At 34.4% G+C, this 72,089-nt stretch overlaps 6 protein-coding genes across 24 annotated transcripts in view; 2 read left to right on the top strand and 4 right to left on the bottom strand.

Moving 5' to 3' along the window:
• LOC145807609 (uncharacterized) overlaps positions 1 to 3,146 on the top strand; it is a 3,978-nt gene extending 832 nt beyond the window's left edge. Inside the window, exons 1-2 of one of the 2 annotated variants that reach the window (XM_082906112.1) lie at positions 96 to 1,496; positions 2,044 to 3,146. In XM_082906112.1, the coding sequence (XP_082762238.1) occupies positions 407 to 1,496; positions 2,044 to 3,095 (2,142 nt within the window). In that variant the 5' untranslated portion in view covers positions 96 to 406 and the 3' untranslated portion in view covers positions 3,096 to 3,146. Of the gene's footprint in view, positions 1 to 95; positions 1,497 to 2,043 lie in introns of those variants that run through there. The other variant, XR_014350858.1, reaches the window with a different exon arrangement.
• An 853-nt stretch (positions 3,147 to 3,999) lies between these two features.
• On the bottom strand, positions 4,000 to 5,163 carry LOC145807615 (uncharacterized). The gene is made up of 4 exons (XM_082906132.1): positions 5,034 to 5,163; positions 4,659 to 4,910; positions 4,404 to 4,543; positions 4,000 to 4,323 (listed from the first exon to the last, which is right to left on the bottom strand). Exons 1-4 carry the CDS (start codon positions 5,040 to 5,042, stop codon positions 4,137 to 4,139), a joined length of 588 nt encoding a protein of 195 aa, XP_082762258.1. The 5' UTR covers positions 5,043 to 5,163; the 3' UTR covers positions 4,000 to 4,136.
• A 10,400-nt stretch (positions 5,164 to 15,563) lies between these two features.
• Positions 15,564 to 15,890, bottom strand: LOC114297337 (uncharacterized). The gene has a single exon (XM_028241753.2). It carries the CDS (start codon positions 15,888 to 15,890, stop codon positions 15,564 to 15,566), a length of 327 nt encoding a protein of 108 aa, XP_028097554.2.
• Positions 15,891 to 43,131: 27,241 nt separating this feature from the next.
• On the top strand, positions 43,132 to 45,298 carry LOC114297344 (uncharacterized). The gene is made up of 4 exons (XM_028241759.2): positions 43,132 to 43,658; positions 44,292 to 44,384; positions 44,843 to 44,980; positions 45,089 to 45,298. The coding sequence occupies exons 1-4, from the start codon at positions 43,425 to 43,427 to the stop codon at positions 45,128 to 45,130; spliced, it is 507 nt and encodes a 168-aa protein (XP_028097560.2). The 5' UTR covers positions 43,132 to 43,424; the 3' UTR covers positions 45,131 to 45,298.
• LOC114297343 (transcriptional corepressor LEUNIG_HOMOLOG) lies at positions 44,186 to 61,158 on the bottom strand. 18 transcript variants are annotated; one of them, XM_082906095.1, is made up of 14 exons: positions 60,335 to 61,155; positions 60,124 to 60,230; positions 59,091 to 59,200; positions 58,883 to 58,988; positions 57,641 to 57,690; positions 57,385 to 57,552; positions 56,722 to 56,944; positions 55,167 to 55,391; positions 47,527 to 47,697; positions 46,989 to 47,406; positions 46,569 to 46,849; positions 46,293 to 46,442; positions 46,051 to 46,138; positions 44,186 to 44,614 (listed from the first exon to the last, which is right to left on the bottom strand). In XM_082906095.1, the coding sequence occupies exons 1-8, from the start codon at positions 60,367 to 60,369 to the stop codon at positions 55,357 to 55,359; spliced, it is 834 nt and encodes a 277-aa protein (XP_082762221.1). In that variant the 5' UTR covers positions 60,370 to 61,155; the 3' UTR covers positions 44,186 to 44,614; positions 46,051 to 46,138; positions 46,293 to 46,442; positions 46,569 to 46,849; positions 46,989 to 47,406; positions 47,527 to 47,697; positions 55,167 to 55,356. The 18 variants fall into 18 exon arrangements, with proteins under 18 accessions (XP_082762221.1, XP_082762222.1, XP_082762223.1 ...); XM_082906096.1 differs by having other exon boundaries at positions 46,293 to 46,372; XM_082906097.1 differs by having other exon boundaries at positions 46,782 to 46,849.
• Positions 50,496 to 52,003, bottom strand: LOC145807608 (uncharacterized). The gene has a single exon (XM_082906093.1). The coding sequence runs from the start codon at positions 51,756 to 51,758 to the stop codon at positions 50,847 to 50,849; it is 912 nt and encodes a 303-aa protein (XP_082762219.1). The 5' UTR covers positions 51,759 to 52,003; the 3' UTR covers positions 50,496 to 50,846.
• Positions 61,159 to 72,089: the final 10,931 nt, after the last annotated feature.

Here is a 72,089-nt window from a genome sequence, read left to right as displayed (position 1 = left end):
CATATGGACATATTATTAGAAGTTTGTAATGGCGATAGAATATGAGAAAGTGAATGTAAGTTCATAAATTTCTCTATACTTGTATTTGTAGTTCAGAGAAAATTGTAAGTTTGTTACTCACTTTCAGTTTGTAGTTCAGAGAAAAGTATTTTTCTGGACTTGTATTCTATGTGATTTTTTTTCTATAATTGTGTTTAATTGTTAGCAGTAAATTTCTCTGTGATTCATTAAGTTTCTGTGATTTTGTTTTTTATCATCTTGAAGGTGAATATCAGTTTGTAGATGTCTTTGGAGTTTTATTTTAAGTTCAGAGAAAATTATAATTTTTAGAAATTTCTCTGGACATTTATGTTGTTATTGTGAAGTGTTTGTGTGATTTTTTTTGTTGTTTTTTGTTTCAGTTTTAATGGACAGTGCAGTGTTGTTGCTGTGCAAATATGGGAATGATACTATTGTCATTAATGTTTCATGCGAATTGAATTTTGAGGAATTGGTTGGCATTTTGTGTAAAACATGGGAGAATTTGAAACCTGAGACTATGTGTATTTCATATTCTATTTTGGGCCATCCGAATTGTATGGTTCAAAATAATATTGATTTTCTGAATATGTTGAGGGTTGTTTGTGCACGCGGTGTTGATATAGTTGATGTTTCAGTTAGTAGATGTAGTACTTCTGATGAAGAGGATGAAGTGGGGTCTAATTGGGTAGATGTTGTGGATGGTGAGTGTGATAGGCTGGTGGATGTTGAAAGGAATTCACTCTCTAAGTTTTGTTCTCACCAAGAAAAGGTGTTATTGTCGGCTAGTTGGCGGAATAATATTACGAGTGTTGGACAAAAGTTTGAGGGTGGTGTGGTTGAGTTCCATACTTTTTTATGCAAGTATGTTATTGAGGTTGGTTTTCAGTTTACGTATGTTAAAAATGACAAGCTGAGGGTTACGGCAGAATGTGCATATAAGGAATCAAGGGGATGTATGTGGCGTGTACATGCTTCTGTTGAAAAAACAAATGGGTTCTTCTACATAAGGACTTTGAACAATGAACATACGTGTGGTGTGGCGGTTCGTACGAGTAAACATTCGAGGATGACTTCCAGCTTGGTTTCTGGGCTGATACTTGAAGAGGTAAGTGCAAAACCTTTAACTCGTCCAGTGGATGTTGTGAAAGGAATGAAAGACAAGTATGGGGTCTCAATTAGTTATAACTGTGGTTGGTTGAGTGTTGAGAAAGCAAAATGTAGTACATATGGGGATTCTTGTTTGTCATTTGATCAATTACGGTGGTATTTTGATGAGGCATTGAAGAACAATCCAGGGAGTCGTTTTGAGTTAGATTTTGAAGATAACAAGCGTTTCAAAAGAGTGTTTGTGGCTTTTCATGCATGCATTGCTGGTTTCAAATATTGTCGGTCATTGCTTTTTCTTGATGGAACATTTTTGAAAGGACGATACAAAGGAGTTATGCTTGCTGCAACGGGGAAAGATGGGAATGAAGGTAATTGTAAATATATCTATTTTTATCTAAGTATGTGAATTTTCTATACATGTAGGAATTGAGTGAATGTGAATTTTCTCTGGTTTTGGCCACTGTGTGGATTTTCTATTGTTGTGGCCACTGTGAGAATTTTCAATGGATTTTTGTCAGTGTATGAATTTTCTCTGGATGTTGTCATTGTGTGAATTGTATCTGTAGGTGGTCACTAAGTGAATTTTCTCTGTATATTATGATTGTGTGAATTTTCTCTGTAGCTGGTCACTAAGTCAATTTTCTCTGGATGTTGCCAATGTGTGAATTTTCTCTGGATGTTGGCAGTGTCAAACTTCTCTTGTTGTTTTATTGTTCTATTTTTCTCTGTTGTTTTGTAGGTGGCCACTAAGTGAATTTTCTCTGTATATTATGATTGTGTGAATTTTCTCTGTAGCTGGTCACTTATTCAATTTTCTCTGGATGTTGCCAATGTGTGAATTTTCTCTGGATGTTTATTGTTCTATTTTTCTCTGCATGTGTGTACCTAATATGCTTGTTTCTATTTGTTTTGTAGGTTTTTTTCCTGTAGCTTTTGCTGTTGTTGATGCTGAGAATAAAGACAATTGGTGTTGGTTTCTTGAACATTTATATGGAGTATTAGGATCAGAAAGGGTGATAAGTTTCATATCAGATCGACATTGTGGAATTGTGGAGGGAATTGCTAGGTTTTTCCCTAACTGCTTTCATGGATTTTGTCTGGAACATCTAAAGAGAAATTTGAGGGATAAGTTGTCATGTGGAAACACAAATTTGGTTAGGGAGACGATTGTGTCCAAGTTTTCAGAATGTGCATATGCTCCAACAAAGGCATCATTTCATTTCAAGTTAAATGAGTTAAAAAGTGAGGGAGGAGACATTGTGAGTGTTTTCTTGAGAAGTTTACCATATGAAAATTGGAGTGATGCATATTTTGCAGGGAAACGTTATGGTGAGATGTATTCAAATGTTGCTGAGTCATTCAATTCATGGATACGAGAAGCTCGGCACTTGCCAATAACAAATTTGGTGGACATGATACGGTTGCAAATCATGAATATGAGGTCTGATAGGAGGCTGCTCTCTAGTAAATGGAATAAAATTTTGTGTCCTCGTATGGATAGTGTGTTGGAGAAGTCTTTTTTGGACGGGAGGACATGGAATGTGAGTTTATCATCTGATAATGTCTTTGAAGTGCATTGTTTTCCTTCGGTTATGGTTGATCTTGGGTTGAGAACTTGTTCATGTCGAAAATGGAAAATAAATGGGTATCCATGTCAACATGCTGTTGCTGCAATTTTTAGGAGTGGAAAGAATTTGAATTCATTTGTTGAACCATTTTTTCATGCTGATATGTATCGTCAAGCATACTCCTTTTCGATTGGCCCAGTTCCAACTGTTGAAAAACCTGTGTGTAGCATTGAAGATGCTATGATTTTACCTCCATTGAGCAAGAGACCTGCTGGGAGGCCGAAGAAGAACAGAATTGCTTCTACTGGAGAGTTTAAAAGGGTGATTAAGTGTAGTCGTTGTGAGAGTATTGGTCACCATAATAAGAGGACATGCAAGGAACCTTTGTTAAATAGTTGAGGATTATACATTTTATTGATGGAATAATACATTTGATGATTACTTTGTGTATTTTGTTTTGTAAAATTTATTTTTTGGACAGTGTATATAATAATATCAATCAAATTCATCCAGAGAAATTTTTCAATATGAGTTAAAGTGTGTTTGTTGATATATACTATAGGCAGTGGGTTTGTAGTACCTGTCAAATTCATCCAGAGAAATTTTCCTATGGCAGAGAAAATTCTGTGTGTTGTGTTTTGAAGCTTCATATTCATCCACATAAATTTGACAATGGCAGACTAAAGTACTGTGTGGATTGTGTTTTTTCAATTTGATAATTGTTTTGTACTAACACAGTGCATTAGAGATTGAATGATCATATAGGCACCTTCTTTGGTGAGATATGAGTTAAATTTATCTGTAAATTTCTGGTAGCTTCATATCAGTCATTTCAAGAAATGTGCACAACAGACAGAGCATTCAAAAAATTTCTCTGAGTTGAGAATTTCTCTAGACCAGGAAAGAATTTCTCTGGACTCACTTGAACTCAGAAATTTGTGTCAAAGCCAGAGAAATTTTCATCCAGAGAAATTTTTCACCAACAGAGAAAACTATATGGGCATTGTGGTCTGAAATTTGAAATTCATGCAATGAAATTTTCCAGTGGCAGATAAAATTACTGTGTGCTTTGTGTTTTGTTGAGTTTGATGATTGTTTTGTACCAACACAAAGTTTTACAGATTACATGATCATATAGGCATCCCCTTGGGACGATACAAGTTAAATTTCTCTGTGAATTTCTGGTAGTTTATACCAGAGAAATTTCTGCAGACAATTTTCTCTGGCAGACAATTTTCTCTGGCAGACAATTGTTGAAATTTACATTAGTCGAAATAAAAAAAAAAAAATGAAATTTAGATTAGTCAAGAAATGATATATACATATACGTCAAGGATCATCATTCCTTCAATGTATGAACAAGAAAGGATATATACATATATGTGAGACAATTTTCTCTGTGTGGATATGTACATTGTCTTCCTTTCACTAGTTTCACTATTACATTTGTGGTTCTTCTGGGGGTATTTCAATTGGTTCAGTCCATGACCTGCCAACTTCGGTCACAAATCTCTCTATGAGTTCTGCCCTCATCAACCTTATCTCTTGTGTGGATAATTTGGATTTGATAGGTTCATGCTTGCTATATTGTTTCATTATATAGCAGACGAAGAGGCCACAATCCAGACTGCATACAAATTATAGGTATGGTTAGTTTTAAGAAACATGCAACTGAAATTATCTTATTTATAGATGTATGAAACTTACGAATCGCTTTCTTGTTGTGGAGCATTGTTGACATACTCAAAGTCATAACTTGTGTTTTGTGAGTTAATTAATTTGAAAGAGGGTTGTGATTGAGCGTCTCTTTCAAGACAAGCTTTCAGAAAATTCTCCACGTAATCTTGCTGCAAAAAAATAATTTTTATATAAGAGAGAAATTTACGGACAAGTCAATGGGATTCTATGAAAATTATCATCACATAAAGATGATGATGGATCAGAGAAATTTGCACTCGTTACCAATTGTTTTGCATCTTTGACATATTTGTCTTCTGCATCATCCCTCCTTGGCCTCAATGAGTTGTAGAACCTCCATAAATTGTCTTGTTTGTCCAGGACAAGCAAGGTCCAGTGATTTCCATGTGTGGACTTCTCATTACCTCCAGTATTTATTGGGAAATGGAGGAACCTATAGTTCCTCCATGCTGTTTCAATATGCTTGTCAAATAAGGACACTCGAAAACTTTGATTTTCTGTCATGTTGATGAAATTCTGTGCTCAGAGAAAATCAAAAAATGGTTTTGTTAGTGACACAACTGACTTCAAGAAGTATATTAAGAAGAGAAAGTAGAAAGTAAATTCCAGAGAAAATCAAATAAAATAGTAGTAACATACTAAGCACATGGATGTGAAAAAAAATGAGGTTGGTTGTTGTTTCTCTCTGATTTGGTCAGCCAAAAGGATCTCTCCATAGCCATCAATGACCTGAAAAATATGATTTATAATTGTAATATTGTTTTATAAAGGCTGATGGAACATTGCAGAGAAATGTTGATGAAAGGGAAAGACTTACATTGTTGACAATTTCTTTTTGCTTTATGAGGTTTCCAATGTCTTCAAAGGTAATGATATTCAACTCACTTGTCCAAATTAAAGCTCTACAAGATGACAAAGAAGGGATTGAATTGTTGTTAATGCAACATAAGTTTGTAATTTGTTGTTTGTTATGTTCTATTTTGTTTGTTGTACTTACTCAAGCCCAGACACATTTGATATGTGCTGCAAGATGTCTTTTATATGATCTTTTATCAATCTTGAAATGGGAAGAGTTTGTGGAAAGACCCAAGATTTTGTGATGTTTATAGGTTGAGGCAAGACGTATGCATCAGCATCAAGCACTTCTTTGTCCTTTGTGCTTTGCTCAACTTGTTTTGCAGCTTGTTTTGAAGCTCTAGTCACTTTCGCAACTTTCAGATATTGGAATTCTGGATCATGCTGCTTTTCCTTCCTTTCTTTTGCCTTTAAATTTTTTATCATTGAGGTTGGATCTTTTTTGACTGTAGGCAGTGAAAATATTAGGAAAAGTGAAATTTCTCTGAAGCAACAGATGATATTTCAATATGTAAATTTATTTAATTCAATTTTTTGTAGTTACCATAGAGTTTCTGTTTTTGTTTCGGTTGTTGTTTGTGTGGGATTTGCTCTTGTTGGGTTGTTGGTTGTTGTTCCAGTTGCATTCCAACTATACACAGTGAAAATCAAACAAGCCCCAAAAATGGAATAAGAAAATATACAGAGAAATGAAATGAGCAGTAGAAATATAACTAATGTGTTGAGAGAGATATAACTTCCAGAGAAAATTACCAATGACAGAGAAAATTATAATAAATAGAAATTTCTCTGAGTTATGATGGCACAAGGACATAACTTTTTGTGGCTCAAGATTTTCACTGACCTTGTGGTTGAAGTTGTGTTGGTGTTCGGTATGGTTGTGTTGCTAGTTGGACAGATAGTTCTTGAACTTGTTCATGCAATTTGGCATTTTCAGTTTCAAGCTCTGAATTTGAACACCTCAACTGTTGAATTGTTTTTGCATCGTCTGCTTTTTCAACCTCCAACATCCTTAGTTTCATTCGGATTGTGCTTTCTTTTTCTTGAAGTTCTGAGTTATGTGATGTCAGGATTCTTATTGAAATATCCTTTTCAGCAAGTAATTCCATCCAATTTCTGTCTTCTTCTTTTTTAGATTGAGACAGTGCCTTCAGTCTTTGACGTAGATCAGCAATTTGGGCATCCTTTGATTCCTCAAATTCTTCAGGCTGATGCATTGTTGAGCCACAAATGCCATCATGTTGTTGGTCCATCTGCTCATTATTTTCTTCTTCATCACTTTCATCCTTGTTCTCTTCTTCTTGTTCATCTTCATCTTCATCTTCTTGTTCACTTTCTTTCTGTTCATTTTCTTCTTCATCACTTTCTTCATCATGTTGTTGGTCCATCTGCTCATTATTTTCTTCTTCATCACTTTCTTCATCATTTTCTTTCTGTTCATTTTGTTCTTTGTCTTCTGGTTCTATTTCTTCACTTTCTTTGGTGGTTTCTTCTTCTGTGCTGCTTGCTTGATGTTCTTGTCCATTGCTGGTTTCTTTGGTGGTTTCTTCTTCTTTTTGTTCATTCCCTCCATCTTCAGATGGATCTTGTAATTTCTCCTTGAATATGACAATTGCCTTTTTTAATTCTTTCTTCGTCTTTTTGCCAAGACAAAACTCCTCAGATGGGTTTTTGACTAGCTGCTTGTTATCAATCTGTAACAGGAGACTCTTTTATTAGAGAAATGTTACAAAATTCACTCAGAGAAAAAATTCAAATAAGGAAAATAAAATTCATCTAAATGATACTAATTGGAAACAAACTTCAGAGAAAATTGTATTGGGCCAGAGAAAATTAGAGGCATGGAGTTAATTGTATGGGGCAGAGAAAATTATGAAACAGTGAAATAACCAGTGTTTATAAGTTAATGTTTTACTATATTTGTGTCAGAGAAATTTGAATTCCAGTGAAAATTCATTAGAAGGGTAGAAATAAACAGTGTTAATCAAAGATGCAAGGCACACAAGTTATGGGCAGAGAAAATTACACACAAGGAGATAAAATTTGATGGGCCAGAGAAAATTATGTGACAAAGAACATAATTCAGATATTAGAGAAAATGAATCAGGGCATATAAGTTAATGTGTTACAATTGTGGTCAGAGAAATTTGGATGGGAGAGAAAATTGATTACAATGGCAGAAATAGACCAGTGGTTAACAAAGAAGAAAACAGAAATTGATATTTCAGAGAAAATTAATCTTAATCAATCAATGCACAAGGAGGGAAACAAAGCAGTAGTCAGAGAAATTTTTGAAATTTCACTGAGATTTCGGTAGCAATAGGAATCTAACCTGTCGAGGTGCAAGAGAGTGGACTGGTGTCTTCTGCAGCTGTTTCGTCAAGGTTTGAAGGTTTCACTTGGCACATCTTGGGAAGTCTGTTGTGTTACTGTCTTCTGAGTCAATGATAGTTGCATGTTCACATAGCCAATACTGTGATGAAAATGAAAGTAAATAAAATTTTGTAAACGCACAAATTTGTAAGTATGATAACTGCAAATTTGAATGGATATTATACTTACCAGCAATGCAATGACACACCCCGTAACTTTTTCTCGAGTTCTATGCAATGCCATGATAGAATCAATCAATGTTGATGTGATTGCTTCCGGCCAATCATACTGTTTCATTGATTCAAGAGGTTCCACATACTTTATAAAAACCCAACCTATTGAATTCCCACTTGTTGCAAAAAATAGGGTGAGACACAAGTACAATGTAACAATGATTGCTACATCTTTGAAGTCAGTTGGTTGCTTGCCTTTCATTGCTTTGACCAAGGCATTTTTAAGAACAGGACCAGTGAGCCTTGTGTCCTTTTGGAATCTTCTCCTGAGGAATGCAGATTTTGGCTTTTTAGAGTATCTTAATGACATGGCTCCTTTACCTCCTTCCAAACCAAAAATCAAGGTCATGTCATTTGTTGTAAAGGTCAGGTTCTTCTTCCCAACTGTGAATGCTTTTGTTTTTTCATTGTAACATTGGATTATGGCAACTACATCATCATCGGATTTCCTAGATTTCTTTGGATCCATCCTTCCAGTGGTTAGAGCTTGAATCAAATACCAGAATGGGGTCTTTTGAAGCTCTAGAAGATGTTTTGAACTGAATTTAAGTGTTTGAAAGAAGGAGACGACAGATGAGAGGTTGGATCGGAATTGAATGCTGTAGTGAGCTCTCTTTCTGTGGAGTTTAACAGGTTTTTTCCCCCTTGAGCTTGAGTCTTTTGAAGTTGGGGTACTCATCTGGATGCTAGTTGCTTCATCAGCTTGGACTTGTGTGTTTTGGGAAGGAGTTTGTGGTGTTTTAGTGCTGGTTTTTGATCTTAGATGATAAGAGGACTGAGAGAGTTGTTCTTGCTTCCTTGGTGTTTCTAGTGTTTTGCTGCTGGTTTTTTATCCTAGTCCATAAGAAGACTGAGACAGTTTCTGTTTTTTGCTTGGTGTTTCCGGTGTTTCGCTGCCTTTACGTTTTGCCATTTCTAGACAATGATTAAAGCATAGAGATGTCAACATTAAATCCCAGAGAAAAATGGAAATGTCAGAGAAAATTACAGATAAGGGAGAAAATTGGAGATGCCAGAGAAAATTACAGATAAGGGAAAATTACAGAAAATTTGACATGTCAGAGAAAATCAACACAGCATCATAAACATGGGAGAGAAATTTTCAATAATTGTTTAAATTACAGATAGAAGTAAACATACCAGAGAAAATGAATGATAGAAAAAAGTAAACATGGCAAGTGAAAGAAAATTTGCATTCCACAATTAGCAAAGATAAAATAAACAAAGTAATGTAAACATGGCACTGAGAAGTATACCATATTGAAATCAAGAATTGAACAAAATAAACATACCAGAGAAAAATGCACATTCTGGAAAAAATTACACATTCTTGAGGAAATTTCCATTCCAGAGAAAATTTCAATTCATAATATTAAAATGCAAGAAAAATTTACATACACAAGCAGAGAAAATTAACCATGATAGAGACACTCAATGGAGGAAAGTGGTGCGATGTGGTCAGAGAAAATTATAAATACCAGAGAAACTTAGACAGGGGCAAGAGTGTAATTGACATTGCAGAGAAGGATACATATTCCAGAGAAATTTACAAAGCAGAGAAATTCAGAGACAAAATGACAAAACATATTCAAGAATAAGATTAAAATTCAGAGAAATAACTTTTTCTCAAAGTACATATGGCAGAGAAAATTCCAAGAAGAAACATTCATTCCAGTCCACAATATTAAAATTCCAGAGAAAATTTAAAATGACAAAGACACAAGGGAGGAAAGTGGTGCGATGTGGTCAGAGAAAATTGTAAATACCAGAGAAACTTAAGACAGAGGCAAGAGTGTAATTGACATTGCAGAGAAGGATACATATTCCAGAGAAATTTACAAAGCAGAGAAATTCAGATACAAAATGACAGAAACATATTCAAGAATAAGATCAAAATTCAGAGAAATAACTTTTTCTCAAAGTACATATGGCAGAGAAAATTCCAAGAAGAAACATTCATTCCAGAGAAAATTATAAATACCAGAGAAACTTAAGACAGAGGCAAGAGTGTAATTGACATTGCAGAGAAGGATACATATTCCAGAGAAATTTACAAAGCAGAGAAATTCAGATACAAAATGACAGTAACATATTCAAGAATAAGATCAAAATTCAGAGAAATAACTTTTTCTCAAAGTAAATATGGCAGAGAAAATTCCAAGAAGAAACATTCATTCCAGTCCACAATATTAAAATTCCAGAGAAATTTATAAAGCAGAGAAATTCAGATACAAAATGACAGAAACATATTCAAGAATAAGATCAAAATTCAGAGAAATAACTTTTTCTCAAAGTACATATGGCAGAGAAAATTCCAAGAAGAAACATTCATTCCAGAGAAAATTATAAATACCAGAGAAACTTAAGACAGAGGCAAGAGTGTAATTGACATTGCAGAGAAGGATACATATTCCAGAGAAATTTACAAAGCAGAGAAATTCAGATACAAAATGACAGTAACATATTCAAGAATAAGATCAAAATTCAGAGAAATAACTTTTTCTCAAAGTACATATGGCAGAGAAAATTCCAAGAAGAAACATTCATTCCAGTCCACAATATTAAAATTCCAGAGAAAATTTAAAATGACAAAGACACAAGGGAGGAAAGTGATGTGATGTGGTCAGAGAAAATTATAAATACCAGAGAAACTTAAGACAGAGGCAAGAAAGCAATAGACATTCTAGATTAAGATAGACATTGCAATTAAAAATACATATTACAGAGAAATTTACGGAGCAGGAAAATTTATAGACAGAATTACAGAAACATGTTCAAGAATAAGATAAAAACACAAAAAATTGTTGTGAAAATAAACTTGCCAGAGAAAATTGAAAGAAGAAAATTACATTAATAAAAAATCAGAGAAATTCAAATGCCAGAGAAATTTACAGATAAAAACAAACAAACATGTTGAAGAATAAGTTCAAAATACACATAAATAAATTTTTTCAAATGCAGGTAGCTTTTTATTACGAAATTGAAACCCTAATTTATGAAAGGTTATTATAAAATGCTATTAACTGTGTTTCCAGAGAAAATCTAGTTGTATTGTAGAAAAACTGACCAGAGTTAGGATGAAACTTGAATGATGAGCTGATATGGTCCGCGATGAAGATGCGACGTGACGAAGATGGACTGAGATGATGATGAGCCGTGAAAACGAAGCTTTAACGTAGGTCAGAGAAATTTGTGAGGAAGGAATGGGAATGATTTTTGGAGAGGATAACGAAGCTGTAATGTCGATGGTGCAGATGATGTTGAAACCCTAATTCTGCTGGTCTCCTGTTCGTGAAGATGCTGGATGTTTGGAATGTAACTGAGACGTCGGAATGAGTTTGGTTCTGTGTTGATTTTGGCGAGGGTATTTTGGTCCACAAAATAATTAAAAACGCGCGCCAAGTTGTTTCAGGGACGTAAGGCATCACTATCTTTTTGTGTGTCCTTTAGCCTCTAAATTGTTATTATTAGGGACCTTAAAAAAAAATCCCCTTGTTTTTGGTACATCCCGTAAGTATATATTTTATCAATTATAATTCATCATGTATTATATTTTTTAATTACTTAATACAAATGTATAAATTTCACTCCTTTATCAAATACAACTTTATTAAAAAATCACGTGACAATACTTCAAAACTACCAAATAACTTATCCTTCCCAACCCTTAGTCAAAAGTAAAAAAATAACATATCTGTTTTAAAGTAGAAAATTAATATTGATACCATGAAAATTTGAGGTTATTTTCTAATGTAGCAAATTGCATAGAAAAAGCAAAAAGAAAAGCTAATTACACCGTTAATTCCTTAATTATTATTGAATAAGCATTATTTTATCATCAATTTTAAAATTGTATATTTAGAATTTTTTTTTTTATCAGCTTTAAAAGAAATTGTCAAATGTGCATAGTTTCTTTTTAGGATTTTGGCCTCTATGGTACACGAATGAAAATAAAAATTAAAAATTAAAAAACACGCAAAATAAGAAGAAAAAAAACACTAATAGCATTTACCTTCAATTGTCTGGCCAAAAAAACAGACTGGGCAACATGGATTTTATCTTTGAAACAAAGCAAGGTGGGAGGGAAAGAGGGTAATGAAATCTGAACTAGATTTGAATAATAATGCTCTACAAACACCAACAACTAGATTTGCAAAGCTGCTGATAGTTGGAGTTGGTAAAATCAGCATATCTTAAGAAGACAAAAGCAAGGTGTCAAAATACATAAAACTCACTCATTTAATTACAAACCATGGTTCTAAATTTTGTAATAATGTGACTAAAACTTGTTTGTTGGCAAAAAAAATCAAATAAAATAAAATTTAAAACGATTTTTTTTTTTTTTTTGGTTACAGAATCCTCCTCCAAAAACCCATTAAAAGAAAAGGAGAATAACATAAAATCCACCACTTCACAGTGGCAATGTTTAAGAATTGACATAGGTTTGAATTTGATGAAAGTACATAATCACCCAACAATTCATACATAAACACAAGTACTCATTTGTTCTTTATGTAGTTGAAAATGTTTCGTAGTGGAGATCACGGGAGTGTCATGTATATGTACTTTTGTTTTTTACATTATCATTGGGATTTCATGCATGGCTTGTCTTTAGAATCTAACTAGTCACGGTATGAAAAATTATTAGATATTTTTAAAATATAACGTATAATATTTCCGTGATATCTTTGATCAGCAAGTGACAATAACACACCTCTCAAGTGAGTTATTTTTCATCTCTAAATTACTTAACAAAGGTTAGTCAGCATAATTTATTCGTAAAATTTCTTACTTTGATTTGGATTATCATATAAATAATATCACATAGTAGTTTGAGACTATTGAATAATTATTCTTGCGATAGAGATAATGATAATTTATTTATTTATTATTTTTACAAATATACACTATAACCTGTTAATTCCCCATAATTAAAAAGACATGAAGAACAGTTTGGGTTGTTCATGTGGAGGGTGAGTGGTGTTCGTTTATGCACCATTGCAATTGACAATCATTTCCGTACTTATTTGGCAAATGCATTTGAAGCTTGCATGTACCTCTTGTTTTTTTGCCAGACATGAGTCTATGCATTATAAGCTAAGATATCAAATTGTTATACCCCCACAGTGGTCTGTGTAAATTGTTAGACAATTTTTACTGTATTAAAAACAAATAATTCTTATATACTTAACAATAAACAGAAGAAATAAAGAAGAAAAGAGACTGTCTGATTACAAAATCAAACCAATAAAGAAAATAAAATAAAATAAAATAATAGATTCTTATTTTGTTACAAAAACAAAATTAGAATCTGATAAAAATAAATAAAAACATAAAGTAAATTAATTACTAACCTTATATATTTATTGAACAAAATTCTGATTAAGTCCAGTGTTTAACACTGTGTCTTTAAGACAGATTCGTCCTCTCCACGGTTCTTTCAAATTGTGGATGTCTATCTCCCAGGATAAAATGATCAACAACAAATAGTAGCAGCACTACAAACTGTTTGCACACTGAACACACTTTGTGTTTATATACTTTCTCACAAAAAAATAAATGAAGCAATATACGGAAAGCAATGACAGCAACAAAAATGAAAATTAGAGTGCAAAATCCAAATGAGGGTCTGTCTATTTATAGGAGAATTTGTACCTGTTCAGTTTGAATGAACAGGTAAGGAACCTGTTGGGTTTAAATTTCGAATAGATACTGAATCTGTTTGATATGGACCTGTATTGGGCCAGACAAGCCCAACTCAACCTCACACCACACAACCGCCCCGTGTGTATTGGGCCGGACAGGCGGCGGTGGCGCGTGTGTGTTTATTTTGGGTCCAATAGGTCTAGCCCACTTTGCCCATAACCTCACCATTTCACAAAACTTGGGTATCCCTTGGGGCCCTCCCCAAGTTGCAAATCCAAGCTTTATAAACTCACAAAAGTTTGTCCACCAAACTAATGTGAGACAAGTTTTAACTCAAACGTTAATGAAAATTTCACCAATACACCATTTTCATGGAGCTCACTTTGGCTTCAATTTTCCACTCACCTGATAATGGTTTTGAGGAATCAAATATACTACGTGAATCACAACGCGACATAGAATACGTTACCATTTAGACCCGCCAACTTTGGTGCATGGGTCCCACCTAAAAAATAGATCAAAGTTGAGGAAAAATCTATTTTTCCAAAACTATTTCTTACAATCCTCTACATGAATGGAATTTGAAGTGTCACGACTCAAACCCGGTGCCCAAAGGCTTAGTGTCGCAACAAGATAAGAATAAAATAATTCTAATAATTTTGTAGTCATAGAACAAGCGGATAAATTAAATAAATTAAAATAAAATAATTGGGTGCCAAATGTTTATTAAAAGGAAACAAACATAGTCCTTTGGGTTTTTATTTTATTCCAAGTGTCCAATTAGAAATATAGATAGTACAAAAAAAGAAAATACTGTCTTGCTAAGTCTCGTCACTTGAAATGGGTAACAACTATAAATATATGACAGAGTGAGAAATATTATACTATGAGCATATGGGTACAAAATAGCAATGGATAGTTATTTAAGTTAAAACATTAACATAATTTAAGTTACATAAATAAATTATTTAAGTGGCAGAAACTGAAATAAAAATTACGTAAATAGCTATAACCACGATACAGAACAGAACAGAACAGGAGTCACTGGAGTGACAATCAGAACAGGGGTCAATGGATCTATGACAAACAAAGACTCACAAAGTGGCCAAACAGAGACCAATAGTTTATTTAGGTCCCTCAAGGCGTGAGACTCCCGTGGTGGTATTTACAGAACATAATTATTTATAAAATCTTTGTCAAATAATTTCTAAAATTTAAACAAACATATCTATGGGTTTCAATTTAAGCAAATAAAGTTCAGAAAATAATTCACGTAATTGAAACATTAACATATCCATGAAACATAAATTATATAAAATAAATTGTGATAACTCAAAACATTCGTAAAATATATTATAATAACTCAAAACATATAAAAAACATATTATGATAACTCAAAATATAATAGAACTCACCTTAATATTAGCTCCTACCATATATTCCTTCCGCACTCCTTACTTTTATTTACTATTTCACTTTTCTTCTCTCCCGTTTTGTCTTGCCAAGGCCTCTACTCCTTATATACCGGCCCATAGAAGCTGATTCACCACCCTATGAAGCTATTCATCCCCTATAGGCTCCATTACTTGGCCTTTTTAGCCTCCCACGTGGCTTGCTTTAACCAAAGTCATTCCATGCCTAATGACAACTTAACTTCCTGTGTAGCCAACACATCTAAACTTTAGTCTATTTCTACCTTAGCCCACATAATTTATTAATTTTATGGTTAGGTTTTGTTTGGTCTAGGAAAATATTTTAATCACCATACTATACCATGCTTGTAATATTTTTGCAAGTATAATTATAAAATCATATATTTTTATTTTATTTAACTTTCTATTTATTTATTTACTTACTTTTTTTTTAAAATTAATTAAACAATTAGGGTGCCACATTTCTCCTCTCCCTAAAACAAGTTTGTCCCTAAACTTGATGTACCTTGGTTTTCGAAGAGGTGTGGGTATTTGGCTCGCATTTGACTTTCAGTTTCCCATGTTGCTTCTTCGATACGATGGTTTCTCCATAAGACTTTTACAAGAGGTATAGTCTTATTTTGAAGGACTTAATCACGATGATCGAGAATCTGCACAAGCTGTTCTTCATAAGAGAGGTCTTCTTGAACCTCCAAGTTCTCATAATCGACAACATGCCCTGGATCTTGAAGGTATTGACGAAGCATCGAAACGTGAAACACATTGTGGACATTGGACAGTTCGGGTGGGAGCGCAAGGCGATATGTCACAGGGCTAATCCTTTCGAGTATCTCGAATGGGTCGATGTAACGTGGGTTTAACTTTCCTTGCTTTCCAACTCGAATAACCCCTTTTGTTGGTGAGATCTTTAGGGACGCATGATCTCTTATTTGGAATTCTAAGAGTCCCGTCTTCATGTATTAGTATAGCTTTTCTGGTGGCTCTGAGCAGTACGAATTCACTATTGGATGAGTTGAATTTTATCACTTGTAATTTGCACGATTTCGGGTCCTAGCAGTTTCCTGTCTCCGACTTCCATCCAACACAGAGGTGATCGGCATCGTCTTCCACACAGTGCTTCGTATGGTGCCATTCTGATGCTTGTATGATAGCTATTATTATAAGCGAATTCTGCCAAAGGTAGGTGATCATCCCAATTACCTTTGAGGTCTAGCACACACACACGTAACATATCTTCCAAAGTCTGGATTGTTCTTTCGGATTGCCTATCAGTTTACGGGTGATAAGTCATACTAAACTTTAGAGTGGTTCCCAAAGCTTCTTGCAATTTGTTCTAGAAGTGAGACACAAAATGGGGGTCTTTATCGGATACAATTGAAACTAGAGTACCATGCAAACGAATGATTTCCTTAATGTATAGAGTGACGAATTTAGACAGGGAGTACATAATTTTGATTGGTAGAAAATGCGCCGACTTCGTCAATCGATCTATAATAACCCATATTGCATCATTCTTCGAGACTGATTGCGGTAGCTCGACCACGAAGTCCATAGTAATGTACTCCCATTTCCATTCAGGAATATGGAGTGGTTACAACATTCCTGCAGGCCTCTGGTGTTTTGCTTTAACCCGTTGACAAAGCAGGCATTTGGAGACGTGGCTTACTATGTCTTTCTTCATTTCTGTTCACCAATAGCGTTCCTTCAGATCGTGATACATCTCCGTATTGCTAGGGTAAATCGCAAACCTTGAGTAATGAGCTTTTACCAATATCTTTTTCTTGAGTTCTGGAAGGTCGGGTATACAAATTCGATTATGAAATTTTAGCATCTCATTGCTCATCGTAAAGTCAGGATCGGGCATGTTTTTTTGCTCATCGTACTTTTTTTTCAAAAGTTTGTCTTCACATTGGCGGACTCTGATTTCTTCAATCAACTTGGGTTCCATAATTATGTTGGCGAACAGCCCATTGATCTTGCAGAGAACGAGGGTACATGCCAAACTTTTGGTCGTCTTTCAACTCAATGCGTTTACTACTACATTAGCTTTGCCGGGGTTGTGATGGATTTCTATATCATAGTCCTTCATAAATTCCAGCCATCATAGTTGCCTCATATTCAATTCCTTCTGTGTAAACAGATATTTGAGACTCTTGTAATTTGTGTAAATTTCGGAGGTTACTCCAAAGAGATAATGACGTTAGATTTTGAGGGCAAAGATTACTGCGACTAATTCCAGATCGTGGGTCGGACAGTTCTTCTCGTGGGTTTTTAGTTGATGTGAGGCATATGCAATGACCTTCCCATTTTGCATAGAACGCAACCCAAACCATTGAATGAGGCATCACTATAGATTATGAACCCTTATGTTTCAGCGGGAAGTGCTAATATAGAAACCGTCACGAGTCTGCTCTTCAATTCTTGGAAGCAACGTTCCTGCTTGTCGGTCCATTCAAAGGGTGCGTTTTTCTGAGTTAGCTAGGTCAAGGGTGATGCTATCTTCGAAAAATCTTGCACGAAATGCCGGTAATAGCCGGCTAGACCCAAGAAGCTTCAAATCTCGAACACGTTAGTGGGTCGTGGCCAATCCACAATTGTTGTAACCTTTTGGGGATCAACTAAGATGCCGTCTTTGTTAATGACGTGACCGCGAAAGTGTACACTGGTGATTCAAAATTCGTATTTCTTCAACATGGCATAGAGTTTGTAATCACATAGTGTCTGTAGAACTTTTCACAAGTGGTGTTCATGATCTTTTGGCGTTTTGGAGTATATAAGAATGTCGTCAATGAAGATAATGACAAACTCGTCAAGATAGGGTTTGAATACTCGATTCATGAGGTCCATGAAGGCCGTTGGAGCATTTGTGATGCCAAATGACATGACGAGAAACTCGTAGTACCTATAACGAGTTCTGAAAGCAGTCTTTTCGATGCTTTTCGTTTTGACTTTTAGTTGATGGTAGCTAGAACGTAAGTCAATTTTTAAGAATACTTGAGCGCCTTGCAGTTGATCAAACAAGTCGTCAATTCGTAGCAAATGGTATCAATTTTTAATGGTGACTTTGTTTAGTTCACGGTAATCGATGCATAACCTCATCGTGCTATCCTTTTTCTTTACGAATAATACTGGAGCTCCCCATGGTAAGGTATGTGGTCGAATGAAACCTTTGTCCAATAGTTCCTGGAGTTGAGTCTTCAGCTCTTTTAATTCTGTCATGGACATGCGGTAAGGGGCTTTTGAGATTGGTTGTGTACCAGGTTGGGTTTCAATGGTAAATTCGATTTCTCAGTCGACCGGGGTGCTAAGTAGGTCTTCAGGAAATTCATCTGGGAATTCTCGAACCACAGGGATTGCATCAAGTGTGGGGGCCTCTTGTTGAGTATTGATCACACAATAGATATAATTACAACAACCTTTTCTTAGAAGTCGTTGGGCTGTCATGAAGGATATAACACATGGAGGGGGAGAGACTCCAGTTCCTTCGAAGACAAGCTCGAGTTGGTTTGGTGACTGGGGGAAGACCTTTTTGGCTTCACAATCAATAGAGGCGTGGTTGGCAGCTAACCAATCCATTCCTAAGATCACATCAAAGGTACTAATGTAGAGGGGAATCAAGTCTACATGTAAAGTTTCCCTTTTTAAGAATACAGTACAAGATTTGTACACATCAGCACTAAGGGCGGAGTTTCCAGAAAGAAAAGACACATATAGTATGTATCCTAAGGGTTCGGGTGTTGACGCCAACTTGGTAACAAAGTGTGGTGTAACAAAAGAATGAGTTGAACCAGAGTCAAAGATAACATGGGCTAAGTGACCACAAACAGAAAGTTTACCTGACACAACATTCACAATAACTTCAGGGTTTCCAGGTACCAGGGCAAAGTCTCTTCTTGGCGTTTTTGGTCATTCCTCACTCCTCCAAGTATCGCGGGTTTTTGGACTGGTTCAGAGGGGCTGGCTATAGAACTGGCAAGCTTTGGACAATCTCTCAGCAAGTGGCCAACTTGGCAATGGCCGCATCTAAAGCATGCTCCCATGTCTCGACGGCATTGTTCCCAATGAGTTCTTCCACAGGTAAAGCAAGTTGGAATGACGCCACCTCTGGGATTCGTAGGACCTTGATTGCTTGAACTAGTTGTGCCTGTATTTACCCTTTTAGGAGGCGCGACACCGGGTCTTCTATTATCTCTTTCCCAAAATCACTTCATTTGGCTTGGTTCCCCGGAGTGCAAGGCTTTAATCCCTTTTTCCGCAATGTATGCTTGATCTACCACCGCCGCATAAGTTGTTAGTTTCAAAACCTCCAGCTTGTCCTTCATTTTAGCATCCAATCCTGTTTAAAATTTCCTGAATATTCGAGCTTCGGTAGGGATGACGTATGTCACAAATTGAGCCAGTTGTATGAACTTGCTCTCGTATTCGGCCACTATCATGGTTCCTTGCCTTAGATGTATGAATTCTGACGCTTTTTATTCCTGCAGCAAATCTGGAAAGTATTTTCATAGAATACCTCTAAGAATCTGGTCCAAGTCACAATATCTTCTTTCTGCAGGGTAAGTAGCCACCATTCTTGTGCATCGTCTTTGAAAGTGAATGTGGCGAAAGTCACTTTCTGCCTTTCTGTGCAAGGTAGTGCGCGAAAAATTTCTTCATATCTCTGACCTAAGCTTTTGCTACTAGTGGGTTTGTACTGCCATTGAATATGGTAGGTTTCAAGTCCTGGAACTGTTTTATTGTAGTTGGTTTTTCTCATCGTTCAGGCAATCCGCTATTAATGTTGGTTTGTAGGGCTCGCAGAAAACTAGTAACTGCTCTTTCCAAGATTTGCTCCATTGGATCAGTACCACTGACCAATGATCTGGTTCCATTTCTATCATTAGCCATTACTACAAGGTGAAAACGGTTAGTGAACTCCCATTCTTTTCTTTTGAACCATTTAGTATACATTTAATTATCTATAATTCACAAGATACTATAACAGTTCAAGTTACTATAACAGTGCATATATCATTTTTACTTATGCAAAAGAAAACATATTACTATAACGTACTTAAAATACAATCAAGAATTAGTGTCTTATCTTATTAATACAAAAACAAAAGGATTAGACTAGTCATTGTGAGCTCCCAAAAAAAAAAAAAAAAGATCGGCAACATCTCTCGGTCATGCTCCTAGAATAGGTCACTAAGCCCCCACAAAAACTGGCTCTGGAAGACTGGGCCATGGAACAGCTATAGGAACTCCTGCTGCACGAGGGATTCAAACTCCCATCCACTGAGCTCAATCCCAAAACAGTGCCAAATTACCTGGACCATGTAGGTTGGTACACCGTGGTCATATCCCCAAAACTGCCGCCCAGTGAGCTGTACAGGTATCTCTAAGTATGTAGTACTGTTAGTGTAGTCCACAGTTGGGGTCTAGACAATGTGCTGTGGAGGAGATGTAGTAGTGCGAATGTGACTGCTAGGGTATCGGCCCAATGTATGGGAGCAACCAAGAAATGCCTAGGGGTAAGGGAGCAACCAAGAAATGCAGATGTGCCAATCTGACGACGTGTGTTGGCCCAATGTATCTCTCTCGGGTGTTAGCCCGGCTAAGTCTCCAAAACAGGTAGTCCTCGTCAAGGTCGACCTGCAAATATACTAGCCTCTCCATGAGTCAGTCAAGGTCGGGGTAGGTCTGTTCGATAGTGCTTTCTGAGTCCCCTCATCCCTTCAATAAGTTAGGGGCCAGATGCGCTCTTTGGGGCTCGAACCAAATCAATTTTTCCTAGTGTGCCATGTCCTACAACACAGGAAAACTTAGCCTACCCAATATTTATTTAAATCATGTTGGACACAATATTTTATTTATTTATTTTATATTATGACAGTATATATATATAATTAAACAATTATGATGTTGGACAAAATATAGTATTTATTTATTTTTATTTTATGACGATATATATATATATTAATAGACACTCGGGGTTTTGTTTTGTTTTTTTTTTTTGTAAAAGCTCTGATACCACTTTTGTCACGACTCAAACCCGGTACCCAAAGGCTCGGCATCTCAACAAGATAAGAATAAAATAATTCTAATAATTTTGTAGTCGTAGCGCAAGCGGATAAATTAAATAAATCAAAATAAAATAATTTGGTACCAATGTTTATTAAAAGGAAACAAACAAAATCATTTGGGCTTTTATTTTATTCCAGGTGTCCAATTAGAAATACAAATAGTACAAAAAAAAATACTGTGGTTTATCTCCCATCTTGATCCTACTAAGTCTCGTCACCTGAAAAGGGTAACAACTATAAACACATAGCAGAGTGAGAAAAATTATATTGTGAATATAGGGGCACAAAACAACCATGAATAGTTATTTAAGCTAAAACATTAAAATAATTTAAGTTGCATAAATAAATTATTTAAGTGGCAGAAATTGAAATAAAAATTACGTAAATAGCTATAACCACGGTACATAACAGAACAGAGCATGGGTCATTGGAGTGACAATTTAAATAGGGGTCAATGGATCCATGACAAATAGAGGACCACAAGGTGGCCAAATAGAGGCCAAAGGTTTATTTAAGTCTTCCAAGGCGTGAGACTCCCGTGGTGGTACTTACAGAACATAATTGTCTATAAAATCTTTGTCAAATAATTTTTAAAATTTAAACAAATATATCTATGGGTTTCAATTTAAATAAATAAAGTTCAGAAAATAATCTACGTAATTGAAACATTAACATATCCATAAAACATAAATGATATAAAATAAATTGTGATAATTCAAAACATTCGCAAAATATATTATGGTAACTCAAGACATATAGAAAACATATTATGATAACTCAAGGTATAATACAACTCACCTTAATATTAGCTCCTACTATATATTCCTTCCGCGCTCCTTACTTTTATTTACTATTTCACTTCTCTTCTATCTCGTTTTGTCTTGCCAAGGCCTCTACTCCTTATATATCGGCCCATAGAAGCTGATTCACCACCCTATGAAGCTATTCATCCCCTATAGGCTCCATTACTTGGCCTTTTTAGCCTCCCACGTGGCTTTCTTTAACCAAAGCCATTCCATGCCTATAGAAAACATATTATAATAACTCAAGGTATAATACAACTCACCTTAATATTAGCTCCTACTATATATTCCTTCCGCGCTCCTTACTTTTATTTACTATTTCACTTCTCTTCTATCTCGTTTTGTCTTGCCAAGGCCTCTACTCCTTATATACCGGCCCATAGAAGCTGATTCACCACCCTATGAAGCTATTCATCCCCTATAGGCTCCATTACTTGGCCTTTTTAGCCTCCCACGTGGCTTGCTTTAACCAAAGCCATTCCATGCCTAATGACAACTTAACTTCCAGTGCAGCCAACACATCTAAACTTTAGTCTATTTCTACCTTAGCCCACATAATTTATTAATTTTATGGTTAGGTTTAGTTTGGTCTAGGAAAATATTTTAATCACCTTACTATACCATGCTTGTAATACTTTTGCGAGTATAATTATAAAATCATATATTTTATTTTATTTCACTTTCTATTTATTTGTTTATTTACTTACTTTTTTTTTAAAAATTAATTAAACAATTAGGGTGCCACATGATGATAACGGAAAATGCAACAATATGTAGAATTTGTCGAAAGAGTATAAATCAAAAATATCTTGCATCATGATAGGTAGCTTTCGGCCTTTAACCTTCCTTTGTGATAACCTATCGGATTTACTAGCTAACCAATGGACGCAATGTCTTGAATTGTTCAGCTGTTTGTATAAGCAAATACAATTGATTTTACACAAATATCTTCTGACACATCGTGTTTTTCACTGTTGTGTTCATTTTGGCCTTGAACGCTCCTGGTTGTTCATGAGTGCTTCTAGAAAATTTAGCCTCTTCATTCTCATAGAACTGGCCCTTGTTCGACACTCATATAGGTGGTTCTTATTGTGAGTATCTCTTATACTCGTCTTGGTTTTTATGCCTAAATCAAGATATAAGTAATCATTAAAAGCAAAGCTTATCCTTAAACCCCTGCATATAACACATGTTGCAGATATCACTCTCACCATAGGAATGAGTATGGAATTTTAATCCTTTGGTGATTTCTAGCAAGCCATACATAACTTAGTTGTCCCTTTGAACTTAATTATTGGGTTCTCCTGTAATTTAAGTAGGGTTACCATTATGATGACTCTTATGTAATAGGCTTTAATCATATCCCATTCGATGAACTATACACTTGCTCTTTTGTTAAACCTTTTGTTAACGAATCCGTAATATTCTCTTTAGATTTTATATAATCTATTGAGATTTTTCTATTTGAGAGCAATTGTCTTACGGTATTATGTCGACGACGAATATGTTGTGACTTACCATTATACGTATGATTTTGTGCCCTACCTATTGTAGATTGACTATCACAATGAATCCAAATAGCTGGCATAGGTTTTGGCCACATTGGAATGTCTTCTATTTCTTTACCTGCATTGTCTAAAGCGATGAACTCAGATGTCATTGTGAATCGTGTGATGCATGTTTGTTTTGTGGATTTCCTAAAAACAGCAGCGCCTCCCAAAGTGAAGACATATCCACTAGTGAATTTTGAATCTTTAGTATCCGATATCCAATTGGCATCACAATAACATTCTAGTACTGCAGGATATAGAGTAAAGTTCAAACAATGATCATGGGTAAATCTTAGATATTTAAGAACCCGAATGATCACTTTCCAATAGTCTTCTCCGAGATTACTAGTGTACTTACCCAATTTACTGACAGCATAAGTTATATCAAGACGAGTACAATTCATTAGGTACATTAAGCTTCCAATGATTTAGGAGTATTTTAACTGAGACACCGCATCTCCTTTATTTTTCGATAAATAAAGACTGATGTCTACCGGTGTTTTAGCTACATTCATATCATCCTTGATAAATTTATCAAGAATTTTCTCAATATAATGAGATTAAAATAATGCATATCCATCAGATGTTTTGGTAATTTTTATTATTAATATAACATCTACGACTCTCATGTCTTTCATATCAAATCTTTTGTTCAGCATTTACTTAGTTGATTTGATCATGTTTTGATTGCTTCCAATAATAAGCATGTCATCTATATAAAGACAAATGATGACAACCCCTTTGTTAGTGTTTTTAACATAGATGAACTTGTCATATTCTTTTATCTTAAACCCATTAATAAGCATAGCATGATCAAATTTCAAATTTTTCATGCCATTACTTAGGCGCTTGTTTTAATCCATAAAGAGATTTTACAAGCCGACAAACTTTCTTTTCTTGCCCTGGTACTACAACCCCTTCGGGTTGCTCCATATAGATCTCTTCATTTAGATCACCGTTTAAGAAAGCTGTTTTAACATTCATTTGATGTATTTCTAAATTATACAACACAGCTATAGCAATAAGCATGCGAATGGATGTTATTCTTGTCATAGGGGAATATGTGTCAAAATAGTCCAAACCTTCCTTTTATCTGTCACCTTTTACTACAAGTCTTGCTTTATACTTGTCTATTGAACCATCTACTTTCATTTTTCTCTTGAATATCCATTTATACCCAAAAGGTTTAGAACCGGGTAGAAGATCCACCAATTCCCAAGTATGATTTTGCATAATGGATTCAATTTTATTATTAACAGCCTCTTTTCACAAAGGTGCTTCAGGACCTATTAGTGCTTCCCTAAAGCTTTGAGGTTCATTTTCTAACAGGTATGTCAAAAAATCTAGACCAAAGGATTTTGATGTTCTCACTCTCTTACTCCGTCTTGGTTCATCATCAGTTAAATCCTGCTGGTCGAGACCATTACTAATCTCTTGTGTTTAATTGTCATTAGTCTCTTGACTTTGTGTACAATCATAAGTTCTTTTATGTGAACTTAATTCATGTCCTTTCTTGTAAGGAAAGACATGTTCAAAAAACACAGCATTCCTTGACTCTATAATAGAGTTCACATTTGTATCAGGTATTTCTGATTTATAAGTCAAAAACCGATATGCACTACTATTCTGAGCATAACTAATAAACACACAATCAACTATTTTTGGTCCTATCTTAGTCTTTTTAGAAACATAAACTTCTACCTTTGCCAAACACCCCCCACACTTTTAAGTATTTGTAGGAAGGTGGTTGACTTTTCCACAATTCATAAGGAGTGCTGTTAGTTTTCTTGTGGGTTATTCTGTTAAGAACGTAATTAGCAGATAATATTGTTTCCCCCCATAAGTTCTGTGGTAAATCTGAACTTAGTAACATGACATTCATCATTTCTTTTAGGGTTCTATTTTTCTTTCAACAATTCCATTTTGCTGTGGAGAATAGGGTGCTGTAGTTTGGTGAATAATGCCATGTTGTGCACAAAACTCATTTAAAGGTGCATCATATTCACCACTCCTATCACTTCTAACCATTTTAATGGTTTTACCGAGTTGATTTTCAACTTCAGTTTTGCAAAGTTTAAACATTTCCAAGACTTCATCTTTACTTCTAAGTAAATATACATAACAGTATCTTGTGCAATCATCGATAAATGTTATGAAATACTTTTTGCCTCCTCTAGTTTGAATAAATTTAAGATCACATACATCTGTATGAATTAATTTTAGAGGTTCAGTTTGCCTTTCATCTGATTTAAATGGAGTCTTAGTTAGTTTCACTTCTACACAAATCTCACATTTGTGATTAGGATCAATTTCAAACTTTGGTATATAATCCAAACCAATTAATCTACGCAAAGCATCAAAATTTACATGTCTTAATCTACCATGCCATAAATTTGGCTCAAGAATATAAGCAAAATATGTGTTATTCTTATTAATAAAAAGTTTTGGTACAATAGTTATTACATTGAACTTGAACAGACCATCACTCATGTATCCCTTACCAACATGCATACCACTCTTTGTTAATACAAATTGATCAGACTCAAATACAAGCCTAAAACTATTTTTACTTAACAAAGAATCAGAAACTAAATTCTTTCGGATGTCTGGTACGTGCAGTACGTTGTTGAGGGTAAGTTCTTTTCTTGATGTCATCTTCAAGATCACCTTCCCTTGTCTAGCTATAGTAGAAGTAGAAGAATTTCCTATGAAAAGTTGTTCACCATTTGCAGCCTTATTATAAGTAGTGAACATCTTTTTGTCTGCACAAATGTGATGAGTTGCCCCAGTGTCAACCCACCATTCCTTGGGATTTCTAACAAAATTAGCCTCAGACACCACAGTAGAGATATTGATGTCATTTACCCCGTCAAACATGTAATCTAATTCTGTTACATTGGCTTGATTGGTGGTCTTCTTGCTTGCACTTTCGCAATCTCTCTTAAGGCGGTGGCAATCAGAAGCTTAATGTCCAGTCTTGCCACAATTATAGCATTTTCCTTTGAACTTCTTATTGTTATTTTTGTCGCCTTGTTTAGAACCATCTTCAACAAACTTCCTCTATTTATTATGTGGTTTGTGCACTTGTTCAACCACATTAGCTTTGGACTCAACGGGATTTTTACCATTCCTCTTTTCAGCCTTACGGTTATCTTCCTCAATTCTTAATCTTACAATAAGTTCATCCATAGTCATCTCTTTACGTTTATGTTTTAAATAATTTTTGAAATCTTTCTAAGTCGGTGGTAACTTTTCCACTAAAGTAACGAGTTGGAAAGACTTGTTAAGAGACATACCTTCAGAATGAATATTGTGCAAAATTAATTGAAAACTTTGAACTTGAGAAATTACCGTTTATGAGTCTACCATAATGAAGTCCAGAAATTTACCAACAACAAATTTCTTTATGCCGGCATCCTCTAACTTGTATTTTTTCTCCAAAGAATCCCATAATTCTTTTGCTGCTTTTAGAGGACTGTAAACGTTATAGAGCATGTTGTCAAGGCCATTGAGGATGTAGTTTCTGCACAGAAAATCAGAATGTTTCCAAGCGTCTACAGCGGTAACAACTTGCCGATCACTTTCATCCACTTTCAGTACTGGAACCTCTTCACGGATAAACTGGGCCAGATTTAGAGTTGTAAGATAAAACAACATTTTTTGCTGCCATTTCTTAAACTCGGTGCCATTAAATTTTTTCAGTTTTTCTCCATGATTTATTGGAACTTGAACATGGTTCTGGATAGAGACCGGAGTCGGTGTAACGATTAGAGTACCACTTTTAGTTGCAGTAGTCATAATATCTTATTACAAAAATCAAAAAAATCAAAACACAAATTAATTTTTTAGTTACTTAAACCAGAAAATAAATTACAACACAAAATACTTTTATTTTTCTAGTTACTAAAACCAAAAAAATAAAATACTACACAATAATTTTCTATAACACTACAACACAAATTAATAATCTGAAATTATTAATGACACCAGTATATTACTACTAGTTGTCAAAGAAAATAAACAGTATATTACTACTATTTATCAAACAGTATATGACTACTATTTATATTTTTCAACCAGAATATCACTTTGTAAAAAAGTATAGAAAATAAAAACAATGAAGACACCAAAAAAAATAATAATCTGTCTTAAGATTGTTGGACAATTTTCACTGTATTAAGAATAAATAATGTTTGTGTACTTAACAACAAACAAAAGAAATAAAGAAGAAGAGAGACTGTTTGATTACAAAATCAAACCAATAAAGAAAATAAAATAAAACAATAGATTCGTATTTTGTTACAAAAACAAAATCAAAATCTGATAAAAATAAATAAAAAAAGAAAGTCAATTAATTACTAACCTTATGTATTTATTAAACAAAATTCTAATCAAGTCTAGCGTTTAACATTGTGTCCTTAAGACAGATTCGTCTTTTTCAAGGTGGTTTCAGATTGTAGACGTCTATCTCCCAGGATAAAATGATCAACAACAAACAATAATAGTACTACAAACTGTTTGCACACCGAACACACTTTGTGTTTATATACTTTCTCACAGAAAAATAAATGCAACAATATGCAGAGAGCAAAACAGCAACAAGAACGAAAATTAGAGTGCAAAATCCAAATAAGGGTTTGTCTATTTATAGAGGAATTTGTGGCTGTTCGGTTTGAATTAAACATGTGCAAACATGTTTGAACAGGTATAATACCTGCTCGGTTTGAATGAACAGGTAAAGAACCTGTTGGGTTTAAATTTCGAACAGATACTGAATTTGTTTGGTTTAATTGGACATATATGGACCTGTTAGGGTGGAGGAATAATCTGGACATTATTTGGAATTAATTTCGAAATTCAAATTCCAAAAAATAGTAAGAATTTAATTTAAAAAAAATAAAATTCAAAACGTTTTTGGCCCAAAAAGATAAGCATTGGGTCGGACAAGCCCAACCCAACCTCACACCACGCACCCGCGCCCAAGCCTAGCCCAGCCCGCACGCCCGATCGAACAGATGGCGGCGGCGCACGCATGTGTGTTTATTTTAGGTCCAATGGGTCTAGCCTACTTTACTTATAATCTCATCCTTCCACAAAACTTGGGTACCCCTTGGGGCACTCCCCAAGTTACAAACCCAAACTTTATAAACCCAAACTTTATAAACCCACAAAAATTTGCCCACCAAACCAATGTGGGACAAGCTTTAACTCAAACCTTAATGAAAATTTCACCAATACACCATTTCCATGGAGCTCACTTTGGCTTCAATTTTCTGTTCACCCGATAATGGTTTTGAGCAACCAAATATACTACGTGAATCACAACGCGACATAAAACGTGTTACCATGTAGACCTGCCGACTTTAGCGCATGGGTCCCACCTAAAAAATATACCAAAATTGAGGAAAAATATGTTTTTCCAAAACTATTTCTTACATAAATTAAATGTATAGTTGAAATAAATAACAAAATAAAATAATTCAGAAAATAATTATATAAATTAAATTCCTAATTAAATGCTTACAGAAATTAAAGTCAAGACTTGTGTTGGACACAATCTCCTTAAAGTAGATTAGCCCGCGCTCCGGTGCTTCAAGTTTTAACCGACGTCTACTTCCCAGGATGCAACGACTAACACTTGAATTTGCAGCACTACAAAATCAAGTCTGATGAACCAAATTATGTTGTAACTCGTTCTCTTTCTTTTCCTAAAAATAAATGCGGAAACAGATGTTGGAGCGCAAGAGGAAGAACTGAAAAAGAAAGGGAAGAAGTTTGGAATTTTTTTCAATGCCCATGAATGCTGGAATGACAGGGTATATATAGGAAAATTGGTGGCTATTTGAATAGGTGCCAACAGATAGGCAACTGTTCAGACAAATTCAAAACAGAAAAAAACCTGTTTGGATAGATATAGATCTATCCGATTTGAATGAACCTTTTTTTAACCCTTTGAACCTATTCGGATGGGTCTGAACCCGTTAGGGATCTGTTTGGGTTAAGGAAAAATCTGGACTAATTTATTTTGAATTTGAAACCAAAATAAAAAAAAAATTACAAATGTTTTTGGCCCAAAAAGATAAATATTAGGCCGGACAAGCCCAACCCAACCTCACACCATCCACCTGCGCCCAAGCCTAGCCCAGCTCGCCCGACCAACCGGATGGACGGCGATGGCAGTGGCGCCACGCGCGTGGGGTTTTTGTTTTGGGTCTAATAGGTCTAGCCCACTTTACTCATAACCTTACCGTTCCACAAACTTAGGTATCCCTTGGGGCCCATCCCAAGTATCCCAAGCTAAGATATATAAATCAATTCAAAACCTTAAGTCTTTCCAATGTGGGACAAGCATATTTCACAAATGTGTAGGAAACCCACCTAAATCCATTTTTATGAACCCAAAAATGAGCGTTGAATTCTCATTCATCAGGAAATAGTTTTGAGCAACCAAATACACGATTTTATTTACTATGCGACATTAAACCTAAACCCAATGAAAAACGTTAAAAATAACGCTTGGATCCCACCTTAATTAATGCTCAAAGTTAGCAAAAAATAAAGATTCTTCAAAGCCATTTTCCAATAATCCCCCATATGAATGGAATTCACGATAACGGACATGAAACAAGATGCAGACAAAAAAAGAGTACATTAAGAAAATACACCACATCGAGATAGGTAGCTTTTGGCTTTGAACCTCCTCTATTGAAAGCCTATTGAACTTACTGGCTAACCAGTGGACGTGATGCCTTGAATTGCTCAGCTGTTTGTGTAAGCCAAGATAATAGACTACACATAGTGTATCTACAAACGCAGTTTGGTTCTTACGGTTGTGTTCATTTTGACCCTGAACAACACCTAGTAATTCATGAGTACTCTAGAGAATTTAGCCTTCTCAATTCTCATAGAACCGGCCCAGTTCACACTCATATAGGCGACTTCTTATTAAAAGTATCTGACTATACCCCACTTAGATGTTCAAGCTATAAGAATCATTAAAAGCAAAACTTATCCTACTAACGTTGCAGGTTTCACTCTTCTTATCATAGAAATGGATAGGAGTAAACCTCCTTAACGATACGTGAAGTCATCCATAATTTGATTGTCCCTTTGAATCTAGATCTTGGGATATCCAGTCAAGTAGGTTGGGTTGCCATTATGGCGACTTTTAAGTAATAGGCTTTAATCTCATTCCCCTTGATAAATGGTACACTTGTTCTCTGCCTAACCCTTTAGTCAATGGATCTGCAATATCTTCCTTTAACTTTACATATTCTATGAAAATTATTCCTTGTGAGGGCAAATGCATAGCGGTATTATGTCTTTAACGAATGTGTCGAGACTTACCGTTATACATATGATTATGTGCCCGCTCTATTGCTACTTCACTATCACAGTGAATACATATAGCTGGCATAGGTTTAGGCCACATTGGAATGTCTTCTAAGAAATTACGAAGCCATTCTACTTCTTCTCCTATTTTATCTAATGCGATAAACTCAGATTCCATTGTCGGCTTTGCTATGCATGTTTGCTTAGAGGATTTCCAAGAGACTGTATCACTTCCCAGGGTAAAGACGTATCCACTGGTGGATTTTGAGTCTTTAATATCCAATATCCAATTTGCATTGCTGTACCCCTCGAGTACTGCTGGATATTTGGTATAATGTTAGCCATAATTCTGGGTATATCTTAGATACCTAAGTACTGGATCGGACCCTGGATTACTTGTGTACCTACTCAATTTGCTTATAGCATAGGCTATATCTAGCCTAGTGTAATTCATTAAATACATCAAGCTTTCGATTATTCGAGAGTACTCTAATTGTGATATGTCTGCACCTGTATTTTTTGACAAATGAAGACTAATGTCAATAGGTGTTTTAGCAGAACGGTCGTCATGCTTTCCAAATTTCTCCCCAGACTCTTCTCAACATAGTGAGATTGAGATAAAGCATATCCTTTAGATGTTTTAGTAATTTTTATTCCTAAAATTCCATCTGCTACTCTTAGATTTTTCATGTCAAACTTTTTGTTCAATATTTTCTTTGTGGATTTAATCATATCATTATTGCTTCTAATAATGAGGATGTCATCCACATAAAGACAAACTATGACATAGCCTTTGTTTGTACTTTAAACATAGACACATTTGTCATATTTGTTTATCTTAAAATCATTCGAAAATATAGCGTGATCAAATTTTTGATGCCATTATTTTAGAGCTTGTTTTAATCCATAAAGGGATTTGACAAGTTTATAAACCTTTTTCTCTTGGTTAGGAACTTGAAACCCTTCTGGTTGTTCCATATAGATTTTCTCATCTAACTCGCCATTCAAGAAAGCTGTTTTAACATCCATTTGATGTATCTCTAGATTATACAAAGTTGCAATCGCAATTAGCATGCGAATAGATGTTATTCTTGTTACTGGTGAATATGTGTCAAAATAATCAAGGCCTTCCTTCTATCTATATCCTTTAATAACAAGCCTAACCTTGCATTTATCAATTGAACCATCTGTTTTCATTTTTCTCTTGAATATCCACTTATATCCAAGAGGTTTACACCCTGGTGGAAGATCCACCAATTCCCAAGTATGATTTTGTAGTATTGATTCAATTTCACTATTCACAACCTCTCTCCACAATGGAGCTTCAGGACTTAACATTGCTTCCTTGAAGTTTTGAGGCTCAGTTTCTAACAGGTATGTCAGAAAATCTAGACCAAATGATTTAGAGATCCTAGCCCTCTTGCTAAGTCTAGGTTCATCTGCTTCATTATCATTGTGGTCTTCATTGATACCCATAACAGTATCAAAAGTTTTTTTATTTGAACTTGTCTCTTTAGTTTCCTTGCAAGGAAAGATGTGTTCGAAAAACAACGCATTTCTTGACTCAATAATAGTGTTTACATGCATATCAGGATTTTTAGATCTATGAACTAAAAATTTATATGCACTACTATTATTTGCATAACCAATGAACACACAATCAACGGTTTTTGGTCCTATCTTAGTTGTTTTGGGACTAGGGACTGCCACCTTGGCCAAACACCTCCACACTTTGAGGTAATTGTAGGTAGGTCGTCGACCTTTCCATACTTCGTAAGGTGTTTGATTGATTTTCTTGTGAGGTACCCTGTTAAGGATAAAATTAGCAGACAAAATTGCCTTCCCCCACAAGTTCTGAGGCAACCCTGAATTAATTAACATGGCATTCATCATCTCTTTAAGGGTTCGATTCTTTCTCTCAGCAACTCCATTTGACTGAGGAGAATAGGGTGTAATGTTTTGGTGAATAATACCATGTTCAAAACAAAATTCCTCAAATGGTGCATCATACTCACCACCTCTGTCACTCCTCATTATCTTAATAGTTTTGCCAAGTTAATTTTCAACCTCAAGTTTATATTGCTTAAAAGCTTCTAAGCCTTCATCTTTACTTCTCAATAAGTAAACATAGCAGTATCGAGTGCAATCATCAATAAAAGTAATAAAGTACTTCTTACCTTCTCTAGTTTGAACAAATTTTAAATCACAAATATCTATGTGAATTAAACTTAGAGGTACAGTACTTCTTTCTACTTTATTAAATGATGTCTTAGTGAGTTTTGCCTCAACATAAATTTTACATTTATGATTATGATCAAATTTTGAGTTTGGTAAACATTCTAAAGCAACAAGTTTGTGTAAAGAATTAAAATTTACATGTCTTAATCTACCATGCCATAAAAAAAAAAAGACTTAGCAATATAAACAGAAGATGTTTTCTTATTATTAATAGCCAAATTACATACAACAGTATTTACATTGAGCTTAAAAAGCCCATCACTCATATAATCTCGCCCCACATACATTCCACTCTTGGAGAGTACAAACTTGTCATATTCAAAGACTAATTTAAACCCATTTTTGATCAACAATGACTCAGAAATCAAATTCTTGCGAATCTCTGGCACATGGAGTGCATTGTTGAGCGTGAGTTCTTTCCTCGAGGTCATTTTCAGCACGATCTTTCCTTGTTCTTCTACAGTTGAAGTGGAGGAGTTTCCCATAAAAAGTTGTTCCCCATTTTCCACCACTTTGTAGGTTGTGAACATCTTCTTATCTGCACAGATATGGCGGGTTACTTTAGTATCCACTCACCACTCTTTCAAATTGCCCACTAAATTTGCTTCAGAGACTACTGCAGTAAGATTGATGTCTGCCACTCCATTAGAAAGATAAAAATCCTTGGCTATGTTCATTTGTGTTGGCTTTTTGCTTGAACTTCCTCCGTCCTTGCGAACGTGACAATCTTTAGCGCGATGTCCATCTTTGCCGCACACAAAACACTTGCCTTTGAACCTCTTGTTAATCCCGTTATTGATCCCTTTGTTGATCTTACTAGTGGATCCTTATTTGGGACCATTGCCATCATGCTTCCGCTTTTTGTTGTTGAACTTTGACCCATGTTCATATCCCACGACATTTGTTTTAGCCTGCATAACATGGTTTCCTGACTTCTTGTAGGAACCACGATTGTCCTCCTTAATTTTGAGCTGCATTATCAGTTCCTCCAATTTCATCTCCTTGCACTTATACTTAAGATAATTCTTGAATTCTTTCCAGGACAGTGGCAATTTTTCAATGATTACCGCTATTTGGAAAAATTCAATGAGAACCCTCTCTTTTGCATGTGTGTCATGGAGAATTAATTGGAGATCTTGAACCTAGCTAATAACTGTCTTGGAATCTATCATTTTAAAATCCAGAAAACGACTAACAACAAATTTCTTTGTACCTGCATTCTCTGTCTTATATTTATAATCTAGAGATTCCCACAGTTCTTTAGCAGTGCTTTTGACACTATACACATTGAACAGTGTATTGTCTAACCCATTGAGGATATAATTCCGACACAGAAAATCACCATGTTTCCATGCATCGACTGCGGCAACCACTTGCCAGTCAGTTTCTTCTTCGTTCAGTCCCATAGTTTTTTCATGGGTGAAGCGAGTCAAATTCAATGTTGTAAGATAAAATATCATTTTTTGTTGTCATCTTTTAAAATAATTTCCATTGAATTTTTCTGGCTTCTCCCCATGATTTACCGGTATTGCCAAGGTCATCACTGGCACAACAGGTGTGGCGGTCAGAGTAATAACAGTCTTAGTACTGTTTATTTCAGTTGTCATAATTCTGATGAAATAATAATACACCAATCACAAATTTATATAGAAAAGAAATTACACACAAAATATACAGAATAATATTTTGTAATAAAATTTCAATGATAAACAGTATATTACTACTACGTTATCAAAGAAATCATTAAACAATATATTATTACTATTTACAAAATTAAACAGTATATGACTACTCAAAAATGGATTGGGTTTCACTTAAGTAAAAATTTATACTCTTGAGAATTGCTTGGACTAGTGAAGTCTATCATGTGTCTCATTTGGATAATATAAACAGTTCATTTTGTAAAATTTTTAATGTATATTATTCATAAAAAAAATTAAGATTGGTCCGACAATCTAGTATTTTAATTTTATCATATTTATTTCAAAAAAATAGACGATAAGTGTATTTTTAAAAATAAATCATCCATTTTTTAAGAAAAATAATTGATAATTTAGTTGGTAAATGAAAAAAAGCTCGCTATGAAAATGGATGAATGAATACTATCAATTTTTTTCGATACATATAATCTGGTTATAAAATCATATACAATTCTCTCAACCCCACACATTTAATGATGAAAATTCCACCAAATCTTTAGCTGTCTAAGGATCTCAAACTAAACACAACATACAGATAAAAGGAAAAGGCAGCAAATAGGGATAAGATTCTGAGACAGTTGCAATTTGAGGGTTCTCGCTTTAGTAATTTGAATTGTTTCTTGTAAATCTTGTGTGTAAATTAATTGAAAAAAAAAAAAAAGATTATAAGCATAATTTTAAAAATAGATCGTATATTTTTTGGAGGGATAAATATAATGAAATTATGTAATTATAATTATCAAATCAATTAATTTTTTTTTTATATTATTGAAAAACGATCGACAAGTAGAAATATGCACCCGTTTTACAAAATATCGCCTCCTCAGAAGAGGTAAATGTGATAAATGAGAAGCAGTCAGTCGATGATGTCTTTTAATTAGTCTCAAATCCTTCACTTACCACAAACAAGTTGGTTAGTTATAGGCTTCAACTTTTAGAGGTTGTTTGGGGTGTCTTAAATAAATGTATTTTTTATCTTTTTAAACTAAAAAATTGAGGAAGAAAATATAGATGTTTGGATTAACTTTTTGACTTTTTATGGAAAAATGTGTAATAAAAAATTATAAAATTGGTTTGTAAGAGAAAATTAGAATTGGGAGTTGTGCAGCTGTAATTGTTGACTTTTGGTGAATAATGTTAACTTTTTAATTTTTTGAGTAACTTTTTGACTTATTCTGAACTTGCCAAACTTGGCCTTAATAACCTTTTTATTGACTAGTTTGCGCCTAACCTCTACTGAGATATCTAGGCCTTGTTTGGTTTGTGTTTCTCAAAAAATTTTGAGAAAAATTCTCTACAAATAAGTTTTCAAAAGTAATCAAACCAAACAAATTTTCTCAAAATTTTTTTCCAAAACTTGTTTGGTTTACAAGTTTTCTAAACAAATCTCTCTCTCATACACATCAAATCAATCATTTTTTTCCAAAATTCTCTTTCAAAATAATTTTTCAAAACATCTTTTGAAAAAAAATCAAACCAAACAAATTTTCATATTTTTTATCTCAAAATATGTTTCTCAAATACAAACCAAACAAGTCGCTAGACTCATACACCGAGGATAGTCACATAAAAATAAATAAATTATGACAATAAATAGCTGGCTCAAAAAATTGGTAGCAAAGAAGTACTAAAGCGGCCGATGCATAAAAAGTTTTGGGGCCAGAACCTCTTCAAAAAGAACCCAACTATCTTTCTTCTAAACCTTTAAAAAAAAAAAGATAAAATAAATTTAAACAAAGATAATAACAAACTCAATTTGCATTCAACATAACTTTTTCTAAATAGGTTATCCATTTGCTTTGTTAGAGTTTTCTAAAAGCATTTTTGAGAAAATTTTACTTTTTTTTTTTTTGTTTTTATTGAATTTTTTAATATTTTAAGCATTTTTTTAAAAATTTTTAGACATACTTAACTAAATATACCAAAAAAGTAAAAAAATTGTGAAAAAAACTTTTTAAAAATTTACTAAATACCAAAAGTACAAAAAAAAAAAAACGAAGAATTCAATACATTTTTTTGTATTTTTATATATTTATTAATTTTTTAAAATATTTTTTCACAAATTTTTTACTTTTTAAATACATCTAAGTAAGGTGCATCTAAAAAAAATTAAAAAAAATGTTTAAAATTTTAAAAATATTCACTAAAAACAAAAAAAAAATACAAAAATCAAAAAATTTAATCTAAAAAACTCAAACCAAACTGATTTTTTGTTGAGCTAATCTCCAACTCTTATTTTAGGAGTTTCATTGAAGAGTTGTGATGATTTTGTTTTTAGCAGAGTAGGTGCATTATTAAAAGTTCTATTGGACAAGAATATGTATTAAAAAAAGATTATTTGTAAAATTTTATTAAGAGGTTGTTTGGAATGACCTAAATAAGTGTATTTTTTATCTTTTTATGAAAAGATGTGCAGAAAAGTAGAGAGATGATGTTTGGTTTGAGTTTGGGAGATGAGTTTTAGATATAAAAAGTATGAAAAGTTGTTTGGTTTGGTTTTTTCAAAAGATGTTTTGAAAAACAAAAATGCTTCGGACCCTCACTGGGGGTCGATCCCCAGTGAGGTGGCGGGCGGTGATTGGGCCAAAAAAAAAACTGTTTTATTTATTTATTTATTTTTTTGAGTTTCAACTAGTGGGGGCACGCCACCTCACCTCACTGGGGATGCGACCCCTACTGGGGGTCTGTAGCACCATTGTTTGAAAAATTATTTTGAGAGGGAGTTTTGAAAAAAGTGATTGATTTGATGTGTATGAGAGAGAGATTTGTTTGAAAAACTTGTAGACCAAACAAGTTTTGAGAAATTTTTTTGAGAAAATTTGTTTGGTTTGATTACTTTTGAAAACTTATTTGTAGAGAATTTTTCTAAAATATTTTTGAAAAATACAAACCAAACAAAGCCAATGTGATAAAAAAAAGATAAAAAATATGTACTTATTTAGGATTTTCAAACTTGACCTAAGTAAATGAACTGTTATATATGCCAGGAGGGTGGGGAAAGGGTTGGCGGGAGGGTGATGATAGGACTTGCAGTTGCAAGGTTGGTGAGAAAAAAGTTGTGAGGCAAAGAGTAAAAAGTAAGTAATTTTTTTTTAGCCTCTGATTGCTATTGTAATTTTGTTTTTCTTTTTAATTTTATACTTATTTTTAATTATTTTCCCTACTCGTTGTTTTTATTATAAATATTTCCCTTAAATTTTAGGCATTTTAATTTGCTTATAGCTAGATGTAATACAAAAATAATACCTCGAAATCTCCTCATAAAATAAGTTTATGGCGTAGATTTAAAATATATACCAAGTCACAATTATAATAAATTTAATTTACACAATTTATAAATACTAAATAATTTTTTGAGTATGTTTTTTTTCTTTTCAAATGTAGAGTTTGCCGAGATGCAATATCTTTCTTCACCATTCAATAATTCATGGACCATGTGCTGGAAAATTAAGTGCAAGAATGGACCAGTGGCACAAACGGAGACTTACCAGTAGACTCTGATTGTTCGGTAAAAAAAGAAAAGGAAAAGTTAAAAAAGTTATTAGAAAAATCAAAAACTTAAAAGATTATTATAAAAAAAGAAATAAGCCACATACATCAAAGTTTCCCATTTTGTCATACAATTTAAAAAATATATATGTATTTTCAAACACATTAAGTTTTTTCGCTTCGTAAAAAAGTCAAACTCATTATTTCATAATCCCATTCACAATCTATAGGCCATTTTATTGTTGATACAGCTGCTTCAACTATTATTAAAAAAATTTATTACATATATATATATATATATATCATATACAATGGTTTGTTCAGTTAAAAATAGATTTTTTTAGTTTTTTTTATTTTTTTGATTCACATCACCTCTTTATATTTTTACATATTTTTTCAAAAAAGACTAAAAAAATCAATTTTTAACTTTCAAAAACAAGCCAGTATAGGTAAAATTGTGCCCTTTAGTTAAAAGCCATAAAAAATTACCACATGTACTTCCTAAACAAGTTAATATGGTGCCAAGTGTCTTTGAAAAATTAGTGAATAATGTTATTTTTGTTTTTTCCGCTTCCTCTTCCATTATGTTAAAAGACCTTTACTTTTAGGGAACTTACCGATAAGTCTCATATACCAACTTCAAAATTCAGTTAATCTCAAAATAAAATATTTATACTAATTAGTCCAATACATTTTTAATTGTTACCAAAAAATTCTTTTTTTTTTTTTAATTTACAGACACTGTTCACATCTTACTACCGTAGGACTTTTGACGGTCGCCGGAGACTCGTCGGAATGTTCAACATCGCCGGGAAGTCGCCGGAGTATCACCGAGAAGTCGCCGGAGTTTCGCTGGAAGTTCGCCGGAGTGTTAAGAACGTTAATGGAAGTCGCCGGAATGTTCAGAACGTTCACTGGACGTTAAGAACATCACTGGAGACTCACCGGAATGTCTAGAATATTGCCAGAAAAAAAAAAGAATAAATGGATAAATTATAGCAAAAAAAACATAACAAAATGTGCTAAATATTGATAAACTAAAAGGAAAAAAAATGAAACGACAAAAAATAACAACAATGGGGAAAACATATGTTATTTTTCAATTTTTGTAAGGTTCAAGCAAATAATCTCTAAATAGTGATCAAACTGAAAAGTAAGTTTTGAAACTATAAAATGTTACAGTTTCAAAACAAAAATCTATTAAGCATTTATCCTTATTAATCAAACTGAAAAACATGTTATGAAACTGTAAAATTTTACAGTTTTATACCATGATTCATTCCAGCACCAAAAAAATTTGAAACTGCAAAATTTTACAGTTTTCACCGCCTGTAATTAAAACTTGAAAACTACTTGTTCAGAATTCGAAAATTTTCTCCATTAGAACAGAAAAACAGAAGTGTATAGCAGAGAAAAAAAAAAAAAGAGATCGAAGGAGAAAGGCGCATGTAGAGAGAGGATTGTACTCCGGCAACTATTTTTTGTTTAGATCTAGCCAAATCTGATGTAGATCTGACTCAGATCTGAGTAGATCTACATCAGATCTAAGTAGATCCACTCATCTTCTTCGTCGGAAATATATCATCTTCTTCGTCGGAAATATATTATCTTCGTCGTCGGTGAGAGTGAAGTCACGAGTTGATTTCGATGGTTGGCAGTTATCAATGAACCTCGATCAATGGAGAAAGACATGATCACTGGTCGTCATCCATGACAAAGACGATGAGAGAAAAATGCAGAAAAAAAAAAAACGAGAGATGAAGGGAAGCAAAAAAACAGAGAGAGAGAGGAAAGGACTTTTGGGTGTACCCAAAAAGTTATGGGATTAAATGGTGTCCACATGTTCCACATGGGACCTGTGGGTAATTTCCCCTTACTTTTATTACCTTTTGTTTTCTCTTATTCCAAGTAATTCCATGTTTTCAAAATCGGATCGGTGAGCGAATAGGAAAAAAAATTGGATGAACGGGTCACCGATTCAACTGTCGAGTCAAAGCGATCGAACCGTGACGTCATAATTAATATTATATAATTAAAAAGTATAATTATAAATTATGAATAAATAAAAATATATATAAATAATCAAATAAAAATAAAAATTGTTGCATAGTATTTATTAATAATATTTAATAAAGTCATAATTGATAAAAAAAAAAGTCACTTATTTTAAAGAAATTAAATTTTTTAAACATTCCCTCCAAATAAATTGATTGAATGCTAGATTTAATTTTGGAGGGAAATGAAATTTTCAACTATCTCTCCAATCAATATGTTTCAAATAATTTGATTGAATCCCACATAGAATTTTGTAGGTTCTTTTTGAAAAATCTTTTTCTATAAATAGGATTAGACTTTCATAATCTTCTCAAACTTTCAATGAGACTCTTCCTTATGAGAGGAGACTCTTGAAATAAGAATTTTTAGCTAAAATTTTGAAATATATTTATATATATATATATATATATAAGAAAGAAAAAAAAAAAAAAAAACCGGTCTGACCCTTCCGACCCGGTCTAGGTCACCGGTTTTACCGGTTCGACCACTGGATCACCGGGATTTTCTTGTTTCGGCCCCACTTCGGGTTTAGAGGAGTTGACTGGACCAGAACAAGGCCTGGTTTCCAGTCTGACCAGCCGGTCCTGTCCTGGTTTGAAAACAATGTTCACAAGTACAATATTTGTATACATGTTTCTGATCCTAAAAATTCTCTCATTCTCTATGTTCCTCTCCTATGGTAATGCTTTGTCTATATTTTTTTCTCCACTGGTACCATTTCTCTGTTATTTGTCTAGAACTATTTTTTTTCCTCCAACATTTCACAAGATCCAACCCTTTTCTTTGTTTGGGTTTTTAGTAAATTTGACATACTATCTATAAATTTCTAAACTAAAAATTGATGACTGATGTGATGAATTGGTAGTCGCCAATTGCATTTCAGAAGCACCAAAAAAAAAAAAAAAAAAAAAAGATAGTTGCCAATTGATTTTGTGAATTTGGGCATTGTGGCATGCCATTCATGACTTTTTACACTCATGTTTTCTGTTTTGAATATTGTAGTTCTATAGAATTTTGATTTCTTAGTCACAATAATAGATGAAAAATTCAGTGAAAATGATATGCAACCTGCAAATTTGGATTAATTGAAAATCATAAGCCTCCATTTGGAAAGTGGGTTGGCTTTTTGACTTTTTAATTTTTTAAGCTATTTTAGCTTGGACTAAAAAACTTAGTTTGGAAAGATTTTTGACTTTTTTAGCTTTTTTTTATAAGAAAATAGTGTAATGATTATAGATTAAATGTGATATTTTATTTTTTATGATTAAAATAATCTATTTTATTTTTTATAATTAAAATAGCCACTTTAATCCTTCCCAAAAAATGCCTTAGATTGTTTATAGATATGACATAAAAATTGCTTCTTTTGGGTTTTTATTTTTTATTTCGTATTATTTTGATTCTTTATTTTTGTTTATTGAGAACAAGCTTAAATTGATTAGTCAAATGTTCACGCAGAACGATCTTGATGTTGATGTTGATGTTGATATTGATATTGAGATCTAATAATATATTTTTATTTGGGTTGATTGAAAATCATACTCCCTCCGTCCCAAAATAATGGTTCCTTTTAGGGAATTTAATTTTTTTTAGTAGTACAATTATTGCATTTGAAAAAGTTGATTTTCAAAAATTATCCTTTTGATAGTATATTTTTTGGGAATATCAATGTTATAAATGTACTTTTTATATTGTTTATTAATTTAAAAGAATGGTAAAATAGAAAATTTATATTATTTTTGTACTTGATTTTTGAAGAGGGACTAATATTTTGGGACAATGAAAAATGGAATAAGAGACTAATATTTTGGGACGGAGGGAGTAAGATTGTTTAATACATAGAGTCGTGCCTTATACCCCAGTGGGGGTCGCACCCCCAGTGAGGTGGCGCGCCCCCACTGGCTGCCAACCGAAAAAAAAAAAAAAAAAAAAAAAAAAAAAAAAAAAAAATATTTTTTTCGCCCAATCATGGACTTCTACCTCACTGGGGGTCGACCCCCAGTGGAGGTATAAATCATTTTTCTTAATACATATGACATAAAAAACGCTTCTTTTGGGTTTATTTATTTATTTATTATTTTGTGTTATTTTGATTCTTTATTTTTACTCGCTGAGAACAATCTCAATTTGATTAGTCCAATGTTCACGCAAAATGATATTTGGGATCTAGTAATATATTTTTGGGAGTGTTTAATATACTCCCCTCTCAATTATGGATATTTGTCAATTCATTTCGAAATTAGAAGCTTCACTTTTCTTCTATGTAAAATATTGCACACAAAATAATTTTTTTTTTTTACTTCTATACTTTTACTGTATGAAAACCTACAACAGTTTTACATTTTTTGCGTGAATATATTTAAGTATTCATACTATATTTATGTAAAATTGATTTTCAAACATAATCCTATGCATAGCAGGCGTAGAAAACTAATATATATATATATATATATGGATCAATATTTACCATCAGTGTGTTTGATTTGAATTTTTTGAATTAAATTTTTTGAAAACTCAATTTTTTAATTTTCATATTTTTTTATTTTTAGTGAATATTTTTAAAATTTTAAATATTTTTTTACTTTTTTAGATCCACCTTACTTAGATGTATCTAAAAAGTAAAAAATTTGTGAAAAAATATTTTAAAATTTTAATAAATACGTAAAAATATAAAAAAAAACGTATAAATTCTCGTATTTTTTTTATATTTTTGGTATTTATTGAATTTTAAAAAAAAATTCACAAATTTTTTACTTTTTAAGTATATTTATGTTAAGTATGTCTAAAAAGTAAAAAAAATTACTTAAAATATTAAAAAAATTTAATAAAAACAAAAAATACAAAAAATAAAAAAATAAAATTTTTTTTAAAATACTTTTAAAAAAACACAACCAAACAAGCCGAATAATATTATACAACAATCGATGTCGATTCATATCCACCTCTACATGTGACGTGTATAACTAACCACATGTATTTTATGAAGGAATTACCAACACCCTTTTTAAAGTCCATGATGGTTCTCAAAAAAGAAAAAGAAAAAGAGGGTTCATGAGACTATGACACCCAACCTACCATTCTCAATTGAGGATAAGGATGTGCAGATATTTTTCTTCCACCTGGAAAAAGTCCAATCCAAAATATCTACTCCTTTGTATTATATAGCCCTTAGTTTTCAATTCTCATTTGCAATTGATAGCAACAAAAAGGGATAATCAAGCAAAGAAAAGACGAGAAGAGACGAGCAGAGAAAGAGAAATGGAGTGTTGTGGGAGGCCAAACCGCAGTGATATTCACTTGTCTAAGGAAGAAGAGGCAAAGATGGAGGAAGAGACTAGAGAGTACTTTGATGGCTTAGCGCCGAAACGTCACGCTAAGCCTCAGCGCAGCGACTACTCTTCTCAGTATGTCGATATTCTTTCCAATTGTCACGACAACGGTGTCATTCCAGAACAACTTGTGTTTCAGCAGCTTCAACATCATGATTCTCAGGTATCTCTTCTTTTTTTTTTTTACCTTCACGATTTATGCAGCAGATATATGCAATAAGCATAATAATGTGTGTAGAATTCACCGTTTTCCAATTTTGAAAGTCATCTATATAGCATTTTTTGCATTCTCAATTGTATCATTATCCAATGTTCAAAACAAATTGGAGAGATTCCTACGTTTTGCGATTATTGTCGCTGCCAAGGACATTGGGCCTAGGGCATTCGGGTCAAATGATGACCTTAGCACGGTTTTGCGATTATTGCCGCTGCCAAGGCCATTAGGTATGGGGCATTCGGGTCAAATGATGACTTTAGCACTGCATTCTATGGTCGCGCATCGGGTTATGGGGGATGGGGACTGTCATCAAATCGTTCTGTCCTCTAATTTCAAATATGTGTGAGTTTGAAGGTGTGATTCAATAGTTGGCCGTGCATTGGGACAGGGAATATGGAGATATGGGGACATATGATCTCGTCTAGGAATTTTTTAGTATAGAGAATCCTAGCCATTTTACCTCACATCAAGTGTAGAAATAAACAATAATTAGTTATTTCATTGTAAAATAATGACTCAACTGCATATAATCTTTGTCTAATTTCTTCTGTATCCCTTCCCCTTGTCTCTCTGTTGCAGAAACTGGTTTACAATGGAAGCCAAGTGAGGGAAGAATTTGTGGAAACAGAATACTACAGAGATCTCAATGGCATTGACAAACAACACCACACTGTAATTTCCCACTCCAGAAACTTTCCTTTACAAAGATTTACTAGTTACTTGGTGTAATTCAACCTAGACACATTAAAATTGATCTTGGAATTATGGAGAAAAGGAAAAGGAATATGTTAAAATGATACTTCCTACTATGACTTCCATGGATCATCATGCCCTGAGAGGCATGTCGATGGTAGAGTCCGACTGCTGACCTCTGCTCTGCTTGATGCTATCAGGGCTAATACCTGTTAGTGAAAAATTCAGTCAGTTTTTGGTTTGATTACTCAATAGTGATAACATTTTGTTGATAGTTATGCATATCTAACACCCCCAACTCACACCAACACCAGACCCAAATGTATACTCATCAGATACAAATAGAAAATTACTGCTACATGTTTAAAGTAAATAAATAATTAAATTCAAATTTTCTTTTCATGCTATGATTGATTAACATTTGAGTTCTATTACAGACGGGCACAGGGTTCATAACAGTGGAGAATGCAAATGGCATGAACTTCAACCTAGCATCTGATACTGCTACCGATTGTCATGCCTCTTGCAAGGCAAACCCAGCAACTAATGACTGGATTCCAGCTGCAAATGATACGGTAAAACCAGAAACACTCAATTTATTAGGCACTTAACCTTTAATCCTTTCAAGCAAAGAGTTCCAAACAGGTCTGACTGACTCAGTACATCTTATGCTTTTGTTTCAGGTGGCTTTCGTCTCTGACAAGCCAAAAAGGAGTGACAATTGATGCATGAGGGTGGATATGCTGTTATCTAAAAACTAGCTGATGTATTGTTCATTTTCTATGCCCTTTCTGTGGGCTTTATGTGGGATCTGTGTTTTTCCCATGGTGTATGGTTGTGTTTTAAGATGTTTTTGTTCATTTAAATGAAACTTCTGGCTCCAATTTTTTTTCTATTTAGTGTTCACTTTTCTAGTTTAGGAATGAACCTAGTTTAGAGATTGATAAAACTATCATTAAATGGTGTTCCATAAGGTAGCTGACACACAAGTAGATATGATGCCTCAAATGGAAAACAAGTTTCCAAGAAACCTTACTTATGCAGCTGAGACAACTTATGAAGCATATGCATTCCAAAAAAACTTTACATATGTAGCTGAGACAAATGGTCTGTTTGGTGCAATTTTTTAAAGTCGAAAGTTGATAATCAAAAACATGAAGTTAAAAGCAACCTTTCATCAGCTTTCAGATAATCAATTTGTTTCCTAGTTTATTTAAGCTATTCCTATAAGTAGAAATCGCAAGAAATACTCATAGACTCCCAAAATAAAATAAAAAAAGGTCTAAGCTGTCTCTGGAAGCTGCACCAAACAGCCCCAAACTTATGAGCCAGCATTCCAAAAAAGCTTACATATGCATCTGACACAAACTTATGAACCATATGCATTTGTGCCCCCAGTTTGCATTCAGGGGATGGCTACTAGTTGAGCACCTTTGCTCTCAAACTCATAACATGCACGACCAAATGATGTAGATGTAACAATTTTGAAATTATTAGGGAACTTCACCTCCCTCATTGAAAGTGTGTGCAAAACATTTTCCTTACATAATAAAAATAAAAATAAAAATAAAAATTAGTAGGTGAATTTAAAAGTGGGGGCACCAATTTACTTTGCACTGGGATCACGAGAAAATCCACTACTCACCTTGTTTTGGAATTGCAAGTAATCTGATTTTGCAGGTATAGCTTATCAATTGGATCTACTCATCTTGTTTATGAATTACTGCAGTTACCTGAAAGAAAAGCAGTCAGGCAGAGGCAGTTAGCTTGAATTTGATTCACGAGTTAAATAGGTCCTTTAGGGCCCTACATAATACAATTGTATCCGATGAACCAAATTTTGTAAACGTAAATATTTATGAGTTCTGTGTTGCAGAAATATTTTGCCTTTGGTGTCGGTTGCAATTCGAATTGTTGATGTATTCTGTTAGTTTGAAGTCATTGTAACAGAATTTCCTCTCACTAAACTGAGATCAAAACAAAGAGAGAGACTATGGAATGAAGTCCTTGCTTAAGAGGTAGTGCTATGTTTGCCAACTACATGCAGCAAAAGAAAATAATAACAACAACAATAATAAATGAAGCAAAAGGTGCAAAATTGACAAGTAATTACTTAATAAAATCAATATCAAATACCATAAGAACTCACACAAGCACACAAACCTCTGAAACTCTTGAAATCATTAATTGTACAATGGCATGGCAAACTATGAATAGACTAAACCACACACCAATCGGGACAGTTACACCAATATCAGCAACAACGTTACAACCACGTCTCACAGCATGAGTGCCACCTTAATGTAGCTCAAAACATTAAGGATATGATCTGAGGGTAGTGAAAAATATAGTCATACTACGTAAGAAAGACATCACCTGAGGTGCCTGGCATGCACAAGCCTTCCATTTAATCTTGCAACTGCTTACTCCTCTTTCTTCAATCACTGTTTCATTATTGGAGATCACAAAGTAAGAAGTATAATGGCAGTCATAAATTATCCTACTAGATGGGAGCAATCGAGCAATGTTCAAACATTTCTCTATCATTATTGTAGAAGAAGAGAGGAGGGAGTAAAATCTCACAATTGAACCTATGGCTCCTCCAACAACAGTTGTATTGGATGGATTTTGCAACAGACATTAATGGTTATTTAGGACATGCTCATTGTAGCACAGTTGACGAATCCCCAGCATAATGATGTTTCTTCCGTTGTGGGTAAACAAGTGATCAACATAGAGCAACAAGATGATTCTCCTCTGTTTAAGACCGCAAGAGGTGAACAAGCAAAAGATTAGGCACTAGACTTCCAGTTGTCCACATTGTGCAAATGCAGCACCATCAATGATGTGCCCTTGAATTGGAGTTGAAGCAAATTCCCTCAAAGTTGACATTAGCTTCATCAACAAGTACCACTTATGCTCACATCAAAAACTCTCTGTCCTCCAAGCAACACTGGTGATATAATTGCTCAAGGAAATAAACTCTTCAGTTTACGCAAAACTGAAAATAACAAATATTGCACATAATGAGGAGCATGTACAGATTCATTGTGGGTGATTATGCAGTACTAGAAGAGTTAATCACAAGTGATCAAGAACAACAGACAGAGCAATAATCTACCAGATTCTGAAGATGGAAGCAGGAGTATTCCAGGAAGCACTAGATTTCCCTCAAAAGCCTCATCATCAATTTGCAAGTCCTTGGTTGTTAAACTCAGTGTCTTTTGCATTAAGAGATTACAGCATAGGCAGTCATGTCTTCATTTAGGCCTTCCTTTCATCCATGTGGTACCTTTATATGGGAAAAGTCATTGGAGTAGTTAGCAACTATCTACAAATTCAAAATAACTCATATATCATACGGACAAGAAAAAAACAAAAAAGGATTTAGATTCTGTAGTCATATGCCAACAGATCTTGTACACTTCTAAACACGTTCTTGAATTAAAAAACAGTCAAGTGTCTTTAAACAAATTTCTCATATGAACAATGGTAATAAGCAAGAGTTACTTAATTCTCCTATTAATAATAAATGCCTAAACTTATCCAATTCTGTCAAAGATAAGCCTTAATGTAATAATTACGGTAACTAATGAAGCAACAAAGATAGATGAGTAGTAATAAATGAAAAAATCGAATACAAACCAGTGTATTCTTAGGAACTAACAAATAGATACAAGAGTCCATTGTTCCTACATTTTGAAATTTCAATGAAACATTTAAGATATTTATTAAAACATTATTAATCTAAAAGAAGGAGAAAAGAAACAACAAACGAACCCTTAATATCATTCAACATATCTAGAAGTACATATATTATATTAAAAAAACTTAGTTCTATAGTAATTCTACTTATAGCAAGGTTCAAGAAAAACTTCTTTCTATCTTGTAAGATTGACTTATTTCCATGTCTTTTCCCCTTTTTTTAAGGTCATTCAAGAGTTAAGACACACTATAAGGACGAACAAAATGGGAAGTGAGTATATGTTTTTACGTTCGTGTGTATCCAACTTGTGTCCATTTTGAATTTCAAAACCTATATTCATTTTCTATGAACCATATTTTCGAAAGTAAATTTTTTTTCCCTGATAATTGTGGTGCATGTCATGGTATGCCAAATATATAGGTATTTTAAAAGAGAGTTCAGCACAAGCACTACTTTCCCTATGGAAATTGATTGCTAACTAGTAGAAGGGCACATCACACTTTAAAACATAAAACAAATAATAAAGAAGATGATGATTTGGGGAGGAGAAGAAATCTGATAAAAAACCAAACTTAAGGATTCATTTCAACAATGATTAAAGCTTATGCAGTTGCCGAGGTTAAATATAGTCCAATGTGAGATGTTTAAGTACAAGGAAGTACCTATCTTGAAAAAGAAGCGCGCGCACGCACACACATACAAATGCAATCTGAAAAAATAAACTGATAGAGAGAGAGCATAAATTGTGTATATATTATGATTGATATATTGATTGATGTATTACAAGATTGATTTATTCTGTATATTACAACTCCTATATATAGAGGAGAAGATGGTAGTGGAGTGTGTGATAGTGGAGGTGGTAGGTGTGGAGAAAAATAGTGGAGGTAGTAGGTGAGTGGTATAGTGGAGGTGGTAGGTGTGGAGAAAGATAGTGGAGGTAGTAGGTGAGTGGTAAATTCTAACAGCCCCCCGCAAACTCAAGGAGGATAGAAACTAACCAACTTGAGTTTGGAGAGAGGAGCAAAACAAGAAAATACATAAAAATAAAAAAAAAAAAGATAGGAGACACTGTATGGTCGTGTCAGACCGTTGGTGAAGACACTGTATGGGGTGTCATAACGTTGTAGAGGACACTGTATGGTGGTGTCAGACCGATGTAGAAGACAGTTTATGGGGTCATGTCGGACCGTTGTAGAAGACAGTTTATGGGGTCATGTCGGACCGTTGTAGAAGACAGTTTATGGGGTCATGTCGGACCGTTGTAGAAGACAGTTTATGGGGTCATGTCGGACCGTTGTAGAAGACAATGTTGTGACAGTTTACGGAGTCTTGCTGGACCCTTGTAGAAACTAACCGGAATCAATGTCGGGACAGTTTACAGAGTCTTGTCGGACCCTTGTAGAAACTAACCGGAATCTATGTCGGGACAGTTTACAGAGTCTTGTCGGACCCATGTAAAAGTTGCACCCGCAAAAAGTGTGCCCAAAGTTGTCAAAAAGGCGTGCCATCAAAAGGCGTGCCCAATTCATCAAAAGGTGTGCCATCAAAAGGCGTGTCCATTTTATCAAAAGATGTGCCATGAAAAGGCGTGCCAGTGTGTCGGGCGGCAAGAGGCGCGCGATGCGCGTGGCTGCCTCGGCTATTTAACCATGACAGAGCCTGAGGCCGAGGCAGAAGCAAAAAAAACTGCGAAATCCTCTGTAAAACTCTTCGTTGTGCTGAGAGAGAGAGGCTGTAACACTGTTGTGCTGAGAGAGAAACTCTGTAATACGCTGTAACACTCTGTTGCCCAGAAAAATGGCCTCGTCCTCGTCTTCCCGTGGACTGCTCACCCTCTTTCCCGACCTCAACGAGTCAACGAGAGAGAGAACTGGTGCGGTGGCACTGGAACCTCAACCAAACACCGCTGGGTATACTCCGTTGAACTTTCCGATGCGGTCTGTGGAGCAAAGAATGGCAGTGCTGTCGGATGTGGAGGCCAATCAGTATACTTTGAAGGTATGTGTGGAAAGCATGACGGCGGTCACAAACCTGTCGAACCGGCTGCAGAGTAGGACAAATGAGGTGCAGCAATTAAACTCCCAGCTGGCTCTGCTCCAACGCATGTATAAGGATGCGCGAGCAGAGATAAGCGTGCTTAGGGCAGAAAACAAGGAGCTGAAGCGGAAGGCCACCGTGATGTTCCGATTTGGAGGGCCGCCATATGCTGCAGTGGAGGAGTATGGGGGAGTGAACGTGCTCGGTGGACAAGGAAGCACTGAGGCAACACCGTCAAGGACTGCCCAGGACGGAGGCAAAAAGAAGAGACCGGCGGAATAGGCGAAGAAGTGAGGTCGATTGGTGGCCGGCTGCAGACAAGAAAACAAAGCTGTTGGTGTTGGTTTGTTTTGTTTTGTTTTTTTTTTTTTTTTTTTTTTTTGTTTTTTTTTTTTTTTTTTTTGTGTAAAATGGTGATCGGGGTGAACCCCGACATTAATAAAATAAGGTTGGTGTGCAATTCTTCCGCTTCTTCATTCGTCCGCCTTTTTTTTTTTTTTTTTTTTTTTTTGGAATAAAAAAAATATATATATATATATATTCTATAGACTCTAGTGGAAGAAATGATGGGTTTGGGCAATAGCATAGTGTGAGGGATGTGTAGTCTGACAAATAAAGGAGGGTGGGGTGTAAAGTAAGGAAAACGTGGGTGGAAAAGGAGAGGCTGACAAAATAAAAGAGGTTTTGTGTAGACTCTAATAAACAAAGAGAGAGAGAGTAAAAGAAAAGAAAGGTAACCCAACAAATCTATTATTAATCTGTGGAGCCACAAAGTATGGCCAACAAAGCAGAGGCACTCCCTCGAGCACACTCCCCAGTGGCGAGTTCTGGTCATTACGGTGGCCGACGCAAGAGAGGAGAAGGATGAGAGTGAACATAAGAGGTCGAGGGAATGGGTATGTTGGTAAGACGATGTCGGAAGCAAAACCGGCTACGACTCGGCCGAGATAATTCCATATGCGGACGAGAGAGATGAATATGCGGATGCTCCGAGTTGGGTATCCGAGAGAAGTGCCGATCTGGCCCAGGTTGTCTATGGCGGTGAAAGTCCCTCCGACGCCGCAGGTTGTGGCGACGAAGAGGACCAGCATGACGAAGCTGAACAGCGCTTGGAGGATCGTGGAGTCCTCGCCTCTGTCGGGTGGCCGGAAAAGATGTTGGGCCGACTGGGAGAGGGTGTACAGTGGGTAGATATGGATTAGGAGGAGAGAGAAATGTGGAGGGTGAATGTGGATTTGCAGGGTGTTGGGAAGGAGGTGGCTCTCAGTTGATGAGGGAAGCGAGGCAGTTGAATTGGGTCGATTTTGTTTGAAGACTGGGTCGAGGGTTTCGCGTTGAAGTAAGGTTCGACCCACGATTTGCCTTTGAAATCGGAAGTGGTAGCAAATGGTGGAGAGGATGAAAAAATCATTCTCCGAGAGAGAGCCCATGCGAGAGAGCCGATGATGATGATCCAGGCGGTGTACACCAGTACCACCCACTTCAACGTCATTTGGTTGAATAACCACCTTGAACTGGCAGGTCTTGTCCTTCATAAGGTTGTCCACTGTCTTCCTCCAAGCACGGTCTACTTGGTTGATGGGTGCATAACAGAGTTTGACCATCATGGTCTTGTAGGATGAGTCTGTCCCTGCTGGGAAGGTCTGGTCATATGACCATGTTACAGTCAGTTAAGGTATGTGTAGAGAATAGGTTGAGGTCCGGCGGGCGGCCAAGGCGAGACTGCCGCCCGCCGGTGAAGCAGAATGACTAGGTTGTTAACCTAGCTCTGATACCATGAAAAAATAAACTGATAGAGAGAGAGCATAAATTGTGTATATATTATGATTGATATATTGATTGATGTATTACAAGATTGATTTATTCTGTATATTACAACTCCTATATATAGAGGAGAAGATGGTAGTGGAGTGTGTGATAGTGGAGGTGGTAGGTGTGGAGAAAAATAGTGGAGAAAAATCTAAGTTTTGACATGCCTAAAAATGTCTCCAATAAAGAAAAGGAAAAAAAAAATAATTAATAAGCTTACTAGTTTGGACATTATTGAAGTAAATATGATATCTATCAAGTGTGATATATGGAATATATGACAAAGATAGGGTTTTGGAGTGTTGATGTTGATCTTTCATATCATAAAGGCAGGCCTGAGTCAGTCATCTAGTTGGTTTGAGTTGAATTATCCAATTATGTCTATTTCTAAATCCTAAAAGGAATATAGGAATCTAAGATAAAAAGCAAATTTGGCCAACCTAGTATAAGAAGACAAATTTAGGCAAGAGCAAAGAGATTAAACTCAATTTCCTTTCCAGTCAAAGCAAATAATTGCTTTATTCTTTATGGTTCAAGCAATATGGATTACTAACTTATCAGAGAAAAAGGTGGGATAATAACGTTAGGTTTCAAACATGGGTTTCAATCACATTTTTTCCACAGCTGATCGCAAGTATTGATGTACTTGACCAATGCTAAGATGATGTAACAATGTGTAATATACAAATTAGCATTGACTACATTCCTGTTACTAATTGGATTTAGAGAGAATTTTGCCATTTTAGATTTTTGGTCCTAGTCTGGGTCTTTTAGATAACAAGGTAATTGTCTTTCCTTTCTAGGGTTTACGTACAATACCTTTTCTTAGCTTCTCCAAAGCAAAGGAACACTTGTGCTATTTTGTTAACATCTAAATGTGGGAAATGCCACACTAAAAGTAATATCATTTGCTCTAAGGGAGATACTTCGTTTGGGAACATGCTATTTTAGTAACTTTTTGACTTTTTGGCTAAAATATGAGATAAAAAAAACTAATATATTGGGATGACTCTTTGATTTTTTACGAAAAGATGTGCAAAAAGTAGAGAAAAAATGGAATCTTTGACTTTTTTTGTATAGGTTATAGACTTTTCGATTTTTTTAATAACCTCTAGGCTTTTACGCTAAAATAGACACATGTCAAACGAGGCCTTAACCTTTGTTCCTAATAATAATTTGTGTTAGTCGCCAAGAAAGTCTTTCCACATTATTCTAAGTTGCTTAGGCTTCATTATTGCAAGAGTCTACTATATTTCTTGTTTCTATTTGCCTCATTCATCTTTCGCTAAAAACCAAATGATCAGTGAGCTATTTCTACACTTGTCTAGTGTGGATGATTTTAGGCAAACGTTCTAGTTGCCACCAAACCCTACCTAAATGATTGATATGTCACTAAAGGTGTTAGTTGGCAATCCAAGTTATCGGCTTTTGACTATGAAGCTTGTCACCATCAGCTAACGGGTTGACCCAGACTTCGTTATTTTGAAGTGATTCAATATTCGAAGTTTTGCCTAAATTGTGTTCATGTTGAAAATAATGCTTACCCTAGATGTATAGTCTATTATTGCACAATAATGCACTCCAAATAAAACTAGCAGGCATCGATCTGGAGTGGCTTCTAACCCGCTCTCATCCACTGATTCTTCAACATCAATTGGTTTGGCTAGTTATGGATATATTATCCCAATTAAAGTCGTCGCTAACCAATGGCCAGGGATGGAACCAAGATTTCTTCTTCGGATGGGCCAAAACTTTAATATCAAGATTTCATTTACTAACATTTTTTTCTTCTTTTGAAAAATCTATCAACTGTATGATGCTTTTCCACTTGAGCACTATACAACTAAAAAAAAAATAATATAGTCACACATACAACCTAAAAAGCATGGACATAGACACAAACACAAACATGAGTATGGACACATGAACACAGCAATTTTCAGAAAATTAGGATAAAGGCAGTAACATGGGAAAAAAATACGTTTTTATATATCATTATTTACTATGGATACGAATATGAATATAAATTTAGGGGGCAAACTACTCCGGTAGTCCTTACATTTTGCTCCGTTTCATTTTGGTCCCCACAATTTCAATTGGCTCAATTTTAACCCTTAATTTTAGATTTTGTATCAATTTGATCCAATTGATAACATTGTTAGGGGTTTTGATAAAAATGATCACTAAGTGGGTTGATGTTAACTCATTGAGTCTATCAAATTTATAATTTTTCCCCCAAAAGCATGACACATGTTGCCAGTGCGCATTTTCAATTAAAAAAAAAAATGCTAACAATAGTAATCAATTGGACCAAATTGAGACAAAGTCACAAATTCAAGATTAAAATCGAGCCAATTGAAATTACAGAGACCAAAATGGCACAATAACCAAAGTATAGGGACTATCAATGTAATTTGCCATAAATTTAGGATACATAGATATCATCAATATATATGTGGGTATATTCCCCCCCCCCCCCCTACTTTTTCCCTCTTTATTCCCATATATTTTATTTACTCCAAAATAAGCTTCCATCATTATTAAAACAAAACAAAAAAAAAAAGGGGTCTTGAGGCATGTTCAAACATAGGACACGTGCGTCCATGAAGTATCCCTAACGTGTCCTTTAAAAAAATAATTAAAAAAAACTGTGGACACGTGTGTCCTCGTTGTGTAAGACATGTACACGGCACCCACCTTGGAGTGTTGCTGCTTTTAGCTTATAACATGTTCAATAGTAATACTAATTTTAAATAAGAGATAACAATTGACAATAACCATCACTGTAACATTATCTGAGACACAACGCTAAGATTTTAAATTGAATATCATACTACGCTTGACGGTATGAGAAGTGAAAAGTAACCATATATGATATAGAAATTATAAATAAAGAGAGAAGTATGAGAAATGATAAACAATAATATATGATATCTAAAGAGAGACTAGAAAATTGAACAGGTCTTTGGACTGAGCAGAGGGGCCATGGCCCCCATGGTCTGTGTGTAGGTCCATCCCTGCCAGTGCCAACTGCAACTTCTATATACCATTTCAATAGGCCCCTTGACCACTTAATCCTTGTTTTAGATAAATTCACTTCTTGTCTTTACGGTTTTCAAAAGTTATGTTTACTATTCATTACAATTATTAGGTCTTAACCAAAAAACCATTCAACACGACATACATAACTTAACAAAAGGACTCACCACACCCCACTCTGTGCGACAGAAACAGAAGAGCATTGTTTATCAAAGACTAATGAACTGCTTGTCCATACACAACACAAACGAAATATATCATTTCCATGGATTCATGTCTTGACTGGCTGACGAAAATCTTTCCCTATAGGAGGGATTTTTCAAAGGTGAATAATCTTGTCCTGCGAACAAAACTATTCTATTGTTCGCTATAGGATTCCACAAATGGTTGGTCTGCGAGCAAACATTTTCACGATTAGACCTCAACAAAGAATTAGAAGTTTGTATAAGTCTAAAAGTAGGTTTTCTAAATAGAAAACCTAAAAGAAACATATATTTCAAATGGCAACATAAATTCATCCCAAATACAATAAGGTTAATTATCGAAGACATAAATAAAATATCACAAGTTCTAAGAAATGTTATTTGCAAAAGATTAGGTTATGATTAATCTCGTAAATTTTACGAAACTCTTTAGGCGAATTGATTATCATAGTGTAGTTATTAAAGCTTATGATAAATTATGTTTACATAAAAGTAAGATGAATATGTATTTTTAATAGTTTGAACTTTTCCTACCACAAATATATAAAAATACAAGAAAAAAACATATGTTAAGACTCACTTTTCTTAGATACCTAAAGGCACATGGAGGATTTTTCTATTCAAAACAATAGATTAAAACTTGAAAACTAAAATCTAAAGAGATACCAACGCATTAAATATAACATACTAGTGGTTACAAAACATATGTACATCTACAAAGATAGGAAACCATATAATTTTAGATATGAGATTTGAAAACGTTAGATTTTTTGTGCACATTTCGATCACTACTCCTCATTGAGATGTCAATTTAAAATATATATATATATATATATATATATATATATACGTTTCATTACTTCATGTTCAACGACAAATGTAAAAGGAATGTGTTTTACTTCTTACATAAATGGATATTGCATAATACAACTCATTACTCAATGTAAGGCATATGTTATTTTTTTCAAGGAATAAGATGTTTCTAATGATATATAGAGAAATAAAAGTATTATACTCAAACTAACAATTGCATCCTAGGAGAAGATTACTTTATATTTTGTAAAACACACACACACACACACACACACACAGAGCTTTTAGGTACATTCTTTGGTCACAAAGCATAAGAATCAAAGTCGAAAGCATCCGAAAATTACATGAAATCAATGAACCCCCAAAATAGCATGGCCATTAGCCAATAAAAAGAAAAAAGCAAATATATATTGAAGCTATTTGAGTTATGCATATTATGTTCAGATTAAAATTTACTTCCCATGATATAGGGAAACCAATGAAAAAATACATATTATAGAAAAGAAGAAAAATATTTTGAAGAGAAAAAAAAGGAAAGAAATTTAGTGAACTTCGATGCTAAGAATTTTTTTAATGAAACGTGGTGCAAGAAACACAAATGTAATGAACAATGTTTACTGTAGTATCATAAGTGTTTGAAGTCCAGGCACTATCTTTTTTAAAGTATGAAATGAAGTATTGCATCAAAAGTGTTCAGAAAATTTACCAATTGAACTATTGGTGTCGGTGGTTGTATGATTTGTTCGCGAATTGCTAGAAGAAGTCTTTCCCTCATCTTTATTGCCATCAACATGAAAAGAAGATAATTTGAGAGTACCATTGAAGGACTTGCAAATTGGTGACGAGGTTTCTGAACGATAATCAGCACCTCCTGGCACACCATTACTTCCATCTTCAGAGCATGTGGAATGCTTTCTTTTTCTTCCACTCTGATCAAAAGGAATTACACAACATGGGAACATGTTATTGTCACCACATATGCACCTTTACCACTTGTGCAAACTCCACTGTTGCTTTTATTCAAAGCCACCAAGATGAAACCAACAGAAACCAAAAGAAAATGGAAACCAATAGAATATGAATAATTCAAGGAGATTTGGAGGAATAGGATAGTATTCAAGACTCCTAAACAAGAAAAGGAAATTTCTCATGGTCATCTGCTTGATTGACAAGTAGGCATGTTATTTGATAAAGGCACGTAAAGGTCTCTTTTAAAAATCAAGAATATCTTATAATGCTAAGAGAATGCTCTTTCAGAATTCCCAAAAAAATTTATTGCCATGAAAATCCATTTCATCATTCTTTAAATAAGGAAATAAGATAAGTAGAACAACCAATATCTTGCAACACAAAGCAATTATGATAATACCTCATTAGGTGCAATCTTTTCTGTTTTAAGTGTGGCACAAATTGAAGGACCAACTCCTTGAGTAGATATATTACCAAGGTTGCTTGGATGATAGAATCCCTTTGAAAGTGTTGATGATTTTTGTTGAGGTTCAAATGATGCCAAACCTTGAAAATTTTGCTCAGTTTTCTAGAACATGATATATTAGGATTTAGGTTAAAAGCGTCATATTCAAGTCCAAGAAAAGAGATATACTTGAATAACAGTTTTTGCTTACCATTGAATGGCATCCCATGAACGGCATTAGGTTTCCCCCTGTAGACAACCCTGCAAAGACAAACACTAGAATGGTAACTTATACAAAAAAAGCCAAAAAAATAAAAAAAAAATAGATGTATAAAAAGAAAGCAATAATACAATTACACATTGTTTTACTTTTGTGGCATCATTATAATAATGAAATGCAACTAGAAGGTAGATGATTTATCTATTAAGAAGCATAGATTCCATCTGAAGTTCAACTAAGATAAAACAGAGCTTCATGTTTCTTTAATTATCTCAAATGAAAGAATTGAGTAATTTGACTACACAACCTCCCTTCCCTTCTTCTCCTATCTTATTCATAGACGTTACAGATCTACTTTACATATCACAACCACTAATCTATCCACTGATTTAACTACTACAACCACTTTAAGCACATTGGTTGTTATCCTTCCAGCTCATCATTGACTCTCGTTAGCAGCACTTGTAAGCTCATCCACACTCCATTTACATTCGTATCACATACGTAAAGAAAAAATCACCACTAAAAGCTACTACTATGTTGACCAATAGTACACAATTTGTAAATATCAACTTTTTTTTGCTTCAGGGCTCTTTTCTTCTTTAGATAAGAAAATGAGGGGCAATACATTAGTATCACAAGCAAAGTAGGAACCAAAGCCTCAATTACATAGAATCCTTTGTATTTTTACTCGTGGCACATCAAAAAATTCTACCTGGCTTTGTGCAATTAGTTAAATATATTATTCTTGCTTTAAGGTCCAAAATTGCATGAGAATCACCAACCACTACAATGTTAGCTAAGGTTGAGTTGACAATTCAAGCATTAGAATTTTGCAATAAAGATTTGTCTATGGTCTGGACAACATCCCATATTCCACATTGATTGTTGAGAACTGGAAAATTCCTCACTTATCCATTGATATTGTCCCATTCGAACCACGGAAAAATTATCAGCTATCATATTGAGTTAAATACATAAACGTGTATACATTCTATAAGTAAGACATACACACTACAGGCTTGGTGGAAACAATTGGCTGCTAATATTTAAATGAATTTATCAGCCACCTGACAATCCATAACTCATTCATCCAAGTTATCATCATCACTAATGCGGTTTAGAAAGATTGACCAAGCAAGCAATGAGTCAACAGTTAAAAATACTACCAAATTTATGACCACATCTCAAACTGCCGTAATAAAATTTTTAAGAATTTTTTAGGCATTGTACCAAAATCACTACTAGCAGTCAGCTCCCTGATCGGTTGCTTGTCCACCTCTTGCTCTCTCAATGGAGAAGGATCACCTTGTTGCCCCACGTAAGTCACTTTTTCAACCTAAAAATAGAGCATAATAACGGGATTAGTGTGATTGAGAAAACAACATCAATAAGCATTTATAATGGCCAACAGTAACAAAGAAACTGATTTAGAAATCACCGCATATGAGGAACCCTCTTTATTGACTGGATTCTTTGCTTGCGATGCTTTAAACATGTCATAAAATGTCAACCACCATTCATGTAGAAAACCATCAGGAACATCAAGTGCTGGAAAAATTAGGGGGAAAGAAAATAAATGAAACCTCTTAGTAAAAGCCACAATCCTTTAGACCAATCAACATGTAATAAAATCCACAATAAAAAAAATTAAGGAATAAAAGATCTAGCTCGTTGATTTAATCAAAAATATCAATTCTCTTTATATCTCGTTTGATATCAACTTCTGATTTTTCTTAATTTACACTACTTATGATCCAGTCTTCCACTAATCATGATTAGATAAAAATACAAAAAAAAAATAAATTCAGGTGTTAGGCATACATACAAACGGACATAAATAAATATATAAATCCTTGCATGTTGATTAAAAACTGAGAACGCCACGAATTAAATTAAGGGAAAATTATACCCAGAGTCCCTACAATCTGTCCTGTGTCAATTTGATCTCTTTAGTTCTAATAGCATCAATTTTATCCCTTAATGTCAATTATTAAGAAATTGGACAGAAATCAATGGCAAAATAATCTATTTAAAAGGGAATTGACCATTTCAAATTGGATGCCAACCCCTCAATCTCTTTGGAGAGTGCACGGACTACTTTGCCCTTTAATTTCGGTCCAATTTAATTTCTAAAAGACTGTTATCAATTGGACTGGAGGATAAAAGTGATGCAACCAGAATTTCAAAAACCAAATTGACACAAGGTAAACTATAGGGACTATGTGTAATTTGCTTAAATTAAATATTAAAGATGCACCCCAAACTCATATCTATACTCACCACTCCTGCATGACAATTTTTAGGTTACAAGCAGAGCAATCAATGTGATAAACCCTTAAACTAAATCAAAAGAAATCAGAACCACCCCAAATTTTGATTGATCATGATTCATGAAATCTCAAGTCCACTAAAAAAAAGATTTTTTTTTAATTTTTTTTTAATTTTAGGAAATGAGTATTTGTAAAGATTACCTGGACGAGATGAAGGATCGAAGGAGAGATTAGCCTCATGCCAGAAGAGCTCTGCAGTTTCATGCAAGCCTCTTTTCTGTAAATAATCAAATAGATACCGCTCAAACCTGCAAAAAAAAAAAACGAACCCAAATTTAACAATAAAAAAACAGAGATATAGAGAAAGGGGGGAAAAAAAATCAACAAAAAGAGCAAAATTGGTGAAACCCACATGGCTCGATTGTTCCATTCTGTAGGATTGGCCATGGCTGGTTATCTCGAACTCTATAAGTTGCAGAGATCTTGTGGAGAGAGACCAGAGATGAGAGACCCAGAGAAGAGTGAATTTTATGGGTAAAAACAGAGAGAGGGCATTTAAGGAGAGGAGAGAGGGCCATTAAATGGTATTTGCAAAATGGAAGTGAAGTGAATGCTCTCTGTTGTTGGGGTGTCTCTGGCTGGGCTCTCTTTATCTAAGCAAGGTTGACAACACTAAATGCAGTCTCCACCATTTCAAAATTCGTAACCGCTACAGAGATTCGGTTCGTGTGCAACCGGTACGGCAACAGCCACGGAGGAATCGAATAGGGGAGCTCAGGACACACCAACAATTGTTCAAAATACCCAAAATACCCTCATCTTCCCAAATCTCCAACCATAACCCTAACTACCACCACCGGCGGCTGCCACCCCTTCCCAGCCTCCTTCTTCTTCTTCTTCTTCTCTCTCGCTCGCTCGCAATCGCGATTGTGTCACAATCTTCACTCTTGCGTCGCGCGATGACGGCGTTGTGATTGGGCTGGAAAGGGGAAGGGACGGTGGTTGTTGCAGAGGTAGGGGAGGGTGGGTGAGGGGTGAGGAGGTGGTGGTGGTGGTGGTGGCTGCGGCGGCGACGGTGGCGAGGAGGGTCGTGGTGGATGACGACCGGAGTTGGGGAGCAGCCGGAGAAGGAGCAACAACGGTGACTCGTGTCTTAATTGGAATTTTGTCCAAAATAATAATTTTACAGAGGGACATTAATGTAATGAAAAAAAAAATTAAAAAATGATGTGTACTGAGTTTTTCTTTTTATTTTATTTTATTTTTTCAAAGAGTCGTCGAGGTGAGTTATAAGACTTTGTTTGTCATAATTAAGAAAAAAAAAATTTAAAAAGTCACTATTTTATTTAAGTTAGATCATCTTATTTAAATCATATCACCTCTCTATCATATCACTTTAAACTTAACTTATACAAAACTCATATTTCATAAAAAGTCGCACTTATTTAAATCATTCCAAACCACCCTTAAAAGTATATTTTTTTTTATCTTTTTATTTTTTGTTTAATTATTTCCCTATTTTTTATATATCTTTTTATAAAAATTTAAAATATATATATTTATTTAAATTATCTTAAACAATACCTTATATTGGGGTGTGTACTGTTGGGGAATTTTTAAAATGAAGTTTTCAAAATTTATTATTTAGTTTTTGGGTGTTTTCAAAACTTTCATTATTTTTTTTTTGAAAATCTTGAAATAAGTTTGGAGACTTTGTCCCACATAGGAAAAAGAGAAAAACATGAAACACTTAATAAAATACTACATGGAATATTCCATTAAATATGGAATTATGAGATGGATGATAGTGTGCATGCACTCACACTACAACAATGGTACTTTGCACTATCCGCACATGCACGTGTGGCGTGTGTTGTGTGGTGTTTGATGGTGCACTTAACACGGATGTTTTTTGCATTGGACAAGTTAGAGCAATGACGTGGCATGAATGACGTGGAATACAGTTAGCATCGCATGATAGTGATGTGGCATCCGTTGGTAATGAGTCAATCAACTAATCGAACGGTTGTATGTCCGATCTAGAGCGGTTTGATCATAGCCGTTGATTAGAGATGTGCACAATCGTACAGATGAGATGGCACCTAATCATGATCAGGTACGATCAGTCAAGGCATCTATTCAGTGTGAGAATGATCTACACCATAAATTGTCAATCCAACGACCAGATCTGATCAGATGCAATCAAGGGACATGACCATTTGATCAGATGCATCATGGCCTATAAATAGACTGCGAAATCAACCATTTCAATCCATCCAAAAATCTAGAAAGCATTCCTGTAATTCTCTCTCTCTCTCTCTTTCTCCCTCTTGATTTAGAGTTTTGAATCAAGAATTTCTTAAGCAAATTTCTACTTTTCTTACTAGTAATCAAATTCTACAAACTTGATTATTAGTGTCTTGATTTTTTTGATTATATCAAGAGTATTCTGTTCTACTTTCATCAGTGCAAACACCGGTAAACTTGATCTTTAGATTAGGCTTCATCGTATCCTGGAGGCAAATTTGCTATAACTTTCTGCACACCTTTTGGTTGGTGCAAATCTTGTCTTTAGGAAAGCGACTAAATAACACGACTTGAAGCACCAAATTTCTATTCTACATAGACAAGATCATTTCTAAGTTTTGAAGACCCGAAGACCAGCAACTGAAGAATTCAAGACTGTTAATCATATTATTTAATTTTGATGATGTCTAAAATATTATTTGTAACAATTTGAATTTTTTAATATACATATGTATTTGACCCAAAATATTATCATTTTAAAAGAAAAAAATATATATATATATATATATATATATATATATATATATATATATTTGTTAAATATTAGTTAAATAAAAATATTTTTGAAAACTTTACTATTCACTTTTTGAAAATTGAGGCTGATCACTATTCACTTTTTGACCAAATTAAAAATTGATTAATTATATTATTTTGACAAATTTGATATTGATGGGTTGTCTTGTGTTGACAAAATTAATATGGAGTGGTAGAATATATTTAGTTTAAAATCTCTACAACATATACAATATTTTAAAGATAACATACATTTTCAGATTCATCATAAATATCATTTAAAGAGATTTTTCTGTATACAAATATTTGATTAGAACATTATATATATATATATATATATATTGCATATAATATAAATAGAATACATCACATGCGCTATTAAATTTTTTACATTACATTGATTATATCATATTATAATCAAATAAGAAGAAAAAGATGGAGTTATATATATATGTGTGTATATATATATATATTATAAACTAGATGGAAAATTTTTTTTGTTTGTTTGAAAGTTGTGAACTTTGTATTAAATTATCTACAAAAATGGTGGCTCCATGTTTGAAAAAACAAAAAGAAAAAATCAGTCTTATTTTTTATCTTTTGCTGACTATTCAAAATCAAGGAGTGTGCTTATGTAAGCGATGACATCAAGAGTGTGCTTATGTAAGCCATGACATCAGGAGCGTGCTTATGTAAGCCATGACGTCAGGAGCGTGCTTATGTAAGCTATGACTTCAGCAAGGAGCGTCCAACGGGTATATTTTTGTGTATAAATAGAAGTGTTTGTGTGGAGAAAAAATCAAGAACTTGAAGAGAAAATTTTCTGTGAACTCCAAATTGTATTCTTCTCTTTCACTTTCAGATCTAAGTCTAGCTTTTGTTCTTACACTTTCATATATACTCTTTGTGATAGAATTATTGTAAAAGTGGGTTCAATTACCACTTATTCTTATTCCTTATTTTTGTGAGAGATTTTGTAAGGGTAAGTCATTTATTGTTGAGTGAGGCTCAATAGATAAGAGTAAGTCCTGTGCCAAATCCACAAGCTTGGTGGTGTATTTATTCAATTGATAGTAAAGAAATTCTCAAGGAGGTTCCTTGGGGAGTGGACGTAGGCCTGGCGTGCCGAACCACTATAAATCGCAGTGTTTGATTTTCTCTCTCTATCTCTTCTACTTTTATATTGATAATTATTATTCTGTTTTTTTTTTATTTATTAAAATTCTAAATATTGTGTTATTTTTAATATTGTGAAATTTTTAATAACCCAATTCACCCCCCCTATTGGGTTGCCTATTTGGGATAACAAAGACGAATTGTTCCAGCAATCTAAAGATAATAATTAGATATGGCAATGTCTATTCAGAAATGACTCAAGATTTCATGAAGCTTGACCGATTTGATAGAGGAAATTTCTGATGGTGGCAAAAAAAGATAAACTGTTTACTCACCACTCTCAAAGTGGTCTATGTGCTGATTACCCCCTATCGACGGAGTAAGAAGACAAGACCATGGAGCAAACCCGTACTAGAACCAAATGGGAGAATGATGACTACATTTGTCGAGGACACATTCTGAATGTGCTATTAGACTCTCTGTTCGATGTATATCAACATCTGAAAATGGCAAAGCAATTCTGGGACATATTACAGTCAAAGTACCTTACTGAGGATGTCACCAATAAGAAATTTTTTGTTAGTAATTTTATGGGTTTTACTATGATTGATACAAAGCCCATTATGGAACAATTCCATGAGATGCAAAGCCCATTATGGAATAATTTTATGAGATCCAACATATTCTGAGTCAGTTTCAACAAAAGAATATGAACATGGATGGATCTATTATAGTTTCATCTATAATAGAGAAATTGCAATCTTCTTGGAAGGATTTTAAAAAAACTTTGAAACACAAAAAAGAAGATCTAACTTTAAAAGAATTGGCTCAACACCTCTAAGTTGAGAAAAAGTCAAGACTTCTTGAAAGTAAAGATTAGGGGTGAGCAGCGGATATACCGATCCGCCAAAACCGACCAAACCGAACCGATTCGTCGCATTTTGGACAGATGCGTGATGACGAGCGGATGGTTGCGGATTGATTTTCTCCAATCCGCCAATTTGGCAGACGGATGGCAGATTTGAGATTCTTTTGGCTGCAACCGAACCGCCAAACCGCGAGTACCCCTAGTAATTTATAAGACTTTGTATTTTTAATTTGTTTAAATATTTTGTTTATGTTTTCAATTGAAAAAGAGTTTAAATATTCTATTGAAAAAAAATTTCAACTTGAATATATTTTTTGAATTGAAAAAAATAAACGTATTATTTATCTATATTTTTTGGTTTTTAAATCTAACTATATATAGATGTAACAATACAAAGACATAAAATCTCTACTACTGCTCTGTTCATGATTTTGGTGGTTTGAATTATTTTTATATTTTAAGAACCACAGATTGTAATAATTTATGTGGATGAATCATGCTGCGATTGTAATATGTGGATGAGGCATGCAGTGATTGTGATATTCTAAAGTTTTAAACTTTCTTTCTTTGGATGAAGCATACAATGATTGTAATACTTTTTTAAGTCATTGACTATAATACTCTTTTTTTTTTTTTGAGGAAGTGCACAAGTTGAATTATGTTGAAAATTTATAAAATTTTAAACCGCCAAACCGATTCACATCCATCCGCCAAACCGCCAATCCGCTCAATCCACATCCGCTAGATTGGCGGACGGATGCAGATTGATTTTCTCCAATCCGCTAATCTGGCGGACGGATGGCTGATTGGAGGTTCCGTGGCCACAATTGACCCACGCCCACTCCTAGTAAAGATTAAGACTTCTAAGATTCACATGATAGATGATGGCAAGAGGTTTAACACAAGGAAGCGTAAGCGCGACCCCCAACTGGAGAAAGATGCTAAGAAGCCGAAAGGCATTTGTTGGCACTATGGCAAGCCAGAGCACTTCAGAAATGAATGCTGGCTATACAAGAAGAAACCAGAAGTATCAAATACCAAGAACAAGTTCATGGTTGTTGTATCCGAGGTGAACATGCTCGAAGATGCTGATGACTGGTGGATTGACTCAGGAGCATCAAGGCATGTCTGCAACGACAAGAGTCGTTTCATTACTTATGAACAAGTGAGTGATGGAACAGCTCTCTCCATGGGTAACTCTTTAACTGTTGCTATCAAAAACAAAGGGACGGTGGATCTAGAGTTCACATCTGGAAAAGTCTTAGGTCTTAATGATGTTTACCATGTACCTGATGTTAGGAAAAACCTTGCATTTTGAAGCCTGCTTAATAAACATGGTTTCAAGTTAATATTTAAGTTAGACAAATTTGTCCTATCTAAGGGTGAAATTTTTGTTGGGAAGGGTTACATGTATCAGGGAATGTTTAAACTTAACGTTATTAATAATACATCTATTTCTGCTTATATTGTTGATTCTTTTTCTTTATGGCATGCTCGTTTAGGTCATGTTAATACTAGGAAAAAACATAATATGGATAATTTAGATTTAATTCCTAAGTATGACATTGATATGTTTGAAAAATGCAAATTTTGTGTGCAATCTAAAATTACTCGCATTCTATTTCTTAAAGTAGATAAAACCACATCTTTGCTTGAGTTTGTGCAAAGTGATGTATGTGACCATGCATAGTATCCCTACTAGAGGTGGTAAGAAATATTTTGTAACGTTCATTGATGATTTTTCTAAGTACTGTCATATCTATCTTTTGCATTCAAAAGATGAAGTGTTTGATAAATTCAAGATTTTTAAGACAGAAGTAGAAAATCAATGTAATGTCAAAATAAAGAGACTTAGGTCTGATAGAGGCGGTGAATACAATTTTTCAAAATAAAATGTTGGTATTATTCATGAGAAGTTTGCACCCTACACACCACAATAAAACGAAGTGGCTGAAAGAAAGAATAAGATATTAACAGAAATGATTAATGCTATACTTTCTTACTCCAATTTAAATTCTGATTTTTGGGGTGAAGACTTGTTCACTACCTGTCATATACTCAATAGAATTCCTCCCAATGGAAGAAATGTTACTCCTTATAAAGTTTGGAAAAACAAGAAACTTAATCTAGGTTACTTGAAAACGTGGGGCTGTAGAACAATAGTCAGATTACCTGAACCTAAAAGGAAGAAATTATGTGAAAAATGAATTGAATGCATATTCCTTGCATATGCTATACATAGCAAAGCATATAGGTTTCTGGTAGTAAAACCCAATGGTTCAATGGAAACAAATAACATCATTGAATCATGTGATGCGGTATTTTATAAGAATCATTTCACAACCATTTCAAGATTGGATCCTAATCAAGGAAATGAATTGACTCATTTGATGTCTACAGAGGAAAGTGAACGACTTAAACCCATTGAGTCTAATGATTCTAATGCGCCTATTGAGCTAAGGAGGAGTAAGAAGACTAGGACTAAGAAGTTATTTGGCCCTGATTTCATTGTTTACCTTGTAGAAGGAACTAGGAAAGTTTATTGTAAGCAAACAATGATTTTTTTGAATATGGGTTCAGATCTATTAACCTTTGAGGAAGCTCTGAAGTCTCAAGACGTTGCTTTCTGGAAAGAAGTAATAAACGATGAAATGGATTCTATCATGGGTAACAATACTTGGATACTTGCTGATTTGTCACCTGGATCCAAACCAATTGGTTGTAAATGGAGTTTCAAAAGGAAAATGAAAGTTGATGGCACAATTGACAAGTTCAAAGAAAAATTAGTCGCTAAGGGTTTTTACTCAAAAGGAGGGTATCGATTATTTTGATACATATGCTCCGGTGGCCAGAATCGCCACCATTCGAGTGTTGATTGCCTTAGCCTCAATTTACAAGCTTGCGATCCATCAAATGGATGTGAAGACCGCTTTCCTAAATAAAGAGTTAGACGAAGAAATCGATATGCAACAACCGGAAGGATTTGTTATACAGGGTCAAGAACACAAAGTGTGTAAACTCGTGAAGTCACTATATGGACTGAAACAAGCTCCAAAACAGTGGCATGAGAAATTTGACAAAGTAATAGTGTCAAATGGTTTTAGTATACATGAATCCGATAAGTGTGTGTGCAGTAAGTTTACTAGTAATAAAGGTGTAGTCATATGGCTATATGTAGATGACATGCTTATTTTTGGTACTGACAATGATGTCATTGAAAGTACTAAAAGTTTCTTGTCGTCTAGCTTTAGTATGAAAGACATGAGCTTGATTGATATAGTTCTAGGTATTAAGATCAAACGAGAGGACAATAATTTGATTCTTACGCAGTCGCACTATATTAAGAATATTCTTAAGAAAATCAATATAATTGTACACCTATGTCTACATATTTTGATTCAAATTTGAAATTGTATCCTAATACTGGAAGAGCTGTTGATCAACTAGAATACTCAAGAGTGATAGGTAGCCTGATGTATGCCATGACTTGTACTAGACCTGATATTGAATTTGTAGTGGGAAAATTTAGTAGATACACTAGTAATCCTAGTAGTGTGTTAACCGTATACTTAGGTACTTAAGAAAAACAACAGACTATGGAATAGTCTATAATGGCTATCCAATACTGCTGAAAGGATTCACGGATGCTAGTTGGATAACTGACCGTGAAGATCACTCGTCCACGAGTGGTTGGATTTTTACTCTTGGAGAAGAAGCTATCTCTTGGGGTTCTAAGAAACAAACATGCATAACAGACTTAACCATGGCGTCAGAGTTTGTAGTATTGGCTTCTTGTAGCAAAGAGGCAGAGTGACTAAAGAATCTCTTGTTAGAGATTAAGATATGGCCAAAACTTATGCCACCAATATTTTTACATTATGATAGTGAAGCAACTCTATCACGGGCCTATAGCCATGTCTATAATGAAAAGTCCAGGCATATAGGACTGAGACATAACTGTGTCAAGTAGTTAATCACAGAAGGTGTGATTACCATTAATTATGTAAAGTCAAGTGAAAACTTGGCAGACCCTTTAACAAAGTGGAAAACATCAAAGGGGATGGGTTTTAAGCCCACTTAACATAATCACTCATGGTGGAAACTCAACTCAACACTTGAAGAAACATCAAATCTTGAGTTCAATGAGCCCAAGTACACCATATGTCGTGATTGCAAGCACTTAGTTTTATTTCATTTTCATCCCAAGGTTGAAGTGCTTCGTACCTGTAATGTAAAAATAAGAAGATGAGTTTGCAAACTCTTAATAAGCTTACAACTGGGTTGTTAAGGTACTATAAATTACAGGGGTATTCTCAGTAAACTTACCTATGTGAGTGTAGGAGATGGTGTCGCTTCCTATGAGTCCAAGGGCTTGACTTTAGAGCGCTCATGAAACAAGATATAGACACAAGGCCAATCCACGTGTCGGTTTGTTTGAATACTTGAGGTAACCTGTACTGCGCATGAGACATGTCCGATTAGTCATATAAGATCGCTAGTTCAAAGACAAGTTTGCTATGCCATCTTGACTAACTTTGAGGTGTCTTCACTAAGTTGGTGATTCAAATCGTAAGATATCTTCACCTATGCATAAGGCTGCCAAGTGAACCAAAAATCATCATATGATATTTTGAAAATGGTGGGGGAATATTGGGAAATATTCAAAATGGGTTTTCAAAATTTACTGTTTAGCTTTTGGGTGTTTTTAAAACCTTCCTTATTTTTCTTTGGAAAGCTTGAAATAAGCTTGGGGACTTTGTCCATCATTGAAAAGAGAGGAAAACATAGAGCACTTAAAAAAGTACTACATGGAATATTCCTTTGAATATGGAATTGTGAAATGGATGTTAGTGTGCATGTACTCACACTACAAGGATGGTGCTTCGCACCATCTGGGCATGCCCACGCATACGCCTACGCCTACGCCCGTGAGTGTGGTGTGGGCAGTGTGGTGTTTGATGGCGCACTTTGCACTTAGTACGGACGCAAGGCACCATTAGGGCGTTTTGTTATATGTATTGGACAGGTTAGAGTGATGACGTGGATCCAACATGGCATGGGAAACCTGGAATACAGTCAGCTTTGCGTGATAGTGATGTGGCGTCCGATGCCGATAAGTCAACCAATTGATTGAATGGTTGCGTATTCGATTTGGAGCGATTTAATTATAGTCGTTGATTGGAGATGCGCGCGATCGTAAGGATGAGATAACATCCCATCATGATTAAGTACGATCAATCAAGGCATCTATTCAGTGTGAGAATGATTTACACCATAGATCGTCGATCCAACGATCAAATCTGATCGGACGTGATCAAGAGACATGGTCATTCAATCAGATGCATCAAGGCCTATAAATAGGTTGCGAAATCAGCCATTTCAATCCATCCAAAAATCTAGAAAGCATTCCTACAATTCTCTCTCTTTCTCTCCCTCTTGATTTAGAGTTTTCAATCAAGAGTTTCTTAAGCAAGTTTCTACTTTTCTTACTGATAATCAAATTCTGCAGACTTGATTATCAGTGTCTTGATTTTCTTGATTATATCAACAGTATTCTGATCTACTGTCGTCAGTGTAGACACTAGTAGACTTGATCTTTAGATTAGACTTCATTGTATCCTGGAGGCACATTTGTTGTAACCCCCTGCACACTTTTTGGTGGGTGCAAATATTGTCTTTAGAAAAGTGACTAAGTAACGCGACTTGAAACACTAAATTTCTATTCTACATAAACAAGATCATTGCCAAGTTTGAAGACCCAAAGACCACAAACTGAAGAATTCAAGATGAATTGTTCCAACATGTACTGAGTTTGGTGATGTGCAAATAACAATAATACTAAGAATATAAAAACCAAACACAGAATAAGATATAATCCTTTCACAAAGAGTGAGTCTTACATGTGTCCTCGAGTTATATCCCATAGACTTTTGCAAATAGAAACTACCATCAACAGGTGTGAAATTTTTATTTTTATTTTTTTAAAAAAAATTAACTTTCATAATAAAGTAAATCTTAAATTTTTAATCTTTAAATTTATTTTTAGTCTAGATGGTATGTCTATTTTCGTTAAGTAAAATTAAAGGAAAAAAAGAGTATTGTACTCATTAAATCAACGAAAAATTATATTTTAAATATTCTATGTACACTTATATTAAGTTTAATAGTTAAAATATTTATTTTTCATCAATTTTACTTAATGAAAATTGACAAATGATTTATATTGAGAAGAGATAAACAAATAAAGATTTACATTGACAAGATTAAAAATTCAAATTTTATTTTATTACGAGAGTCAAACTTTGAATTTTTTTTTATTTCTAAAAAAAAAACCTTAAATTATGCTATCCTTGTTAAAAAAAACTCATTTAAAATCATCAATAGTGCAATGTCATAGATACATTTTGTGATTTCTATCATTTTGAATTGTATCTTAAAGCAATATTCATCAGTCAACACCTACACATAAGGATACAAACGAACCTAGATGAATCGAGGTCTGTTCGTTTATTTATCTAGCTTGATTATTTAATTTAAATTTGACTCAATAAGGACATCTCCAATGCTAATCCAAATCCATCACCAAATTCAAATTTGGTGAAAAAGTCTTTGTTTTTGTACTCCAATGGCTTCATCAAACATGTATCAAATTGAGAATATAGCAAATGTTTCACCAAACTAAAGATCTGGGCCATCTTTCATCATTTTATTATGCATGACCATTGAGGATAGGACCGACTGGACGTCCGGGCTGATGTCCCCCCGGTCATCCTCTTCCGTGAACAATTTCCACAAAAATAGGTAACACAATGGTTTATTCAACTATGACTTTTGGCTAACTTTGAGCCTAAATTCAGATGGGCTCCGGACACCGATTGAGGTTTGTCCGGGTGGAAACACGTTTATTGCTGGGTGGTGATTCACTTTGTATATTTGGTTGTTCAAACATTTTCTGAATTTGACTCTGAAAGAGGCTTCGACAACACGACAGTTGAACGAATTCAAATTCAATTCGTCTTTGGTTTTGTCTACAAACTCCGAAGTGTTCTAATGGAAATTCAATTACATGAAACAACAATATATTGTAATAAAAGATTTCACATTACCTAGAGCTGATGAGCGAATTTACACTAAAATTAAAAGTGACAAATGAGGGAATTTGTGACAAAAACCCAAAACCAGAGTGGGGATTTTTTGAAAGCTTACAGTCCAGTAAGTGAACAATCTGGTGTTGTTATCACCATAAAGATTTGGGTTAACCTGAAACCATATTCACTCTAGAATCAGACTCCAATTCAATTGTGGAACAAAAAATGCAATCAAATCAGAAGAATGTATTTTCATTTTAAGGGGGTGAGTAAAT

This window comes from Camellia sinensis, chromosome 14 (assembly GCF_055761805.1).
Source record: "Camellia sinensis isolate YWXY chromosome 14, ASM5576180v1, whole genome shotgun sequence".
In the NCBI taxonomy this organism is placed as follows: Eukaryota; Viridiplantae; Streptophyta; class Magnoliopsida; order Ericales; family Theaceae; genus Camellia; species Camellia sinensis.
This window is presented reverse-complemented; position numbering and strand designations above follow the sequence as displayed.

Bases quoted from the DNA above. Each gene is read 5' to 3' on its own strand.
- LOC145807615 (XM_082906132.1), bottom strand. The intron at 4,544-4,658 runs GTAACGAGTGCA...ATTTTTTTGCAG, and splicing joins TCAAAGATGCAAAACAATTG to CAAGATTACGTGGAGAATTT. The intron at 4,324-4,403 runs GTAAGTTTCATA...ATTTGTATGCAG, and splicing joins CCACAACAAGAAAGCGATTC to TCTGGATTGTGGCCTCTTCG.
- LOC114297337 (XM_028241753.2), bottom strand. From the start codon at position 15,890: ATGAAGACGGGACTCTTAGAATTCCAAATAAGAGATCATGCGTCCCTA.
- LOC114297343 (XM_028241758.2), bottom strand. From the start codon at position 60,369: ATGGCCAATCCTACAGAATGGAACAATCGAGCCAT. The intron at 58,989-59,090 runs GTGATTTCTAAA...CTCTATTTTTAG, and splicing joins AAGAGGGTTCCTCATATGCG to GTTGAAAAAGTGACTTACGT. The intron at 56,945-57,384 runs GTATTATCATAA...CCTTTTGATCAG, and splicing joins AAAAGATTGCACCTAATGAG to AGTGGAAGAAAAAGAAAGCA.
- LOC114297344 (XM_028241759.2), top strand. From the start codon at position 43,425: ATGGAGTGTTGTGGGAGGCCAAACCGCAGTGATATTCACTTGTCTAAG. The intron at 44,385-44,842 runs GTAATTTCCCAC...GTTCTATTACAG, and splicing joins TTGACAAACAACACCACACT to ACGGGCACAGGGTTCATAAC. The intron at 44,981-45,088 runs GTAAAACCAGAA...CTTTTGTTTCAG, and splicing joins TTCCAGCTGCAAATGATACG to GTGGCTTTCGTCTCTGACAA.
- LOC145807608 (XM_082906093.1), bottom strand. From the start codon at position 51,758: ATGATGGTCAAACTCTGTTATGCACCCATCAACCAAGTAGACCGTGCT.